At 43.0% G+C, this 72,089-nt stretch overlaps 1 protein-coding gene and 1 pseudogene across 3 annotated transcripts; one reads left to right on the top strand and one right to left on the bottom strand.

Moving 5' to 3' along the window:
- Window positions 1-26,266: 26,266 nt before the first annotated feature.
- ALG10 (ALG10 alpha-1,2-glucosyltransferase) lies at window positions 26,267-46,722 on the bottom strand. 3 transcript variants are annotated; one of them, XM_060112377.1, is made up of 3 exons: window positions 46,423-46,693; window positions 45,026-45,223; window positions 26,267-26,637 (listed from the first exon to the last, which is right to left on the bottom strand). In XM_060112377.1, the coding sequence occupies exons 1-3, from the start codon at window positions 46,603-46,605 to the stop codon at window positions 26,632-26,634; spliced, it is 387 nt and encodes a 128-aa protein (XP_059968360.1). In that variant the 5' UTR covers window positions 46,606-46,693; the 3' UTR covers window positions 26,267-26,631. The 3 variants fall into 3 exon arrangements, with proteins under 3 accessions (XP_059968360.1, XP_059968358.1, XP_059968359.1); XM_060112375.1 differs by lacking the exon at window positions 26,267-26,637 and adding an exon at window positions 39,473-43,121 and having other exon boundaries at window positions 46,423-46,722; XM_060112376.1 differs by lacking the exon at window positions 26,267-26,637 and adding an exon at window positions 39,473-43,121 and having other exon boundaries at window positions 46,449-46,529.
- Window positions 46,723-66,678: 19,956 nt separating this feature from the next.
- LOC132499443 (glyceraldehyde-3-phosphate dehydrogenase-like) lies at window positions 66,679-67,505 on the top strand (annotated as a pseudogene).
- Window positions 67,506-72,089: the final 4,584 nt, after the last annotated feature.

Raw genomic sequence — 72,089 nt, 5'->3', positions numbered from 1 at the left:
CTGCGATGAAACCTGGGGATGCAGTGTGTTCTGCATGTGCTGAGTGGCATAATCCTCTAAATGCCCTCAGGAGGCCTAGGTGACTTTGCATGTTCCAAATGCCTAGCAAGGCTCAGGGTAAATCTCTACTTTATTCCGGGCTGGACCTGAAGTCTACTTTCTGCCTCACTTCGAGAGACGTCGAGCACGAGTCCCCAAAGGGGATTGGAGCCCCGGTGGTTTCTTTCAGGGCAGCTTAGGTGTCCTCACGTGGCAGACCCGCATGGAAAGAAAGCCTGCCCAAGAACCGTGCTCCTGGGGCTGTTTCAAAGCTGTGGAACGCTAGCCATAGAGAAGAGATTAGTTCCCGGCCCTTTCACCTGCATAGTGAGGGATGGTCCCAGAGCCGTGTATCCCTTGATTGTGCTCAGAGGGCTTTTGGTACACGGTGCACATCCTTGGAAAGAAGTGCCCCCGTGAGAGGCTTGAGCGCTGGGAGGCATACTAAAGCTAAAGCCGTCCACGGACTGAGACTTCCTGGAACCTGGTGCACCCCTGCCTCTGGTAATGGGGAAATGTGCACCTTACCCCGTGACTAGAGGTCACATCTACTTGGCACTTTAGCTACACAGTATGCTCTGGGCCGAGCTCCCAGGAAGGAACCGCAAGCGCCCGGTTTCTTTGGCAAAAGCTCACTGCTCCTCAGAGGCATCTGTGGAGTGAACGGTGTCCTGGTGGTGTGGTGTTCAGGCAGCTTGGCAGCTGCACCGAAGTGGCTTTCCAAAGGGGGAGAGTCGGGCTTCTCCCCCATGCTCCAGTTTCCAACTTGACCCCACAGCGCATTTACCGGCGCTCGCTGACTGACTGCTGGAGACTTGCGGCCGCACGGGGCCTTTCTAGGATCACACTTCGTTGCAGGCGGGGTCTTTTGCATGCCGTGCATAGCATTACCCGCTTAATGACTTAGTCAGGCCTAGGTGACTTTGGATCGTCCAAATGTCTCACAAGTGGACCGGTTTTTCTGTTCTTTCTGTCAGGCTGGACCTACAGGGTACCTTGCGTCACAATAGAGAGATGGCAGGTAAGAGTCGCCAGGGGGCTCTGTAGGCTCAGGGGTTCTTTCAGTGCAGCTCAGAGGGCCCCCACACAGGGAGAGCCACGTTGAATGTAATACTGGCCGAAACGTGTCCTGGGGCTGCTTGACAGCGCTAGAAATCAAGCTGTGCAAGCGACGATCAGTTCATTGCCCTTCCCTCTGCCTAGAGAGGGTTGACCCCAACAGCCTGTTCTGCGCTGTGTTGCTCGGAAAACAAACAGGGGACTCACGGCACACACGCTCTCCCTCGGAAGGGAATTAATTCATACGCGACTCTCTGAGGCCTCCGGAGAGCCGTAGAGGAGTGAAAGCACTCTATCGAGTCAGGGCTCATGGAGATGGCTGCACAGCAAACTTTGCTGACAGGAAACACTCGTGCTTCCCTTGAGGCCTGGGGTCACGTTTACTTCGCACTTTAGCTAGGGCAAGCCGTGGGATGAGCTCCTAGCAAGGCACTGGCGACCACCTGGATTCGTAGGAGAAAACTCACTTTCTTCCCTGAGGCATTCCTAGCAGTGACTAGAAGACGGGTAACAGCCCTGCCTTTCGGTCAGCCGTGAGGCCGCCACTATCTACCTTTCAAATGGGGGGAAATACTGCCTTTTTCCAGGCCTCTCAATTACACACCGGATCACCCAGCACATATACCTCTCTTCTCTGACAAGCCAAAGGAGGCCCTTGGAACGCAATTCGGCCTTCTGCGATGAAACCTGGGGATGCAGTGTGTTCTGCATGTGCTGAGTGGCATAATCCTCTAAATGCCCTCAGGAGGCCTAGGTGACTTTGCATGTTCCAAATGCCTAGCAAGGCTCAGGGTAAATCTCTACTTTATTCCGGGCTGGACCTGAAGTCTACTTTCTGCCTCACTTCGAGAGACGTCGAGCACGAGTCCCCAAAGGGGATTGGAGCCCCGGTGGTTTCTTTCAGGGCAGCTTAGGTGTCCTCACGTGGCAGACCCGCATGGAAAGAAAGCCTGCCCAAGAACCGTGCTCCTGGGGCTGTTTCAAAGCTGTGGAACGCTAGCCATAGAAAAGAGTTTAGTTCCCGGCCCTTTCACCTGCATAGTGAGGGATGGTCCCAGAGCCGTGTATCCCTTGATTGTGCTCAGAGGGCTTTTGGTACACGGTGCACATCCTTGGAAAGAAGTGCCCCCGTGAGAGGCTTGAGCGCTGGGAGGCATACTAAAGCTAAAGCCGTCCACGGACTGAGACTTCCTGGAACCTGGTGCACCCCTGCCTCTGGTAATGGGAAAATGTGCACCTTACCCCGTGACTAGAGGTCACATCTACTTGGCACTTTAGCTACACAGTATGCTCTGGGCCGAGCTCCCAGGAAGGAACCGCAAGCGCCCGGTTTCTTTGGCAAAAGCTCACTGCTCCTCAGAGGCATCTGTGGAGTGAACAGTGTCCTGGTGGTGTGGTGTTCAGGCAGCTTGGCAGCTGCACCGAAGTGGCTTTCCAAAGGGGGAGAGTCGGGCTTCTCCCCCATGCTCCAGTTTCCAACTTGACCCCACAGCGCATTTACCGGCGCTCGCTGACTGACTGCTGGAGACTTGCGGCCGCACGGGGCCTTTCTAGGATCACACTTCGTTGCAGGCGGGGTCTGTTGCATGCCGTGCATGGCATTACCCGCTTAATGACTTAGTCAGGCCTAGGTGACTTTGGATCGTCCAAATGTCTCACAAGTGGACCGGTTTTTCTGTTCTTTCTGTCAGGCTGGACCTACAGGGTACCTTGCGTCACAATAGAGAGATGGCAGGTAAGAGTCGCCAGGGGGCTCTGTAGGCTCAGGGATTCTTTCAGTGCAGCTCAGAGGGCCCCCACACAGGGAGAGCCACGTTGAATGTAATACTGGCCGAAACGTGTCCTGGGGCTGCTTGACAGCGCTAGAAATCAAGCTGTGCAAGCGACGATCAGTTCATTGCCCTTCCCTCTGCCTAGAAAGGGTTGACCCCAGCAGCCTGTTCTGCGCTGTGTTGCTCGGAAAACAAACAGGGGACTCACGGCACACACGCTCTCCCTCAGAAGGGAATTAATTCATACGCGACTCTCTGAGGCCTCCGGAGAGCCGTAGAGGAGTGAAAGCACTCTATCGAGTCAGGGCTCATGGAGATGGCTGCACAGCAAACTTTGCTGACAGGAAACACTCGTGCTTCCCTTGAGGCCTGGGGTCACGTTTACTTCGCACTTTAGCTAGGGCAAGCCGTGGGATGAGCTCCTAGCAAGGCACTGGCGACCACCTGGATTCGTAGGAGAAAACTCACTTTCTTCCCTGAGGCATTCCTAGCAGTGACTAGAAGACGGGTAACAGCCCTGCCTTTCAGTCAGCCGTGAGGCCGCCACTATCTACCTTTCAAATGGGGGGAAATACTGCCTTTTTCCAGGCCTCTCAATTACACACCGGATCACCCAGCACATATACCTCTCTTCTCTGACAAGCCAAAGGAGGCCCTTGGAACACAATTCGGCCTTCTGCGATGAAACCTGGGGATGCAGTGTGTTCTGCATGTGCTGAGTGGCATAATCCTCTAAATGCCCTCAGGAGGCCTAGGTGACTTTGCATGTTCCAAATGCCTAGCAAGGCTCAGGGTAAATCTCTACTTTATTCCGGGCTGGACCTGAAGTCTACTTTCTGCCTCACTTCGAGAGACGTCGAGCACGAGTCCCCAAAGGGGATTGGAGCCCCGGTGGTTTCTTTCAGGGCAGCTTAGGTGTCCTCACGTGGCAGACCCGCATGGAAAGAAAGCCTGCCCAAGAACCGTGCTCCTGGGGCTGTTTCAAAGCTGTGGAACGCTAGCCATAGAGAAGAGATTAGTTCCCGGCCCTTTCACCTGCATAGTGAGGGATGGTCCCAGAGCCGTGTATCCCTTGATTGTGCTCAGAAGGCTTTTGGTACACGGTGCACATCCTTGGAAAGAAGTGCCCCCGTGAGAGGCTTGAGCGCTGGGAGGCATACTAAAGCTAAAGCCGTCCACGGACTGAGACTTCCTGGAACCTGGTGCACCCCTGCCTCTGGTAATGGGGAAATGTGCACCTTACCCCGTGACTAGAGGTCACATCTACTTGGCACTTTAGCTACACAGTATGCTCTGGGCCGAGCTCCCAGGAAGGAACCGCAAGCGCCCGGTTTCTTTGGCAAAAGCTCACTGCTCCTCAGAGGCATCTGTGGAGTGAACGGTGTCCTGGTGGTGTGGTGTTCAGGCAGCTTGGCAGCTGCACCGAAGTGGCTTTCCAAAGGGGGAGAGTCGGGCTTCTCCCCCATGCTCCAGTTTCCAACTTGACCCCACAGCGCATTTACCGGCGCTCGCTGACTGACTGCTGGAGACTTGCGGCCGCACGGGGCCTTTCTAGGATCACACTTCGTTGCAGGCGGGGTCTTTTGCATGCCGTGCATAGCATTACCCGCTTAATGACTTAGTCAGGCCTAGGTGACTTTGGATCGTCCAAATGTCTCACAAGTGGACCGGTTTTTCTGTTCTTTCTGTCAGGCTGGACCTACAGGGTACCTTGCGTCACAATAGAGAGATGGCAGGTAAGAGTCGCCAGGGGGCTCTGTAGGCTCAGGGGTTCTTTCAGTGCAGCTCAGAGGGCCCCCACACAGGGAGAGCCACGTTGAATGTAATACTGGCCGAAACGTGTCCTGGGGCTGCTTGACAGCGCTAGAAATCAAGCTGTGCAAGCGACGATCAGTTCATTGCCCTTCCCTCTGCCTAGAGAGGGTTGACCCCAACAGCCTGTTCTGCGCTGTGTTGCTCGGAAAACAAACAGGGGCCTCACGGCACACACGCTCTCCCTCGGAAGGGAATTAATTCATACGCGACTCTCTGAGGCCTCCGGAGAGCCGTAGAGGAGTGAAAGCACTCTATCGAGTCAGGGCTCATGGAGATGGCTGCACAGCAAACTTTGCTGACAGGAAACACTCGTGCTTCCCTTGAGGCCTGGGGTCACGTTTACTTCGCACTTTAGCTAGGGCAAGCCGTGGGATGAGCTCCTAGCAAGGCACTGGCGACCACCTGGATTCGTAGGAGAAAACTCACTTTCTTCCCTGAGGCATTCCTAGCAGTGACTAGAAGACGGGTAACAGCCCTGCCTTTCGGTCAGCCGTGAGGCCGCCACTATCTACCTTTCAAATGGGGGGAAATACTGCCTTTTTCCAGGCCTCTCAATTACACACCGGATCACCCAGCACATATACCTCTCTTCTCTGACAAGCCAAAGGAGGCCCTTGGAACGCAATTCGGCCTTCTGCGATGAAACCTGGGGATGCAGTGTGTTCTGCATGTGCTGAGTGGCATAATCCTCTAAATGCCCTCAGGAGGCCTAGGTGACTTTGCATGTTCCAAATGCCTAGCAAGGCTCAGGGTAAATCTCTACTTTATTCCGGGCTGGACCTGAAGTCTACTTTCTGCCTCACTTCGAGAGACGTCGAGCACGAGTCCCCAAAGGGGATTGGAGCCCCGGTGGTTTCTTTCAGGGCAGCTTAGGTGTCCTCACGTGGCAGACCCGCATGGAAAGAAAGCCTGCCCAAGAACCGTGCTCCTGGGGCTGTTTCAAAGCTGTGGAACGCTAGCCATAGAGAAGAGATTAGTTCCCGGCCCTTTCACCTGCATAGTGAGGGATGGTCCCAGAGCCGTGTATCCCTTGATTGTGCTCAGAGGGCTTTTGGTACACGGTGCACATCCTTGGAAAGAAGTGCCCCCGTGAGAGGCTTGAGCGCTGGGAGGCATACTAAAGCTAAAGCCGTCCACGGACTGAGACTTCCTGGAACCTGGTGCACCCCTGCCTCTGGTAATGGGGAAATGTGCACCTTACCCCGTGACTAGAGGTCACATCTACTTGGCACTTTAGCTACACAGTATGCTCTGGGCCGAGCTCCCAGGAAGGAACCGCAAGCGCCCGGTTTCTTTGGCAAAAGCTCACTGCTCCTCAGAGGCATCTGTGGAGTGAACGGTGTCCTGGTGGTGTGGTGTTCAGGCAGCTTGGCAGCTGCACCGAAGTGGCTTTCCAAAGGGGGAGAGTCGGGCTTCTCCCCCATGCTCCAGTTTCCAACTTGACCCCACAGCGCATTTACCGGCGCTCGCTGACTGACTGCTGGAGACTTGCGGCCGCACGGGGCCTTTCTAGGATCACACTTCGTTGCAGGCGGGGTCTTTTGCATGCCGTGCATAGCATTACCCGCTTAATGACTTAGTCAGGCCTAGGTGACTTTGGATCGTCCAAATGTCTCACAAGTGGACCGGTTTTTCTGTTCTTTCTGTCAGGCTGGACCTACAGGGTACCTTGCGTCACAATAGAGAGATGGCAGGTAAGAGTCGCCAGGGGGCTCTGTAGGCTCAGGGGTTCTTTCAGTGCAGCTCAGAGGGCCCCCACACAGGGAGAGCCACGTTGAATGTAATACTGGCCGAAACGTGTCCTGGGGCTGCTTGACAGCGCTAGAAATCAAGCTGTGCAAGCGACGATCAGTTCATTGCCCTTCCCTCTGCCTAGAGAGGGTTGACCCCAACAGCCTGTTCTGCGCTGTGTTGCTCGGAAAACAAACAGGGGCCTCACGGCACACACGCTCTCCCTCGGAAGGGAATTAATTCATACGCGACTCTCTGAGGCCTCCGGAGAGCCGTAGAGGAGTGAAAGCACTCTATCGAGTCAGGGCTCATGGAGATGGCTGCACAGCAAACTTTGCTGACAGGAAACACTCGTGCTTCCCTTGAGGCCTGGGGTCACGTTTACTTCGCACTTTAGCTAGGGCAAGCCGTGGGATGAGCTCCTAGCAAGGCACTGGCGACCACCTGGATTCGTAGGAGAAAACTCACTTTCTTCCCTGAGGCATTCCTAGCAGTGACTAGAAGACGGGTAACAGCCCTGCCTTTCGGTCAGCCGTGAGGCCGCCACTATCTACCTTTCAAATGGGGGGAAATACTGCCTTTTTCCAGGCCTCTCAATTACACACCGGATCACCCAGCACATATACCTCTCTTCTCTGACAAGCCAAAGGAGGCCCTTGGAACGCAATTCGGCCTTCTGCGATGAAACCTGGGGATGCAGTGTGTTCTGCATGTGCTGAGTGGCATAATCCTCTAAATGCCCTCAGGAGGCCTAGGTGACTTTGCATGTTCCAAATGCCTAGCAAGGCTCAGGGTAAATCTCTACTTTATTCCGGGCTGGACCTGAAGTCTACTTTCTGCCTCACTTCGAGAGACGTCGAGCACGAGTCCCCAAAGGGGATTGGAGCCCCGGTGGTTTCTTTCAGGGCAGCTTAGGTGTCCTCACGTGGCAGACCCGCATGGAAAGAAAGCCTGCCCAAGAACCGTGCTCCTGGGGCTGTTTCAAAGCTGTGGAACGCTAGCCATAGAGAAGAGATTAGTTCCCGGCCCTTTCACCTGCATAGTGAGGGATGGTCCCAGAGCCGTGTATCCCTTGATTGTGCTCAGAGGGCTTTTGGTACACGGTGCACACCCTTGGAAAGAAGTGCCCCCGTGAGAGGCTTGAGCGCTGGGAGGCATACTAAAGCTAAAGCCGTCCACGGACTGAGACTTCCTGGAACCTGGTGCACCCCTGCCTCTGGTAATGGGGAAATGTGCACCTTACCCCGTGACTAGAGGTCACATCTACTTGGCACTTTAGCTACACAGTATGCTCTGGGCCGAGCTCCCAGGAAGGAACCGCAAGCGCCCGGTTTCTTTGGCAAAAGCTCACTGCTCCTCAGAGGCATCTGTGGAGTGAACGGTGTCCTGGTGGTGTGGTGTTCAGGCAGCTTGGCAGCTGCACCGAAGTGGCTTTCCAAAGGGGGAGAGTCGGGCTTCTCCCCCATGCTCCAGTTTCCAACTTGACCCCACAGCGCATTTACCGGCGCTCGCTGACTGACTGCTGGAGACTTGCGGCCGCACGGGGCCTTTCTAGGATCACACTTCGTTGCAGGCGGGGTCTTTTGCATGCCGTGCATAGCATTACCCGCTTAATGACTTAGTCAGGCCTAGGTGACTTTGGATCGTCCAAATGTCTCACAAGTGGACCGGTTTTTCTGTTCTTTCTGTCAGGCTGGACCTACAGGGTACCTTGCGTCACAATAGAGAGATGGCAGGTAAGAGTCGCCAGGGGGCTCTGTAGGCTCAGGGGTTCTTTCAGTGCAGCTCAGAGGGCCCCCACACAGGGAGAGCCACGTTGAATGTAATACTGGCCGAAACGTGTCCTGGGGCTGCTTGACAGCGCTAGAAATCAAGCTGTGCAAGCGACGATCAGTTCATTGCCCTTCCCTCTGCCTAGAGAGGGTTGACCCCAACAGCCTGTTCTGCGCTGTGTTGCTCGGAAAACAAACAGGGGACTCACGGCACACACGCTCTCCCTCGGAAGGGAATTAATTCATACGCGACTCTCTGAGGCCTCCGGAGAGCCGTAGAGGAGTGAAAGCACTCTATCGAGTCAGGGCTCATGGAGATGGCTGCACAGCAAACTTTGCTGACAGGAAACACTCGTGCTTCCCTTGAGGCCTGGGGTCACGTTTACTTCGCACTTTAGCTAGGGCAAGCCGTGGGATGAGCTCCTAGCAAGGCACTGGCGACCACCTGGATTCGTAGGAGAAAACTCACTTTCTTCCCTGAGGCATTCCTAGCAGTGACTAGAAGACGGGTAACAGCCCTGCCTTTCGGTCAGCCGTGAGGCCGCCACTATCTACCTTTCAAATGGGGGGAAATACTGCCTTTTTCCAGGCCTCTCAATTACACACCGGATCACCCAGCACATATACCTCTCTTCTCTGACAAGCCAAAGGAGGCCCTTGGAACGCAATTCGGCCTTCTGCGATGAAACCTGGGGATGCAGTGTGTTCTGCATGTGCTGAGTGGCATAATCCTCTAAATGCCCTCAGGAGGCCTAGGTGACTTTGCATGTTCCAAATGCCTAGCAAGGCTCAGGGTAAATCTCTACTTTATTCCGGGCTGGACCTGAAGTCTACTTTCTGCCTCACTTCGAGAGACGTCGAGCACGAGTCCCCAAAGGGGATTGGAGCCCCGGTGGTTTCTTTCAGGGCAGCTTAGGTGTCCTCACGTGGCAGACCCGCATGGAAAGAAAGCCTGCCCAAGAACCGTGCTCCTGGGGCTGTTTCAAAGCTGTGGAACGCTAGCCATAGAGAAGAGTTTAGTTCCCGGCCCTTTCACCTGCATAGTGAGGGATGGTCCCAGAGCCGTGTATCCCTTGATTGTGCTCAGAGGGCTTTTGGTACACGGTGCACATCCTTGGAAAGAAGTGCCCCCGTGAGAGGCTTGAGCGCTGGGAGGCATACTAAAGCTAAAGCCGTCCACGGACTGAGACTTCCTGGAACCTGGTGCACCCCTGCCTCTGGTAATGGGAAAATGTGCACCTTACCCCGTGACTAGAGGTCACATCTACTTGGCACTTTAGCTACACAGTATGCTCTGGGCCGAGCTCCCAGGAAGGAACCGCAAGCGCCCGGTTTCTTTGGCAAAAGCTCACTGCTCCTCAGAGGCATCTGTGGAGTGAACAGTGTCCTGGTGGTGTGGTGTTCAGGCAGCTTGGCAGCTGCACCGAAGTGGCTTTCCAAAGGGGGAGAGTCGGGCTTCTCCCCCATGCTCCAGTTTCCAACTTGACCCCACAGCGCATTTACCGGCGCTCGCTGACTGACTGCTGGAGACTTGCGGCCGCACGGGGCCTTTCTAGGATCACACTTCGTTGCAGGCAGGGTCTGTTGCATGCCGTGCATGGCATTACCCGCTTAATGACTTAGTCAGGCCTAGGTGACTTTGGATCGTCCAAATGTCTCACAAGTGGACCGGTTTTTCTGTTCTTTCTGTCAGGCTGGACCTACAGGGTACCTTGCGTCACAATAGAGAGATGGCAGGTAAGAGTCGCCAGGGGGCTCTGTAGGCTCAGGGATTCTTTCAGTGCAGCTCAGAGGGCCCCCACACAGGGAGAGCCACGTTGAATGTAATACTGGCCGAAACGTGTCCTGGGGCTGCTTGACAGCGCTAGAAATCAAGCTGTGCAAGCGACGATCAGTTCATTGCCCTTCCCTCTGCCTAGAAAGGGTTGACCCCAGCAGCCTGTTCTGCGCTGTTTTGCTCGGAAAACAAACAGGGGACTCACGGCACACACGCTCTCCCTCAGAAGGGAATTAATTCATACGCGACTCTCTGAGGCCTCCGGAGAGCCGTAGAGGAGTGAAAGCACTCTATCGAGTCAGGGCTCATGGAGATGGCTGCACAGCAAACTTTGCTGACAGGAAACACTCGTGCTTACCTTGAGGCCTGGGGTCACGTTTACTTCGCACTTTAGCTAGGGCAAGCCGTGGGATGAGCTCCTAGCAAGGCACTGGCGACCACCTGGATTCGTAGGAGAAAACTCACTTTCTTCCCTGAGGCATTCCTAGCAGTGACTAGAAGACGGGTAACAGCCCTGCCTTTCAGTCAGCCGTGAGGCCGCCACTATCTACCTTTCAAATGGGGGGAAATACTGCCTTTTTCCAGGCCTCTCAATTACACACCGGATCACCCAGCACATATACCTCTCTTCTCTGACAAGCCAAAGGAGGCCCTTGGAACACAATTCGGCCTTCTGCGATGAAACCTGGGGATGCAGTGTGTTCTGCATGTGCTGAGTGGCATAATCCTCTAAATGCCCTCAGGAGGCCTAGGTGACTTTGCATGTTCCAAATGCCTAGCAAGGCTCAGGGTAAATCTCTACTTTATTTCGGGCTGGACCTGAAGTCTACTTTCTGCCTCACTTCGAGAGACGTCGAGCACGAGTCCCCAAAGGGGATTGGAGCCCCGGTGGTTTCTTTCAGGGCAGCTTAGGTGTCCTCACGTGGCAGACCCGCATGGAAAGAAAGCCTGCCCAAGAACCGTGCTCCTGGGGCTGTTTCAAAGCTGTGGAACGCTAGCCATAGAGAAGAGATTAGTTCCCGGCCCTTTCACCTGCATAGTGAGGGATGGTCCCAGAGCCGTGTATCCCTTGATTGTGCTCAGAAGGCTTTTGGTACACGGTGCACATCCTTGGAAAGAAGTGCCCCCGTGAGAGGCTTGAGCGCTGGGAGGCATACTAAAGCTAAAGCCGTCCACGGACTGAGACTTCCTGGAACCTGGTGCACCCCTGCCTCTGGTAATGGGAAAATGTGCACCTTACCCCGTGACTAGAGGTCACATCTACTTGGCACTTTAGCTACACAGTATGCTCTGGGCCGAGCTCCCAGGAAGGAACCGCAAGCGCCCGGTTTCTTTGGCAAAAGCTCACTGCTCCTCAGAGGCATCTGTGGAGTGAACGGTGTCCTGGTGGTGTGGTGTTCAGGCAGCTTGGCAGCTGCACCGAAGGGGCTTTCCAAAGGGGGAGAGTCGGGCTTCTCCCCCATGCTCCAGTTTCCAACTTGACCCCACAGCGCATTTACCGGCGCTCTCTGACTGACTGCTGGAGACTTGCGGCCGCACGGGGCCTTTCTAGGACCACACTTCGTTGCAGGCGGGGTCTTTTGCATGCCGTGCATAGCATTACCCGCTTAATGACTTAGTCAGGCCTAGGTGACTTTGGATCGTCCAAATGTCTCACAAGTGGACCGGTTTTTCTGTTCTTTCTGTCAGGCTGGACCTACAGGGTACCTTGCGTCACAATAGAGAGATGGCAGGTAAGAGTCGCCAGGGGGCTCTGTAGGCTCAGGGATTCTTTCAGTGCAGCTCAGAGGGCCCCCACACAGGGAGAGCCACGTTGAATGTAATACTGGCCGAAACTTGTCCTGGGGCTGCTTGACAGCGCTAGAAATCAAGCTGTGCAAGCGACGATCAGTTCATTGCCCTTCCCTCTGCCTAGAGAGGGTTGACCCCAACAGCCTGTTCTGCGCTGTGTTGCTCGGAAAACAAACAGGGGCCTCACGGCACACACGCTCTCCCTCAGAAGGGAATTCATACGCGACTCTCTGAGGCCTCCGGAGAGCCGTAGAGGAGTGAAAGCACTCTATCGAGTCAGGGCTCACGGAGATGGCTGCACAGCAAACTTTGCTGACAGGAAACACTCGTGCTTCCCTTGAGGCCTGGGGTCACGTTTACTTCGCACTTTAGCTAGGGCAAGCCGTGGGATGAGCTCCTAGCAAGGCACTGGCGACCACCTGGATTCGTAGGAGAAAACTCACTTTCTTCCCTGAGGCATTCCTAGCAGTGACTAGAAGACGGGTAACAGCCCTGCCGTTCGGTCAGCCGTGAGGCCGCCACTATCTACCTTTCAAATGGGGGGGAAATACTGCCTTTTTCCAGGCCTCTCAATTACACACCGGATCACCCAGCACATATACCTCTCTTCTCTGACAAGCCAAAGGAGGCCCTTGGAACGCAATTCGGCCTTCTGCGATGAAACCTGGGGATGCAGTGTGTTCTGCATGTGCTGAGTGGCATAATCCTCTAAATGCCCTCAGGAGGCCTAGGTGACTTTGCATGTTCCAAATGCCTAGCAAGGCTCAGGGTAAATCTCTACTTTATTCCGGGCTGGACCTGAAGTCTACTTTCTGCCTCACTTCGAGAGACGTCGAGCACGAGTCCCCAAAGGGGATTGGAGCCCCGGTGGTTTCTTTCAGGGCAGCTTAGGTGTCCTCACGTGGCAGACCCGCATGGAAAGAAAGCCTGCCCAAGAACCGTGCTCCTGGGGCTGTTTCAAAGCTGTGGAACGCTAGCCATAGAGAAGAGATTAGTTCCCGGCCCTTTCACCTGCATAGTGAGGGATGGTCCCAGAGCCGTGTATCCCTTGATTGTGCTCAGAGGGCTTTTGGTACACGGTGCACATCCTTGGAAAGAAGTGCCCCCGTGAGAGGCTTGAGCGCTGGGAGGCATACTAAAGCTAAAGCCGTCCACGGACTGAGACTTCCTGGAACCTGGTGCACCCCTGCCTCTGGTAATGGGGAAATGTGCACCTTACCCCGTGACTAGAGGTCACATCTACTTGGCACTTTAGCTACACAGTATGCTCTGGGCCGAGCTCCCAGGAAGGAACCGCAAGCGCCCGGTTTCTTTGGCAAAAGCTCACTGCTCCTCAGAGGCATCTGTGGAGTGAACGGTGTCCTGGTGGTGTGGTGTTCAGGCAGCTTGGCAGCTGCACCGAAGGGGCTTTCCAAAGGGGGAGAGTCGGGCTTCTCCCCCATGCTCCAGTTTCCAACTTGACCCCACAGCGCATTTACCGGCGCTCTCTGACTGACTGCTGGAGACTTGCGGCCGCACGGGGCCTTTCTAGGACCACACTTCGTTGCAGGCGGGGTCTTTTGCATGCCGTGCATAGCATTACCCGCTTAATGACTTAGTCAGGCCTAGGTGACTTTGGATCGTCCAAATGTCTCACAAGTGGACCGGTTTTTCTGTTCTTTCTGTCAGGCTGGACCTACAGGGTACCTTGCGTCACAATAGAGAGATGGCAGGTAAGAGTCGCCAGGGGGCTCTGTAGGCTCAGGGATTCTTTCAGTGCAGCTCAGAGGGCCCCCACACAGGGAGAGCCACGTTGAATGTAATACTGGCCGAAACTTGTCCTGGGGCTGCTTGACAGCGCTAGAAATCAAGCTGTGCAAGCGACGATCAGTTCATTGCCCTTCCCTCTGCCTAGAAAGGGTTGACCCCAACAGCCTGTTCTGCGCTGTGTTGCTCGGAAAACAAACAGGGGCCTCACGGCACACACGCTCTCCCTCAGAAGGGAATTCATACGCGACTCTCTGAGGCCTCCGGAGAGCCGTAGAGGAGTGAAAGCACTCTATCGAGTCAGGGCTCACGGAGATGGCTGCACAGCAAACTTTGCTGACAGGAAACACTCGTGCTTACCTTGAGGCCTGGGGTCACGTTTACTTCGCACTTTAGCTAGGGCAAGCCGTGGGATGAGCTCCTAGCAAGGCACTGGCGACCACCTGGATTCGTAGGAGAAAACTCACTTTCTTCCCTGAGGCATTCCTAGCAGTGACTAGAAGACGGGTAACAGCCCTGCCTTTCAGTCAGCCGTGAGGCCGCCACTATCTACCTTTCAAATGGGGGGGAAATACTGCCTTTTTCCAGGCCTCTCAATTACACACCGGATCACCCCGCACATATACCTCTCTTCTCTGACAAGCCAAAGGAGGCCCTTGGAACGCAATTCGGCCTTCTGCGATGAAACCTGGGGATGCAGTGTGTTCTGCATGTGCTGAGTGGCATAATCCTCTAAATGCCCTCAGGAGGCCTAGGTGACTTTGCATGTTCCAAATGCCTAGCAAGGCTCAGGGTAAATCTCTACTTTATTCCGGGCTGGACCTGAAGTCTACTTTCTGCCTCACTTCGAGAGACGTCGAGCACGAGTCCCCAAAGGGGATTGGAGCCCCGGTGGTTTCTTTCAGGGCAGCTTAGGTGTCCTCACGTGGCAGACCCGCATGGAAAGAAAGCCTGCCCAAGAACCGTGCTCCTGGGGCTGTTTCAAAGCTGTGGAACGCTAGCCATAGAGAAGAGATTAGTTCCCGGCCCTTTCACCTGCATAGTGAGGGATGGTCCCAGAGCCGTGTATCCCTTGATTGTGCTCAGAGGGCTTTTGGTACACGGTGCACATCCTTGGAAAGAAGTGCCCCCGTGAGAGGCTTGAGCGCTGGGAGGCATACTAAAGCTAAAGCCGTCCACGGACTGAGACTTCCTGGAACCTGGTGCACCCCTGCCTCTGGTAATGGGAAAATGTGCACCTTACCCCGTGACTAGAGGTCACATCTACTTGGCACTTTAGCTACACAGTATGCTCTGGGCCGAGCTCCCAGGAAGGAACCGCAAGCGCCCGGTTTCTTTGGCAAAAGCTCACTGCTCCTCAGAGGCATCTGTGGAGTGAACAGTGTCCTGGTGGTGTGGTGTTCAGGCAGCTTGGCAGCTGCACCGAAGTGGCTTTCCAAAGGGGGAGAGTCGGGCTTCTCCCCCATGCTCCAGTTTCCAACTTGACCCCACAGCGCATTTACCGGCGCTCTCTGACTGACTGCTGGAGACTTGCGGCCGCACGGGGCCTTTCTAGGATCACACTTCGTTGCAGGCGGAGTCTTTTGCATGCCGTGCATGGCATTACCCGCTTAATGACTTAGTCAGGCCTAGGTGACTTTGGATCGTCCAAATGTCTCACAAGTGGACCGGTTTTTCTGTTCTTTCTGTCAGGCTGGACCTACAGGGTACCTTGCGTCACAATAGAGAGATGGCAGGTAAGAGTCGCCAGGGGGCTCTGTAGGCTCAGGGATTCTTTCAGTGCAGCTCAGAGGGCCCCCACACAGGGAGAGCCACGTTGAATGTAATACTGGCCGAAACTTGTCCTGGGGCTGCTTGACAGCGCTAGAAATCAAGCTATGCAAGCGACGATCAGTTCATTGCCCTTCCCTCTGCCTAGAAAGGGTTGACCCCAACAGCCTGTTCTGCGCTGTGTTGCTCGGAAAACAAACAGGGGCCTCACGGCACACACGCTCTCCCTCAGAAGGGAATTCATACGCGACTCTCTGAGGCCTCCGGAGAGCCGTAGAGGAGTGAAAGCACTCTATCGAGTCAGGGCTCATGGAGATGGCTGCACAGCAAACTTTGCTGATAGAAACACTCGTGCTTCCCTTGAGGCCTGGGGTCACGTTTACTTCGCACTTTAGCTAGGGCAAGCCGTGGGATGAGCTCCTAGCAAGGCACTGGCGACCACCTGGATTCGTAGGAGAAAACTCACTTTCTTCCCTGAGGCATTCCTAGCAGTGACTAGAAGACGGGTAACAGCCCTGCCTTTCAGTCAGCCGTGAGGCCGCCACTATCTACCTTTCAAATGGGGGGAAATACTGCCTTTTTCCAGGCCTCTCAATTACACACCGGATCACCCCGCACATATACCTCTCTTCTCTGACAAGCCAAAGGAGGCCCTTGGAACACAATTCGGCCTTCTGCGATGAAACCTGGGGATGCAGTGTGTTCTGCATGTGCTGAGTGGCATAATCCTCTAAATGCCCTCAGGAGGCCTAGGTGACTTTGCATGTTCCAAATGCCTAGCAAGGCTCAGGGTAAATCTCTACTTTATTCCGGGCTGGACCTGAAGTCTACTTTCTGCCTCACTTCGAGAGACGTCGAGCACGAGTCCCCAAAGGGGATTGGAGCCCCGGTGGTTTCTTTCAGGGCAGCTTAGGTGTCCTCACGTGGCAGACCCGCATGGAAAGAAAGCCTGCCCAAGAACCGTGCTCCTGGGGCTGTTTCAAAGCTGTGGAACGCTAGCCATAGAGAAGAGATTAGTTCCCGGCCCTTTCACCTGCATAGTGAGGGATGGTCCCAGAGCCGTGTATCCCTTGATTGTGCTCAGAAGGCTTTTGGTACACGGTGCACATCCTTGGAAAGAAGTGCCCCCGTGAGAGGCTTGAGCGCTGGGAGGCATACTAAAGCTAAAGCCGTCCACGGACTGAGACTTCCTGGAACCTGGTGCACCCCTGCCTCTGGTAATGGGAAAATGTGCGCCTTACCCCGTGACTAGAGGTCACATCTACTTGGCACTTTAGCTACACAGTATGCTCTGGGCCGAGCTCCCAGGAAGGAACCGCAAGCGCCCGGTTTCTTTGGCAAAAGCTCACTGCTCCTCAGAGGCATCTGTGGAGTGAACAGTGTCCTGGTGGTGTGGTGTTCAGGCAGCTTGGCAGCTGCACCGAAGTGGCTTTCCAAAGGGGGAGAGTCGGGCTTCTCCCCCATGCTCCAGTTTCCAATTTGACCCCACAGCGCATTTACCGGCGCTCTCTGACTGACTGCTGGAGACTTGCGGCCGCACGGGGCCTTTCTAGGACCACACTTCGTTGCAGGCGGGGTCTTTTGCATGCCGTGCCTAGCATTACCCGCTTAATGACTTAGTCAGGCCTAGGTGACTTTGGATCGTCCAAATGTCTCACAAATTGACCGGTTTTTCTGTTCTTTCTGTCAGGCTGGACCTACAGCGTACCTTGAGTCACAATAGAGAGATGGCAGGTAAGAGTCGCCAGGGGGCTCTGTAGGCTCAGGGATTCTTTCAGTGCAGCTCAGAGGGCCCCCACACAGGGAGAGCCACGTTGAATGTAATAGTGGCCAAAACGTTGTCCTGGGGCTGCTTGACAGCGCTAGAAATCAAGCTATGCAAGCGAGGATCAGTTCATTGCCCTTCCCTCTGCCTAGAAAGGGTTGACCCCAACAGCCTGTTCTGCGCTGTGTTGCTCGGAAAACAAACAGGGGCCTCACGGCACACACGCTCTCCCTCCGAAGGGAATTCATACGCGACTCTCTGAGGCCTCCGGAGAGCCGTAGAGGAGTGAAAGCACTCTATCGAGTCAGGGCTCATGGAGATGGCTGCACAGCAAACTTTGCTGACAGGAAACACTCATGCTTCCCTTGAGGCCTGGGGTCACGTTTAGTTCGCACTTTAGCTAGGGCAAGCCGTGGGATGAGCTCCTAGCAAGGCACTGGCGACCACCTGGATTCGTAGGAGAAAACTCACTTTCTTCACTGAGGCATTCCTAGCAGTGACTAGAAGACGGGTAACAGCACTGCCTTTCAGTCAGCCGTGAGGCCGCCACTATCTAACTTTCAAATAGGGGGAAATACTGCCTTTTTCCAGGCTTCTCAATTACACACCGGATCACCGAGCATATATACCTCTCTTCTCTGACAAGTCAAAGGAGGCCCTTGGAACACAATTCGGCCTTTTGCGATGAAACTTTGGGATGCAGTGTGTTCTGCATGTGCTGAATGGCATAATTGTCTAAATGCCCTCAGGAGGCCTAGGTGACTTTGGATGTTCCAAATGCCTATCAAGGTTCAGGTTAAATCTCTCCTTTATTTCGGGCTGGACCTAAAGTCTAGTTTTCACATCACTTAGAGAGTCGTCGAGCAGGAGTCCCCAATGTGATTTGGAGCCCCGGTGGTTTCTTTCAGGGCAGCTTAGGTTTCCTCAACATCGCAGACCTGCATGGAAAGAAAGCCTGCCCAAGAACCGTGTTCCTGGGTGTGTTTCAAAGCTGTGGAACGCTAGCCATAGAGAACAAATTCGTTCCCGGCCCTTTCACGTGCATAGTGAGGGATTTTCCCAGAGCTGTGTTTCCTTTGATGTTGCTCAGAAATATTGTGGTTCACATTGTACTTGTATGGAAATAGTGCCCATGCCAGAGTTTTGAGCTCTGTGAGGAATACTAGAGCTAAAGCAGTCGATTGACAAGGCCTACTGGAACCTGCTGCACCTTTATCTTCGGTGATGGGAAAAAGTGCACCTTACCTGGAGACCAGAGGTCACATTTAGTTGGCACTTTAACTTCAGAATGCTCTGGGATGAGTTCCCAGCAAGGAATTGCAAACACCTGGTTTCTTTTGGAAAAACTCACTGCTCCTCAGAGGCATCTGTGGAGTGAATAGTATCCTGGTGGTGTGTTTTTCAGGCAGTTTGGAAGCTGCAACCAGTCACTTTCAAAATGGGGAAATTCGGGCTTTCCCGCATCCTCCAATTATCAGCTTGACCCCACAGTGCATTTACAGGCACTCTCTGACTGACTACTTTAGACTTTTGTGACATACCGGACCCTTCCAAGGTGACACTTTGGACGCGAGGAGTTCTGCCTGCAGTTAATAGCATTACCCATTTAATGACGTAGTTAGGCCCAGGTAACTTTGGATCATCCAAAGGCCTTGCAAGGCATTTCGGTAGTTTCTTTCAGCCTGGACCTAAAGTCTACTTTCCAGTCGCGGTAGAGAGATGACACGTAAGAGTTCCCAGAATGCACTTTAGCCATAGGGATTTTTTTGTGTGTCTCTTTGTGTATGTTTGTGGTACGTGGGTCTCTCACTGTTGTGGTCTCTCCCGTTGTGGTGCACAGACTTCTGGATGCACAGGCTCAGCAGCCATGGCTCACGGGCCCAGCCGCTCGGCGGCATGTGGGATATTCCCGGAGCAGGACACGAACCCGTGTCCCCTGCATAGGCAGGCGGACTCTCAACCCCTGCACCACCAGGGAAGCCCCTACAGGGATTTTTCTTAGTACAGCTCAGAGGCCCTCACAGAGGGAGAGCCATGTTGAACATAAGACTGGCTAGGACTGTGTCCTGGGAGCTGTTTTAAAGCTGTAGAAATCAAGCTATGCAAACAAGAAAGCATTTCATTGCCCTTCCCTCTGCAAAGAAAGAGTTGATCCCAACAACCTGTTTCCTGTTATCTTCCTTGGAAGACACACAAGGGACTCACAGGAAGTGAGTCACTTCCCTCGGAAGTGAATTTTTACACAGCTCTCTTAGGACTACGGAGAGCCACATAGGAGTTAGACCACTTTATTGACTCAGTTCATGGAGAAGGCTGCACACCAAACTTTGCTGATAGGAAACACTCATGCTTACCTTGAGGCTAGGGGTCACGTTTACTTCGCACTTTAGCTCGGGCAAGCCGTGGGATGAGCTCCTAGCAAGGCACTGGCGACCACCTGGATTCGTAGGAGAAAACTCACTTTCTTCACTGAGGCATTCCTAGCAGTGACTAGAAGACGGGTAACAGCACTGCCTTTCAGTCAGCCGTGAGGCCGCCACTATCTACTTTTCAAATGGGGGGAAATACTGCCTTTTCCCAGCTTCTCAATTACAAACTGGACCACACAGCACATATACCTATCTTCTCTGTCAAGCTAAAGGAGACCCATGGAACACAATTCGGCCTTCTGCGATGAAACTTTGGGATGCAGTGTGTTCTGCATGTGCTGAATGGCATAATCCTCTAAATGCCCTCAGTAGGCCTAGGTGACTTTGGATGTTCCAAATGCCTAGCAATGCCCAGGGCAAATCTCTACTTTATTTCGGGCTGGACCTAAAGTCTAGTTTCCGTATCAATTAGAGGGATGTCGAGCAGGAGTCCCCAAAATGAATTGGAGCCCCGGTGGTGTTTTTCAGGGCAGCTTAGGTTTCCTCAACGTGGCAGACCCGCATGGAAAGAAAGCCTGCCAAGAACCGTGTTCCTGAGTCTGTTTCAAAGCTGTGGAATGCTAGCCATTCAAAGAAGCAAGCAGTTCTTGGCCCTTCCAACTGCATAGAAAGGGTTGTTCCTAGAGCTGTGTTTCCCTTGATGGTGCTCAGAAGGCTTTTGGTACACAGTGTACTTGAACCAAACGAAGTGCCGACACGAGTGTCCTGAGTACTGTGAGGGATACTAGAGCTAATACCATCCATTGACTAAGGCCTCCTGGAGACTGTAGCACCCCTATCTTTGGTTACGAGTTAACGTGCACCTTACCTCGAGACTAGAGGTCATATTTAGTTGGCATTTTAGCTACACAATGCTGTGGGGTAAGCTCCCAGAAGGGAATTGCAGGCATCTGGTTCCTTTTGTGCAAAAGAAACACAGTAGCATTTGTGGAGTGAATAGTAGATGGGCAGTGTGTTTCTCAGGCAGCTTGGAAGCAGCAACAATGTAGCTTTCAAATGGGGAAAATGCTGGATCTTCCCAGCAGTCCTCAATTTCAAACATGATCACACAACATAGTTGGCTGCAGTTTCTGACTAGCTAAATAAACACATGGACCCACTGGGCTTTTCAATGAAGAAACATTTTGATGCAGGGATTTCTGCATGTGGTGAATTGCATTACCCAGATAATGCCCTAGTTAGGCCTAAGTGACTTTGGATCTTCTAGCTGATGTGTAATATTAACAGTATTACTCTAGGTTTTTTTGGCCTGGACCTGAAGTCTTGTTTTCACTTGCTGTAGATAGACGTCAGGTATGAGTATGCAGATTACATTTTGGTATAGTGATTTTCTTCAATGTAGCTCAGATTCCGCACAGAGGGTGAGCTGCAGTGAAGGTAAGACTGGCTTGAACTGTGTTCCTGAGGCTGTTTTAAATATGAGGAAAGAGAGGTATCCAACGAAGATAGCAAATCCTTGTCCTTCGGTCTGCATATAAAGAGTTGACCACAACTTTCTAATGTGCTTGATGTGGCTCAGAGGCCACAAAAAAGACTCACAGTACACAGTCTTCTTCCAGGGAAATTATTGCATATGCAAGTGATTCTTTGAGTCCTAAAAGGCATACTAGAGTTAAAGCACTGCACTGACTAAGGCTTCATGGAAACAGCCACACAGCAAACTTTGCTGATGGGAAAAACTGGACCTTACTTTGAGTTAGAGGTCACATTTAGTTTTCCCATTAGCTAAAGAATGCAGTGAGAAGGGCTACTAACAAGGAGTTGAGACCACCTGGTTTCTTATGAGTATAGTCACTGTCTTCATAAAGGCATTCCTGCAGAGATCAGAGGCTGGATAACATCAGTGTTTTTAGGCAGCTTGGAAGCTACAACTATCTAGATGTCCAATGGGGAAAATACTGGTTTTCCCAGCATACCCCAATTTTAAATAGAATCACAGAGCATAGTTACCTGTAGTTTTGGACTGAAGAGAAATGTGGGACACATTGAACCCTCCCATGAAGAAACATTTGATGCAGGGATTTCTGCATGTGGTGAACTGCATTACCAATGTAATGCCCTATTTAGGCCGAGATTACATTGATCTTCCAAATACCCAGCAATTTTAATGGTAAACTCTACTTTTTTGGAGGCTGGGCCTCAAGTCTAGTTTTTGCTTGAGGTGATAGATGCCAGGAATGAGTTCCTAGATTGCTTTTTAGGCACACTGAATTTTTTCTGTGCAGCTCAGATTTCCGCTCAGACCATGACCTTCAGTGAATGTAAGACTGGTCTGAAGTGTTTTCCTGAGGATGTTTTATGGCTGTAGAAAGTGACCTGTCCAATCAAGAAAACAGTTCATTGTCCTTTGCTCTGCATATAAAGAGTTGACCCTAACTTTCTGCTTCACTTGATGATGCTCAGAAACCACAGAAGTGACTCCTGGTACACAGTGATCTTCCACGGAAATTAGTGCACAGGAGAGTGTCTTATATGTCCTGAAAGGCATACTAGAGTTAAAGCACCCCATTGACTAAGGCTTCATGGAAACAGCTGCACACCAAACTTTGCTGATGGGAATAACTGTACCTTACCTTGAGGCTAGATCACGTTTAGTTTGCTCATTAGCTAAAGAGGGCAATGGGAGAATCTACTAGCAAGGAATTGAGGCCACCCAGTTTCTTATGAGAGAACTCACTTTTCCTCACAGAGGTTTTCTTTCAGTGTATAGAAGATGGGCAACTTCAGTGTTTTTCAGGTTGCTTGGAGGCCGCAACTATCTAGCTTTCAAATGGGGAAAATTAGGTTTCCTGCAGGTGCCAATTTGAAACTGGATCACCCAGAATATTTATCTGTAGTTTCTGAGTAGTTAAAAGGGACACATGGGTCACACTGTGCCCTTCCAAGAAGAAACTTTTGGATGCATGGTGTTTTGCATGGAGTGCATTGGATAACTATCTCCATGCCCTTTGTAGGCATAGGTGACTTGGATCCTCAAAATGACTAGTAGTGCTAAGGGAAAATCTGTACATTAGTTAAGGCTGAACCTGAAGTCTACTTTCCAATTGAGTTAGAGATACATCAGGTATGAGTTCCCAGAATGAATTGCAAGCACACTGTTTTGTTCAGTGCTGCTCAAGTGTCCTCACTGTGGCACACCTGCTTTGTAGGAAAGAATGTCGAGAACTGTGTTCCTGAGGCCGTTGTAAAGCTGTGGAATGTTAGGTATTCAACAAAGAAAACAGTTCATGGCCCTTCAATCTACATAATTATTGTCCCCAACAATCTATTTTGCTTGATGTTGCTCTGAAGCCACAGAAGAGACTTCCGGTTCTCAATGTTCTTCCATGGAAATTAGTGAATACACGAGAGTCCTGAGTCCTGAGAGCCCTACTAGAGCTAAAGTACTCCATTGACTCAGGCTTAATGGAAATTTCTGCCCACCTACCTTTGTGGATGTAAAAACTGCACCTTACCTGGAGGCTAGAGATCATGTTTAATTTACATCTTAGCTAAAGAGTGCAGTGGGATGAGCTGCCAGCATGGAATTGCAAGCAACTTGTTTCTTTCGAGAAAACTCACTTTTCCTCACAGAGGCATTCTCGCAGTGTATAGAAGATGGGCAACTTCAGTGTTTTTCAGGCAACTTTTAAGCTGCAACCATGTAGTTTTCAAGTGGGGAAAATGCTGGGTTTTCCCAACTGTCCCCAGTTTCAAACTTGATCACACAGCATAGTTGGCTGCAGTTCCTGAATAGCTAAATAGACACATGGGACAAACTGGACGCTTCCATGAAGAAACTTTTGGAGCCAGGGATTTCTGCATGTGGTGAATTGCATTACCCAGGTAATGCAATTCCTGGTAATTAAGTAATTGCTAACTAGGTAATTACCCCTAGTTAGTCCTAGTTGACTTTGGACCTTCTAGTTAACCAGTAACATTGACCGTATAACTGTACTTTTTTCGGGCTGGACCTGAAGTCTAGTTTTCTCTTGCGGTAGGGAGATGTTAGGTATGAGTATGCAGATTGCATTTTAGGCATAGTGTTGTTTTCAATGCAGCTCAGATTCTGCACAGAGGGTGACCTGCCGTATAGGTAAGACTGACTTGAACTGAGTTCCTGAGGCTGTTTTAAATCTGTAGAAAGTGAGCTATCCAACCAAGATAGCAAGTACTTGCCCTTTGGTCTGCAAATAAAGAGTTGACCACAACTTTCTACTGGGCTTGAGGTTGCTCAGAAGGCACAGAAAAGACTCATGGTACACAGTCTTCTTCCAGGGAAGTTAGTGCACATGCAAGTGTTTTTTTGAGTCCTGAGACTAGAATTAAAGCACTCCATTGCCTAATGCTTCATGGAAAGAGCTGTACACCAAACTTTGCTGATGGGAAAAACTTTACCTTATCTTGAGCTAGAGGTCATGTATTTTTTTGCCCATTATCTAAAGAATGTGGTGGGAGGAGCTACTAGCAAGGAATTGAGACTACTAGTTTCTTAAGAGAATAGCCACTTTTCTTTGCAGAGGCGTTCCTGCAGAGATTAGAAGATGGGCAACGTCAGTATTTTTCAGGCAGCTTGGAAGCTACAACTATCTAGCTGTCAAATGGGGAAAATACTGGTTTTCCTAGCATTCCCCATTTTAAACTGGATCACACAGCATAGATAACTGTAGTTTTGGACTAGCTAAAAGAGACACATACGGCACACTGCACCCTTCCATGAGGAAACATTTGATGCAGGAACTTCTGTATGTGGTGAATTTCATTACCCACGTAATGTCCTAGTTAATCAGAGGTCACTTTGGATCTTCCAAATGCTCAGCAATGTTAACGGTAAACTGTACTTTTTTTCGGGCTGGACCTCAAGTCTAGTTTTTTCGCTTGTAGTGACAGATGTCAGGTATGAGTTCCTAGACTGGTTTTTAGGTACACTGAATTTTTTCAGTGCAGCTCAGAGTTCCACTCATATGGTAACCTGCAGTGAATAAGACTGGCTTGAAGTGTTTTCCTTAGGCTGTTTTATGGCTGTAGAAATCCAGCTATTCACTGAAGAAAACCATTTATTGCCATTCTCTCCTCATATAAAGAGTTGACCCCAACTTTCTACTTTGCTTGCTGATGCTCAGAAGCCACCGAAGTGACTCTTGGTACACAGTGCACTTCCATGGAAATTAGCGCATAAGAGAGTGTCTTATATGTCCTGAAAGGCATACTAGAGTTAAAGCGCTCCATTGACTAAGACTTCCTGGAAACAGCTGCACACTAAAGTTTGCAGATGGGAAAAACCATACCTTACCTGAAGGATAGATCACGTTTAGTTTCCCATTAGCTAAAGAGTGCAGAGGGAGGAGCTACTGGCAAGAAATTGAGGCCACCCAGTTTCTTACAAGAAAACTCACTTTTTGTCATAGAGGCATTCTTGCACTGAATAAAAGATGGGCAACTTCAGCGTTTTCAGGTAGCTTGGAGGCCGCAACTATCTAGCTCTCAAATGGGGAAAATTGTGGTTTTCCCAGCAGGTGCGAATTTCGAACTGGATCACCCAGCATATTTATCTGTAGTTTTTGACTAGCTAAAAGTGACACTTGGGACACACTGTTTCCTTCCAAGAATAAACTTTTGGACGCAGGGTGTTCTGCATGGGGTGAATTTGATAACTGTCTCGATGTCGTAGGTAGGCATAGGTGACTTGGATCCTCAAAATGCCTAGCAATGTTAAGGGTAAATCTGTACATTAATTCAGGCTGGACCTCAAGACTAGTTTCCAACTGACTTAGAGATACGTCAGGTATGAGTTTCCAGAATGAATTGTATGCACACTGTTTTGTTCAGTGCTGCTCAGTTTTCCTCACTGTGGCAAACCCACATTGTAGGAAGGAATGGCGAGAACTGTGTTCTTGAGGCTGTTATAAAGCTGTGGAACACTAGGTATCCAATGAAGAAAGCAGTTCATGGCCCTTCAGTCTACATATCAGTGTTCCCAACAATCTATTTCACTTGATGCTGCTGCAAAGCCACAGAAGAGACTTCCAGTCCACACTGTTCTTCCATGGTAATTAGTGAATAGGTGAGAGTCTTTAGTCCTGAGAGGCATACTAGAACTAAAACACTCCATTGACTCAGAGTTCATGGAAACAGCTGTACACCAAACTTTGCTGATTGGAAAACCTGGACCTTACCTTGAGGGTAGAGGTCACGTTTAGTTTGCCCATTAGCTAAAGTGTGTTTTGGGAGGAGCTACTAGCAAGGAATTGAGACCACCCTGTTTCTTATGAGAAAACACACTTTTCTTCACAGAGGCATTCCTGCAGTGAATAGGAGATGGACAACATCAGTGTTTTTTCAGGCAGCTTTGGGTAGCCACTAACTGGCTTTCCAAAGGAGACAATACTGGTTGCCAGTAGTCCTCAATTTCAAACCTGTTCATGCAGCCTGTTTACCTGTAGTTCCTGACTAGCTAAAAGAGACATTTGGTACACACAGTGCCCGTCCATGAAAAAACTTTTGGACGCAGGGAGTTCTGCATTGTTGAATTGCCTAACCATCTCAATGCCCTAGGTAGGCCTAGGTGACTTTGGATATTCCAAATGTCCAGCAGTGTTAAGGGTAAATCTGTACTTTCTTTCAGGCTGGACCTAAAGTCTGGTTTCTGACTGTGTTATAGATAAATCAGGTAAGAATTCCCAGAATTAATTATAGGCACATTGTTTTATTCGGTGCAGCTTAGATTTCATCACAGAGGTAAACCCGCATTGAATGTAAGACTGGCTAGAACTGGTTTCCTGAGGCTGTTTTTGAGCTGTAGAAAGTGAGTTATCTAATGAAGAAAGCAGTTCATGGCCCTTCATTCTGCACACAAAGAGTTGATCCCAAGAGTTTATTTCACTTGATGTTGCTCAGAAGCCACAGAAGTAACTTCAGTACATAGTGTTGTTCTAGGGAAATTAGTGTCTACGCGAGTCTCTTATGAGTCCATAGAGGCATATGAGATCTAAAGCACTGCATTGCCTAATGCTTCATGGACACTGCTGCACACTTAACTTTGTTGATGGTAAATACTGCACCTTACCTTGAGGTTACAGGTCATGTTTCATTTGTACATTAGCTTAAGAGTGTTGTTCGATGAGCTCTTAGCACAGAATTGCAAGCACTTGGTTTCTCTCAAATAAACTTGCTTTTCTTCACAGAATCATTCCTGCAGTGAATAGAAGATGGGCAACATCAGTGTTTTGTGGGCAGCTTTTATTTTTTTAAACATCTTTATTGGAGTATAATTGCTTTACAATTGTGTTAGCTTCTGCTTTATAACAAAGTGGATCAGCTATACATATACATATATCTCCTCCTTCTTGCATCTCCCTCCCATTCTCCTTATCCCACCCCTCTAGGTGGTGAAAAGCACCGAGCTTATCTCCCGGTGCTATGCAGCTGCTTCCCACTAGCTATCTATTTTACATTTGGTAATGCATATATATGTGCAAGCCACTCTCTCACTTTGTCCCAGATTACCCTTCCCCCTCCCCGTGTCCTCAAGTCCATTCTCTACATCTGTGTCTTTATTCCTGTCTTGCAGGCAGCTTTGAAGCCACAACAAAGTAGCCTTCAAATGGGGAAAATGGGGTTTCCCATCAGTCCCCAATTTCAAACTTGATCCCACAGCATATTTACCTGTAGTGTTTGACTATCTAAATAGACACATGGGACACACCAGACCCTTCCATGAAGAAACTTTACATTTAGTTGTTTCTCCAAAATATCTCAAACAGCTTATGCCAGCACTAGTTGTTCTAGTCTGTGAAATGGTTATTGAGCCTTTTCAACTGCTCCAGTTGAAGATAGGGAGATGTTCCAGACAGGGAAATAACCCCTTGCCTAAGAGTTCTCCTATCCTAGCTTGCGGGAAACACATCCACTTCCTAAATGGGAGCCCAGCATTTCGTTTTGCTCTGATCGGCGACTGTCTCTCCAATCTTGCCTCCAAGCCTGAGAGCTTCATGCAGCAAGCCAGTAACTTTTCCTGTGGTAGGTGTGCCTAGCTCTCCCCCATTTCACTAGCTCTTTTATTAGACAAGTTCCATATGCTGAAAGCCCAGTCTTTTAAATTATTTTTTGGGGATTATTTTAACATCTTTATTGGAGTATAATTGCTTTACAATGGTGTGTTAGTTTCTGCTTTATAACAAAGTGAATCAGTTATACATATACATATGTTCCCATATCTCTTCCTTCTTGCATCTCTCTCCTTCCCACCCTGCCTATCCCACCCCTCCAGGTGGTCACAAAGCACCGAGCTGATCTCCCTGTGCTATGCGGCTGCTTCCCACTAGCTATCTATTTTACGTTTGGTGGTGTATATATGTCCATGCCACTCTCTCACTTTGTCACAGCTTACCCTTCCCCCTCCCCATATCCTCAAGTCTATGCTCTAGTACGTCTGTGTCTTTATTCCCGTCTTACCCCTAGGTTCTTCATGACCTTTTTTTTTTCTTAGATTCCATATATATATATGTGTTAGCATATGGTATTTGTTTTTCTCTTTCTGACTTACTTCACTCTGTATGACAGACTCTAGGTCCATCCACCTCACTACAAATAACTCAATTTCATTTTATGGCTGAGTAATATTCCATTGTATATATGTGCCATATCTTCTTTATCCATTCATCTGTTGATGGACACTTAGGTTGCTTCCATGTCCTGGCTATTGTAAATAGAGCTGCAATGAACATTTTGGCACATGACTCTTTTTGAATTATGGTTTTTTCAGGGTATATGCCCAGTAGTGGGATTGCTGGGTCGTATGGTAGTTCTATTTGTAGTTTTTAAGGAACCTCCCTACTGTTCTCCATAGTGGCTGTATCAATTTACATTCCCACCAACAGTGTGAGAGGGTTCCCTTTTCTCCACACCCTTTCCAGCATTTATTCTTTCTAGATTTTTTGATGATGGCCATTCTGACTGCTGTGAGATGATATCTCATTGTAGTTTTGATTTGCATTTCTCTAATGATTAATGATGTTGAGCATTCTTTCTTGTGTTTGTTGGCAATCTGTATATCTTCTTTGGAGAAATGTTTATTTATGTCTTCTGCCCATTTTTGGATTGGGTTGTTTGTTTTTTTTGTTATTGAGCTGCATGAGCTGCTTGTAAATTTTGGAGATTAGTACTTTGTCAGTTGCTTCATTTGCAAATATTTTCTCCCATTCTGAGGATTGTCTTTTGGTCTTCTTTATGGTTTCCTTTGCTGTTCAAAAGCTTTTAAGTTTCATTACGTCCCATTTATTTCTGTTTTTATTTCCATTTCTGTAGGAGGTGGGTCAAAAAGGATCTTGCTGTGATTTATGTCATAGAGTGTTCTGCCTATGTTTTCCTCTAAGAGTTTGATAGTATCTGGCCTTACATTTAGGTCTTTAATCCATTTTGAGTTTATTTTTGTGTATGGTGTTAGGGAGTGTTCTAATTTCATACTTTTACATGTACCTGTCCAGTTTTCCCAGCACCACTTATTGAAGAGGCTGTCTTTTCTCCACTGTATATTCTTGCCTCCTTTATCAAAGATAAGGTGACCATATGTGCGTGGGTTTATCTCTGGGCTCATATGCTGAAAGCCCAGTCTTTAAGAAACTTTGTTCCTCTGGTGTGTAGGACTCATATTCACTTTCTGTATGGGAAAGAAAACTTCACCTGGATTTGAAAGGCCTTCACAACAGGTATGCCGTTGGAACATAGAGCTTTGCTTAGCTTTCAAAATACCTCCCCAAAGAGCAGTCTCACAGGTCTCTTACACACACAGTGATACTCCCTGCTATGCACTTCAAGGATACCTTCCACCGAGTGAAAGGACTCAGCGTGGAGTTGCTCTTTCGTGAGTACGGCAAGAAATAATGGGCCACATTCCTCACGTGAGAAACATGCTTAACGATGCCATCCTCATGTCTTTGCCTTCCAATGGATTTGGGCACACCTGGTTTAGCTCCACAGAACATGGGAAATACAAAGGCTAGATTAACATGTGTTGGGAGCCAATCACTACATACGGCACACAAAAAGGATAAATTCCCTTCCCAGAAGGAACACTGTTAGAGAAAATTTGTGCTGGTGAGAACGATCGCCTGCTGACTAAGGGGATACTTTTCCTTGTATACGTTTAGGGAGGACTTTGCTACTGTTACAGAGTCCAAGCTCGCTTTGCTCACCGCACTGACATGCCAATAAATTGTAGACGAGGCGTTGAGGCAAGGAATACGACTTTATTCAGAAAGCTGGCAGAGTGAGAAGCTTGCAGACTAATGTCTCAAAGTAACCATCTCATCAGGGTTTGGATTCTAGTTTCTTTTATAGCACAGAGAGGGGGAGGAAATGAGGAAGTAAAGTAAAAAGGCCTTAAGTTTTGCAAATATCCCCTGGAATGGCCAGCCTCCGGGAGGGGATGTGTTAATTTCTTTCTTGTAGCCATCCACAGGTGGACAGGGTCCGGATGTCTCCCTGAACATAGGCACTTTGGTTTAACATTCAGGCAGAGGGGCAGTGTTCCCCAAGGCAGGCCATTATGTATAAACAGTGTCTTTTTAGTGAACAACAGCAGTGGGAAGCAAAGCTTAAAGTAAAATAAACAGATCCTACATGTAGTCAGATTTGGCTCTTCCCTGTTACACTACTATTCTCCATGAGGGATGCATTCTTGAAGAAAGACTCAACACCACCTACTCCAACTCTAGCGGTTCTAGTCTGTGAAGCAAACCCCACCGTGCTTCAGGCACTTTGGTTAAGTTCGAGGCATGGGAACCACCCTGTGCTCTCACCCAGCTTGTGAGCAACACAACCATTTCCTAAATGGGAGCCCAGCCTTTCCATGCAGTCGGGCCGGTCATTCCCTCCTATTTGGCTGTGGAACACAGAGCCTCCATCCATCATTCCACTCGACATGAGAACTCTTATTTGTTCATGGCTCTCTCACACTGCATGAGGTACTCTAAATCCTCTGTCAATATCCCATTCCCTGACAGCATCAGGGAGGTGACTCATCCAGCATAGAAGGAACATGTACTTTTTCCTTATGGGAAAGAAGCCTTAGCCTGTATCTGAAATGCTTTCAATCTGCTTCACTTTTACAACTCAGAGCTTAACGTCCCTGGAAAGTACATCTAGAAACAGCAGTATGACAGAGCTCTAAAACAAGATACCACAAGCTTCACCCTTCATGTACCTACCTACCTCTTCCACTCAGTGAAATAACAGATTCCATCGTTGCCCTATCTTATGTGAATAAACAACTGGCTAAATTTCGTAGGTGAGAAACATGTTTCAATGGGCCCTCTCAAAGCCTTCGCCACCCAATTCCATGGAGTACCTTCGGCATAAGGTCACCATCACGTAAGAGCGGCCAGAGCTAGGTTTAAAATTTTGCCGTACACATTGCTACTGACTATGGTTCACACACCAGTCCTCCTTTCCCTTCACAGAGAGAACCCTGTTAGAAACCTCGTGTGCCAGTTACTTCGTGGCAAAGAGATCTGATGGCAAAGGGGAAACTCGTCATTTTGTATGGGTTACTGAGTACGTTGCTTGGATTCACTCGTGTGTACCGGTTTGGAAGAGCGACGCAGAGGCACCTGTACAAACACTCGTGTTACTAGCCTAAGAAATAAAACCCTAGGGGGTTCAGACAGAGGGTGAAGTCCAGGGCATTGCAACTTTGCTGTAGAGAAAAGTGCCCCCATGTAGCTTGTGAGATACGTGTGTTTCCTAAATGGGAAACAAGCCTTCCCATACACTCTGAGAGGCTTTACTAATCTTGAGCTTTGGCACACAGTGCTACAGGAGTAGCTTTCCATGAACTGTCAGAAAGATTCCTTTTGCATGTCCCTCCCCCATTACTCTAGATACTCCTAACCCCTCGGGACAAGTTCCCCAGCTGCACAAACAATCAGTCCCTAGAAACCCACATCCCTCTACCTTGCAAGAAGCACATACATTTGCTGTCAGGGAAGGAAGTCTCATCGTTAGCTGAAAGACCAGGAATCCCTTTCACCTTTAGAAGACAGGGGCTAAGCTACCATCAGGACCCTCTGGAAAGAGCACTATGTCAGAGCTCCTCAACAATATACCCCATGCTGTCACTTCCAGCACATCTTCCCCTGAGCGAAATCAGGCCGTAAGAGTCGTTTCCTGAGGTAAGCAACAACGGTGTCCATTACTTATCTTGAAACACGTTTAACCATGCCATTGAAAAGGCTTTCCCTTCGAGTTGAAGGGAGCGCACCTCGTTTAGCTCAACACCACATGGGATGGTTCATGCTTGATTTACAAGTTAATGGACAGGTCACGCTACCTCTATATAGATGACACTCAAGTGAGAACTTCCTGTCACACAAAGAACACTGTTCGAAAGGCTGTGTGCTGGTGACTTGTTGAAAAGATCTTCTGGTGCATGTGGACAATCTTCATGGTATACAGGTGACAGAGGCCTGATTGCTTCCATTCTCATGTGGTTGTTTCTCCAACAGGTTTCAAAGCAGCCTATGCCAGCACTAGTGGTACTAGTCTGTGAAATGGTTATTGGGCCACTTAGATGCTCGGGTTGAAGACAGGGAGACATTCCAGACAGGGAAACAACCCCATGCCTAAAAGTTGTCTCATCCCAGCTTGTGAGAAACAGAACCATTTTCTAAACGTGATACCAGACTTTCCATGTCCTCTGATAAGGCTTTCACTTCTCTCCATCCTCCAACCCAGAGAGAGCTCCACAGAGCTACTGGTAATGTATACAATGGTAAGGGTGTGGGTCTCTGCCCCATTTAATGAGCTCCGTCACCTCTTTGGTATGTGACAAGTTCCATGCCCTGAAAGCCCAATCTCTTTGAAACTTTGTTCCTCTGGCTTGTAGGACACACATACATTTTCTCTGTGTGAAAAAAAGCCTTAACCTGTATTTGAAAGGCTTTCACATCCAATTCACCTTTCAAACACAAAGCTTCACTTAGCTTTCAAATACATCTACAAAATGCAGTATCAGAGATCTCTTAAAGACATTGTAATACTTCTTGCTTCACACTTCATGGACACCTTCCACTTAGTGAATGGACATACTGTGGAGTAGTTTTTTCTTATGTACCATAAGAAACAAAGGGCCACATTCCTTACAGGAGACACATGCTTAGCAATACCACCTACAAATCTTTTATAAAGATTTTTTAAAAACATATTATTATATTATATAAACATATTAATATATTATTATTATATTATTATTAAATTATTAATTTAATAATGTTAAATTAATGTTATTATTATTAAACATATTAATAATATAAAACATATTATTTATATTATAAAACAAACCACTTCCAGTGGTTGTTGGCTCACGTTATTTAGCTCAACAGCACACTGGTAGTACAAGTGTTAGATTTACAGCTTTTGGGATCAAATCACTTCATACATCATAGAAAATGTTTAAATTCCCTTCACAAAAGGAACACTATTAGAGAAACTTCGTGTTGGTGGTATGTTGAAAGATCTTCTGCTGACTAAGGGGAAACTGTTGTATACATTTTTTTTTTTTGATGTGGACCATTTTTAAAGTCTTTATTGAATTTGTTACAATATTGCTTCTGTTTTTTATGTTTTGGGTTTTTGGCTGTGAGGCATGCGAGATCTTAGCTCCCCATCCAGGGATTGAATCTGTACCCCCTGCACTGTAAGACAAAGTCTTAACCACCGGACTGCCAGGGAAGTCCCTCGTTGTATACTTTTTTTTTTTTTTTTTGCGGTACGCGGGCTTCTCACTGTTGGGGCCTCTCCCGTTGCGGAGCACAGGCTCCAGACGTGCAGGCTCAGCAGTCATGGCTCACGGGCCTAGCCACTCCGTGGCATGTGGGATCTTCCCGGACCGGGGCACGAACCTGTGTCCCCTGCATTGGCAGGCAGACTCTCAACCACTGTGCCACTGTGCCCCTCGTTGTATACATTTTAATGAGGACTTTGCTACGACTCTCCATTAGCGACTCATTCTTGAAAAAAGACTCAATGTAGCCTACCCCAACTCTAGTGGTTCTAGTCTGTGAAGTGAACCACGACCTGCTTCAGGTCCTTGGGTTAAGTCCCAGACATGGAAACAACCCTGTGCTCTCATCCATCTTGTGATAAACACTTTCATTTCCTAAAAGGGAAAGCAGCTTTTCCATGCACTCTGACAGGCCATTCCCTCCTACTTGGCCGTTGAACACAGAGCAACCATCCATCATTCCAATTGATGTGGGAAAGCTTTTTTCCCCAAAGCCTTCTCAGTTGGAAGGTGAGCTCTTCTTGCCTGAAGTCTGTTTCTTTTGTATTTCTTGATAAAATTTTCACATAAGAGACCTTTAAAAGGTCATTGGATTTAATTACAAATACTATGATTTACTGTATTAGAGGACCATATTAGAAGTCAATATTCTAAAAACTTACTGCCCCCACCTAAACTTATTTTAGGAAAGCTTTTTTAGCTCTTCAAAAGTAACAACCCCGACTTCCTATACATAAACAGAGAGACTATACAACTATAATCAAGATGATTCCTAGGCAGGTAATGGCAGAGGAACTTTTATCATATTAACTGTTCCACAGATTGTTTAACTTAAAAAGAAAAAAAAAAAACCTATTTAAAGGCACTGAAGAAAAAACAAAAGGAGTCAAGAACTGGACAGGATTTGATCACTGAAAGATCTCACTTGGTGCGATCCACATTTATAATGACTTTTCCCTTGAGGACACACCCTAGTCAGAAAACTGCAATATCATTGATTTGAGGTGTGAGAGAATGCAGTTTAGGGCTGTTAGAGTAGTTATAAATTAAGAAGGGAAATCCCAAGAAGGAGGGAGTCAAAGAGGGGAAACTCCCAAATCTGTGTGTAAGTCCTCGGCTGATCTCTGCGATGCATATAAGCAGCGGAAACTCCAAGAAGCCCAGTGGAAAGCAAGAGCTGGAAGTCTGAAAACAGAGCAGGGATCTCTACTCCTTAACAGAAGGGATCAAAATTTGGGATTTCAGTCCTGCCAAGTTAAAAGTGTTTGGCAAACACTTTGAGCTTTCTACAGACCTGGACTAGAAGAAACACAAGCCTCCACATGTTCAAGATGATCAGCCAGTAATTTAACTGCCTTCCACTATTATTAGAATAAAATGAAGATAGTCATCCAGGTTAATGATGGGCACTTATTATAGATACTTAAAAATATTATTCAGTTCTATTATCTCAAGAAGACTTATAAAGTGTGAAAAGAATCTAAAAAAGAATGAATATATGTATAACTGAATCGTTTTGCTGTACACCTGAAACTAACACAACATGGTAAATCAAATATACACCAATACAATTAAAAAAAAAAAAGAAGACTTATAAAGCGTAGACTTGGTAGGTGGTAGACAGGGTAAAATGGCTACTAGCACAGAGTGAATGAAAGAAAAAAGCCACTGGTACCCAGTCTAGAATAAGAGAATGTGTTAAACAGACATAATAAGTTATAAAATATTATAAAACATGAATTTATTTAGAAACAAAATGAAACTATAATACTTGAACAAACTTTTTAAAAAGGTCTTTCATTCTTATAAAGAACAGGATTACTTAAAAATCAGTTTTAAATGACATGAACCACAATATAATTTTAGAAGTAAAAAACATTTTACATAATGGTATCTGACAAAAACAAAACTTAAAAGCATCTAGAATATATATTTATAGACTTTTTTTTTTTTTTTTTTTGGCGGTACGCGGGCCTCTCACTGTTGGGGCCTCTCCCGTTGCGGATCACAGGCTCCGGACGCGCAGGCTCAGCGGCCATGGCTCACGGGCCCAGCCGCTCCGTGGCATGTGGGATCTTCCCGGACCGGGGCACGAACCCATGTCCCCTGCATCGGCAGGCGGATTCTCAACCACTGCGCCACCAGGGAAGCCCTTATAGATTTTTTTAAAAGATCAAACTTTTCCAGTCAAATTGTTCTGAAAAATTCCAAAGTATGTCATGTTTAACCAACAGTTTGCTTCCAAATAGGAGTCTCCTTGGAGAAACTAAGTATCAATTTTCAAACAACTATGCTCCCCTATTTGGTTGCTGGAATCATTCTGATTAAAACAAAGATCTTTACCTCAATGTAAATTAATATGGCTAAAGACGCCAATCCTGAGTTGTTTTCTTTTTTCTCCATTAAATTCACTAGTATACATACATATCACTTTGAAGCACCATCAAAAACAGAAATGGAAGACACAATAGCAGATGGAAGATTATCTACCTCTGGAAGAGCCAAAATTAACGTAGACTTCATTTTCCTGATCTATAAAGGAATATAACCACATTCTCCATGATTATTTCTCTTTCTAAAATGCTACATATTTGAAGGCAGACTTTGTGCCCTTCCTCCCGTCCCCTACATCCCCCCACCAATTTATAGTAATTAACATGGATTCTGGAGTCGGCTTGCCTAGGTTTGAATCCCAGCTCAGCCAGTTATTTTGTGATCTTGGACAAAATACTTAAACTCTACTCAGTTTCCTAATGTGTAGAGTGGGGATATTAACAACAGTACTGATCCACAGAGTTGTTATGAGGCATAAATAAGATAATGTGGGTAAAGCACTTAAAACAGTGACTGATACAATGTACATGAGTTTTCAAATTTGTCATCACCATCATTCACTGCTTATGGGAAGAGATCATGACTATGCCATATGAAGAAAAGAATGTCATATGGGAAGATATATTAGGTTAAATCACCAAATATATGAGTACAAAACACAAAAATGACTTTTTAAACATTTACCTTAGCTTCATACAATTCAGGAAACATTTAAAAAAATATTTTAATAAACAGACATGGATGCTATAAAATACTTTGTGGACCAAAACTTCAAGCTATAGAGAAAAGTTAACTCAGACAATAAGTTTAAGTACAAAAACACCTGGAAATGTAGCACAGCATCACCACCTAGTGGATACTGCATTAAAAAATCTTACAGATGGTGCTTGCCCTACTTATTTGTAAGGAGAAAAGCTTTTCAAATAAAAGCACATTCTCTTCACGAATGTAATGGGGATTACAAAATAGAAAATAAATTATTTTAATAGCAGTACTGTCCAGCACTATAGCTAAAATACCGCCTACTAGGTCTGTATCTCGAATTTGTTTCTAAAACAAGGGAACAGAGTTAGAAGTAGTTTCTTTTTTCAGAAATTTAAAATGTCAAAGTCACCATACAAGCCACCAGATATACTTCACCATGACTTAGCAATTAATGCACAAAATATTACCCATAAAAAACTTAGGAATTTCAAATCACAGTGTTGTAAGTTACCTTAAAAAGCCATTTTAGTCTATCTACTTGCTACCTGAATCTCTTCTGAAGCATCCTTGATAAATAGAATCTTGGCTCCAGAGAGTATAGGTAAACTTATTGTTTTTCTCGGTCCATTCCCCTGCAGAGACTAAACAGTTAGAAAATGTATGTTTTTCATGAGTTGAAATCTGTTGGCCTTTGGTTTACAGGTGTGAATAGTCCAATCCTTCCAAAGAATTATTCCTCAACTATGAGATCTTACAAAGTCATGGAATCTCTGCTCTTCCAAGTTAAACATCCTATATATTCTTTTAGCTATTTCTCTTCAACAGAACTATAAACACTCATCATCTGTTCATGCTCCTTTAAACAGTTCTATCATTTCTAAAAATGACTGCATTCAACATAAAAAATAATATGCCATGAGTGGTCTGGCTAATGCAGAGCAAGGACAGATTACCACCTCTCTCTCCATATTCTACTTCTTTTAAGGAAAAACTTTCATGGTGAGGCAGAGTAGCAGCTAAAAACTCACAGGCTCGGAAGTCAGACCAATCTATGTTCTTAAGTAGTTGACTGATGCAAGTTACCTGATGTGTTTGACTTTTAGTTTCTCCAGCAGTCAAACAGAAATCAACATCCACCTCGTATAAATAAGATCAAATAAGACAGTATTTGTAAATCAGCCAGTATAATGCCTAGCACACTATAGGTGCTCAATAAATAATAGCAATTATTATTATTATTTTTCCTCCCTCTTCTTCATTTTGCATATGCCACACACACACATATATGGTTCAACTGAACTGAAATGACTTAAGTTTCAGTGGAAAATCAATGCAATGTATAATATTTTTCTCATCAGAAAAATACAGTATCTCTATTGGTCTGATGGTGGTGCAGAGTTCAAATAAAGTAATATTAAATTCATCAAATGCTCATTTTTTTCAAAGCACAATATAAGGATATTTTGGATTACTTCACTGTGACAAAATTTCTTATCATAGAAATAATTTCCAAATAGTAAAGAATTTAGTGTTGGATTTAGGAATACGTGTTAACAAATATATCCTCCATTTATCCATTTTTTATAATTTTCTCAGCTATACAGGTTTTAGTATATTGGAAATGTTGTCTTGTTGTCAACATTTAAATACATTAAAAAGTACCCTAAATAACAGTTATCCCTAAAGTAGCAAAATTCACCAGAAGTAAAACAACATAAACTATTCATAATTGGTTGAAAACTCTTTGCCCTTAAAAGTTTGATAATGATCAAGAATTCTGCTGCTATTATAATGGTCGATAGTAAGTTATTTTTCTTATTTTAAATAAACAGCAATAGTTTTGAAATCACATCCTATTATAAAAACAACACATATTTTCAAGTAAATACGTGTGTAAGTATTAAACACTAGAGTAAATTAAAAAATTTAAAACTAGGTCAGGAAACTTAGGCACAAAAGGGTTAGAATGTCTCACTATCAAATATGTGATTTATTTCCTGAAGTTAGTTTATGGTTATATATCATAGTGCTTCTAGGATGTTCACTTCATTCCATACTAAAAAAACTTCATTCAGCATACATTTACTCAATATTTATTATATGACATATTTATGAACTTTATGGATATACAGCAGGGGTTGAACTCTTTTTGAAATAAGGCTAGACAGCACTGACTTAAGACAAATACTATTCTCATTTGAAGGGAGGACCAAAGATTAAATCACTTGCCTTATCGATTCCAAAACCACAATCAAATACAGAACTCCTATGCTTTTTCTAGTCCATGGTTCTTAAGTCATATTTAAATTTCCACTAAAAAAAACTTATTCATATTACTTGCATGATGCTTCTTTCTTGTTTTACTTTTTAATGAAATTCTAATTATTTTAAAAATAATAAATGCTCTCTAACCTAATGAACTTGAATTGATTTCTTTATAGAAATATTTTACTTGAAAGTGAGCCTAAAGTAATAGTCCCCTATTTAGAGGGTACAGATAAAAATTGAGTATCTCTTTTCTTCCTTTCCTGGTCATCAGACAATTATAAAGAAAAAAAAATGTCAAGCCCAGTGGTGGTTGAATTCAAACTAGAAATACACTACATTATTTATTAGAAATAAACGGAATTAAGCCATTTTTATTAAGGTACGTTGTGACAGGCTAAGCACATTCCTGAAATAACTTTAAGAAGAAGGAGGAAGAGACCAGAAAGCTAACACAATTTCCCTTGCCAAAATGACATGCTATGCTTAAACTAAGGAATGACTGTATCAATATTTCCATATAATTTACATACATAGATGCATTAGAAAATATTTCTAGGTATCCACTAAAAGAAAAATATAAATAATATGTGAGGAAACACAACACATTGGAACCTTCTAATGCTATATAAAGATAATACTCTGTATCTACAGAATTTCATACAAGGTAGAAAAAGTTCAAAAAGATGTATTACTGGGCCTAAAAAACTTATGGACCAAATCTTTTTATGATATTCTTTAAAATAACCCCATTTAGGGCTTCCCTGGTGGCGCAGTGGTTGAGAGTCCGCCTGCCGATGCAGGGGACACAGGTTCGTGCCCTGGTTCGGGAAGATCCCACATGCCACGAAGCGGCTAGGCCCGTGAGCCATGGCTGCTGAGCCTGCGCGTCCGGAGCCTGTGCTCCGCAACGGGAGAGGCCACAAGAGTGAGAGGCCCGCGTACCGCAAAAAAAAACCAAAACACAAAAAACCATTTACAGACTTTAATAACAATAACTGCAAGGCCCCACAGGGCCTCTAGCTTATCAATACTTGTTTTTGTTTTTTTTTAAAGAATTACCTTCTAATCAAGATTCATTTAAGTCTAATTTTTTAAAAAATAATATCAAACATATCTATTTGGTAACTCTTGAAAAATATTCAAAACATATATAACTTCAGGATGTTTCTAAAAGCAGCTCTGTAGAGCACCTTTTAATTCACAGCATTCCAAAAGATCTCTTAAAAGGGCAGGGACTCAACACTTAAAAATGAATTAGAACAATGATTCCTTTAATACATGGAGTAGAATAGTTTCCTCCTTCTTGTCAGACTAGAGAGAAAAAGGTTTTTTTTTTTTTGTCTCAGAAATATGCCTAAAAAACAAAAGCCTTGCACCAATGGTATCAGACAAGAAATTTGTTTTTCCTAAATTGCACATTTTGGGGAGAATTTTGACTTCATATCTCCATTATAAAATAACTATTTGAGTGTGCTTTCTTGTCTAATTAAAAAAAAGTTTCGGTAAAAACATTTGTCCTACAGTCACTGTTACAACTAAAGAGTAAATCTACTTTCTAAGCACTAAATAGAGTACTGCTTGGCCCCAAAGAGTGTGTAAAACCAAAGACTTTACATTTACTACTCAAGACTACACTTGTATTTTTACCTGTGCATAATTTTATATTTGCAAATGAACAGTACCTTCCAAATCCACTCATTAATGAAAATCCAGAGAAAGCATAATCCAACACTTAAGACAGTTCACACAGTTATTGAAAAGTTTACAAATGTAAAACTGGATTAAAAAATGAATTCTAGTCACAGTTCTAAGTTCACATGTCAACGTTAGCATATCCAAATAATACTTCTCAGTAAGGGAATGACAACCCAATGAATGTACTCCAAATAGCAGACACAAAATCCAAAATTAATCCCCCCAAATCCTACCCAAGCATTTGTTCCCTAATCTACAAAATAAGACTAGATCAAATAATTTCTAAACTTCCTTTAAATTCTAACATTTTTTGGATAATGGAATCAAATACCAGTTACTTTTAGTTTTATAATTATGTGACCCTGCAAGTCACTTGTTTTTAACCTCTCTGAAAAGATGCAATTTTATTTAAAATATCTCAGCAAAAATTTATTTCCTACAAGTTTTATGAAATTTATTGTAAAATCTCCTTTGGTAACTTTGGTGGGTTAGAAAGTGCCCCACAAAAAGATAGGTCAACTTGGAACCTGTAAATATGACCTTATATGGAAAAAGAGTCTTTGTAGACATAATTAAGTTAAAGATCTGGACACACAATTATCCTGGATTAGGGTGGGCCCTAAATCCACAGACATTGTCCTTGTAAGAGAAAGAAGATGAGAGGAAGGCCATGTGAAGACAAAGGCAGATACTGGAGTAATACATCTATAAACCAAGGAACACCATGGACTGCAGAAGGTAGGAGAGAAACATGGAATGGATTCTCTTTTACAGCCTCCAAAAGCAACTAACACTGCTAACATCTTAATTTTAGGCTTCGTAGGCCTCCAGAATTCTGAAATTTTTTTTTTTTTTTTTTTTTTTTGCGGTACGCGGGCCTCTCACTGTTGTGGCCTCTCCCTTGCGGAGCACAGGCTCCAGACGCGCAAGCTCAGTGGCCATGGTTCATGGGCCCAGCCGCTCCGCGGCATGTGGGATCTTCCCAGACCAGGACACGAACCCGTGTCCCCTGCATCGGCAAGCGGACTCTCAACCACTGCGCCACCAGGGAAGCCCTGAAATTTTTTTTAAGCCGCCAAATTTGTGGCAATTTGTTACGGCAGCCAAAGGAAACTGATAGAGTAGTGTATTTCAGAAAGAAAACCCCTTTTAAAAGGTATTATCATCAACACAATTTATCTTTGCCCATGATATATTTCATATTAGGAACAGGGAAAGGACTTCATCATTTCTAGATTTTTAACAAAAATCAACAACTTGATTCTTAGATAAACACAGAAGAGCCTCTATTTTATAACATTTACTATCTATGTGAGTCTATTTTACCTTATGATTGAAATTATATTTACTAAAATGTTAAACAACTTTTCAATCAATAATATAACCTAATCATTTGTAAATATTTTTCAAAGACTTTGCTACTGTTTCTGATGAGAATTAATAAATAAACTTGTATACAAAAAAGTTTCCAAGCTTTTTGAGTGGCCAACAGTATCAAAGAAATATCATGAGATAGCTATGAATAATTTTAATTTCCCATCATTATTCAGGCTTATGGAGCAAGTCTTAAACTTTTCTCAGTTCTTTACCATTTAACTTCCTTGGGTCATAGATAGATAGATAGATAGATATACATATACATATATGTATATATATATACATATTTCACATATATATATATTAAAATACATATTTCTGATATTTAAAGCACAAAAAATCTGATGTGATCTGCGGATCACCATGGTGCCTAAAAGAAATTTAAAAATTTCTACTTAGTTTTCATTATGGAAATAGTCTAAATAATAAGTCTATTTTTACAGTTCAAGATGTTTCTGATATTACCACATAAACCTCTGAATGTCCTGACTATTTGGCCACTGAAAAGTCTTATTCAGAAAGATATAAAAAGTTAGGAAATTCACAACTGCATAGCAACCCAGCTCACAAACAAGTCTGGATGTAGGTGGCAGAGGTATGTTAAGCCTATAAATAACATAGGGTAAAATGAAGTAACGAAATTCTAGCAGTTTCTGAGGTACTATAACGGTGAATAAGCATATGAAAAACATTAAATTCCAGAATATGGACTTTGATTTCAATGAGTCAGCGATACTCCAACCAGCAAATATATAAACTGGAACTAACAAATATTTCACAATTTCATATCTTTGAAAAACTCTTTTCCACACATAGAATGTATAATGTCTATTATCTGCTAGCAAGTATTTATGAGCATAAGTAAATTTCCAAACTAAAAATATGGAGACTAAAGTAATCACAAAAAACTGAATTCTCCGTTTCCAAACTAAGCAAAGAAAAGACCTGATTTTCTTAAGAGACAGTAGGTGAGGAAAGGAAAAAAAGAGAGTAAAAGAGAAAAAGTAGAATAGCTGAGGAAAGTGTAGGCAGGCTTCATGACTACTACGATCACCAATAACAATTCCACCATTAACTACCACAAAAGCACAAAACAGAAACATTAAAAGGATGTAGGGCCAAGTCAAAAGGAAAAGCATACTCAAGTTCTTAAAGGACATGGAATAAGCCAAAAGGAACTGAAGAATTTTCCTGAATTCTGAAAATGGTCCTTTAATAGAGGGAAGCCTCTCTTCTTTCTTCTTTAGTAGCTCAGTTTTCCAAGCTTCAGTCAACTTTTGTGCAATGACGTTTCCTGCGCAGAAGATAGCCCAGATGATATTTGTTTGACGAAACATGAAGCCACAAAATCCAAGCAAGGCTGAAGTTTTATGATTTCCATAAAGACACATCAAGTAGGCAAAAAGAGTAAAAAACATGGATCCTGCTTCTGTATAATAAAGGAAGTTAAAAAAATAGAGTGTGGGAAATACTGCTAATGTTAATGTTGACAAGATTCTCTGGATACTTGAGGCAGCCTACAAGAAGAGAAAACACAGTTCACAATAAAACAAATAGGCTGTTTCTGCTGAGCTAACGAACTAAAAAACAAAAAACTGCCTGAGTTAACTTACTTTAAAAAATTATTCAACACTAATGTTATTTCTGGCTTTGCAAAAACACAGTATGTATTTATAAGGGCACTTTCTGATACTTTTTAGTTACACCTAGCAGTTTGGAAACCAGTAAGACAATACATGTGTGTGTCAAAGCCTACAATACTTTGAATCACTCAACAAATAGTTAAGGAGTTATTGTGTGCAAGACAATGACCTCAGTTCTATGGGGAACACGGAGACAAATGGGACACAGTGCAGGTGGTTCCATTTCAGTGAGCTTATCTTCGTGCCTTCCATAAGCATTCACTTAGCCATCATCACCAATTTCTTTTAAAGATATCCCTTCAAAACTGTGCAGTAGAGAGAATATAAATATATATATAACATTTATACCACCCTACACAATGATCTTAGTATTTTATGATGAAATTACAGGGATCTTCCTGAAAATAGTGGGCCTAGTCTAAAGTTTTAAACATCTTCTTTTGGGCTGATAGTCTCAGGCAGAATTTGAAAGTATTCTTATCTCCTTGAATCCTATCATCCAGTTAATCTAAATCACCAAGACAGACCATACCTTGATTAAAATTAAGGGTTGTCCATCACCCATTAGATGAAGTTTCAAATGCTTTCCGTGACATAAAAATATATTCGTGACTTCTCCCCTACCTTCTTCTACAGCCTTCTGCAGCCTCATGTCCCTGTACTTCAAAATCTTATAATTCCAATAGCAATTCCCTGTGTCTTGTTGTTTAATGCCTTTCTACTTTTGCTTATGCTGTTAATCCTGTCAGGATTCATTCCCATCCTACAGTCCTATTTGTCATCAAGATTCAGCTCAGGTACCATCTTCTCTGTGAAGCCGTATCCAATGCTACCCACACCTCTCCCTCCCAGTCAGGGTGCAACAAGTGCTCCTCTGCTCCTTCTCTGTATCCTCATAGCGTTTTATAGCTATTGCTTTCTCATAATTTACACTATTGAAATCATCTCTTTAAGCTAAAAGTACCTATTATAATGAATATTTATTGATTCCTTACTATATACCAGGCAATATTCTAAGCACCTTCCATTTATTAAGCTCTTCTACTCTTCAGAACAGTCCTATGAGGTAGAGTCTATATTTTTCCCATTTAACAGACGAAAACAAGGAGTCACTAAGGGGTAACCTGCAAAGTAACACAATTAGTAAGTGGATAGAATTCAAACCCAGGTAATCCACCTCCAAGGTCTGCATTCTTAAATCATAAAAAATTGCGTGGGGGCTTCCCTGGTGGCGCAGTGGTTGACAGTCCGCCTGCCAATGCAGGGGACACGTGTTCGGGCCCCGGTCCGGGAAGATCCCACATGCCGTGGAGCGGCTGGGCCCGTGAGCCATGGCCGCTGAGCCTGCGCGTCCGGAGCCTGTGCTCCGCAATGGGAGAGGCCACAACAGTGAGAGGCCCGCGTACCGCAAAAAAAAAAAAAAAAAAAAAAAAAGTTGCTTGGTAACGTCTGTTTCTCCTAATGAAGATATAAGTTTTATAAGAAAAAGACTGTGTCATTTACCTCTGTAATCTCAGTGCTTAGCATACTGAGATATTTACTGAACTGGTTTAATTCATGAAAATTTATAGATTTTATAAATAAGTAAGAGTAACTGAAGTATTTAAACACAAATATCTTCGAAAATGGGGGTAGGGGACTTGCTTTATCTTTACAAAAGATACACAAATATTAAATGTTAAATACATTTTTCACCAAATTTCATAAAACAAATTCACCATAATTGTGGAATTGACTGTACATAAACTTAAATATAATAAATTATTTTGAAAACAAACCTTGTGCCTGGGTTGCACCTTGCGGAGAAGCAAATATAGTAAATAGAAGTTGCCAACACTGAAGAGAAGATTAACAAATCTGAGCATTCCAATGGAGCAGACAACGTGTTCCGACCATCCAAAGATCCAACTGGCAGGTTTGACCACTCCAACTGACAGCAGGTATAAGCCAGGTAATGTAGTAATCATGGGGTCCCACTTAAAAAAAAAGGTCAACAATGAAGCAAAAGCAAGAGGATAGGACTGACTGATAGGACTGACACAGAGATGTCATCTTTACCAAAAATCAGGCATTTTGCTAAGTTATCCTAAGTCACAGTTAAATGAGCAAATCAGATGCCTCCTCTAAAGAAAAGTTTATCTTATGTTTTGTCCCTGTACCTGCTTTGTGATTGTTAAGGTACAAGCAACCAGTAAACAACAACTTAAACTCAGTTTCTATTTTCCAAGATACACTCTTTGGAGGGCCTGTAATTTGGTGATTGAATTGCAAATGCTCCAGTTTTAAAAAGCCTGGAATCATCCGCTGGAACTCGGATGGATTTAGAGAAAAAAATGTTTAAAGAGATTAAAGCACAGGATCCATAATGACAACTACAATGTAGAGAGCCATGAATTGTGCTAAATCCTCTGTATATAATCCTGCAACAAGCCCTATAGTAGATACTATTTTACTATCATTTTCAGATGAGTAACCTGAAACTCAGAAAATTTCCAAGCGACATGACTAGTAAATAACAGTGCCAAGATTTAAAATCAGGTCTTTCTCTAACTATAGACTTTATATTTCTAACCACTACTCTACAATGACTTCACCAGAAGAGAAGGATAATATGTCTGTTTTTATCCATATCTACACAACTATGTAGCCAAATATATACTCAGACATGCTGGCACTTCACTGGCTGCCAGTTTATCCAGTTAACAGAAGGTTGCTAAAAACACCAAGGATGGAATTAATGTAACTTGTCACTTCTTAGTAGCTGAAGATTCCCCCCTCCCCCTCCTATCAGACTCCCAAAATACACAGTGAGATGCTTGACAGGTGAGCTAAAGTGAAATTTTCTGACATTTCCTAGGAGCAATCCAATGCCTCTAATCCCGGGATTGGCAAAGAAAAACCAGGACAGCTTTCATCATTAGCCAAAAAGAGGGGCAGTAACTCAGTTCCCCATTAGTTAATCTCCCAGAGCTTTTCTTGCTAGGAGACAGATCTGCTGTTTATTCATTCATTTAGCAAATATTTTACAGATCTTAGAGACAGGAACAAAAGATTACCCAGTTCCTTTCCTGTTTGGAGTGGAGGGAGCTAAGGATAAAGGTAGGAGAAATTAGAACTGGGGCCAGCTCTTCCCTTTCTAGCCTGTCCGAGGGTGCAGACAGGTTGGGGACCCCACCTGCGAGAGGGAGAAATGGCCCTCACAGTAGCGCTGTGCCTGCGGCAGGTGGAAGATCTCGTCCATGTAGGGCTCTCGCAGCGCCCGGCTGAAAGCAGAGAAAAGGAGGCAGGACACTAAAAAGGTACAGCTCAGGGCTGCCGAGAAATAGTAACCCTCTAGCTGCGCCATTCCTGCCCGCATAGTCAATAATCTAGTCCTGGAAAATATGTGCGGGATTCTCAGGTCCCCAAAGTCGAGCTTGACATTCGGGCTCGAAACGGCCGCGCAAGGAGGGACTGGCCGGAGGGAACTGAGCATAGCCGGAAGGCAAAGGATGCTGGGAAGAGCGGACCCTGAGCTTCCGGAAGGGTCGGGTCACTGTTTTCCGAGCGAGGAGTTTAGGTAACGCACCGGACCGTTGCCCTGTCAATCACGTTACGCAGAGCGCACTGAGTGGTCAGAGCAGCCGGAAGGGGCAGACCTCGGGGGATCTGAGGGTGCTGGAGTTGCGCAGCTTGTTGCTTTGAAATGAAAGCAGGGGCTTATCCTGAAGGTCTTTGTTGGCTTTTTTCCTGCTGTTCCCACTTCTTACCAGAAGGTGGCGCCATTTCCCCACGTTTGCAATCCCCAAGCTCTAAAAATTTGCACCTTCCCCCGCCCAGGTTATTTTTTTCTCTCAAGTGATCTGAATTACTAAAACATTCAGTTCCAAGGCATTTGATTTCATCAACTTTGGAGGGTGGGAGGGGGAGTGTTGGTTGTGGAAGTTTCAGATTAAAACTTGAAGGTCCAGAGAGACCCTTTACTGCTGAATGAACTTTACTAAGTCATTTTTAGATTAAAAGAGAGCTCTTTACAGTGTGGTACTGGCATAAAAACAGAAAGATAGATCAGTGGATCAGGATAGAAAGCCCAGAGATAAACCCACGCACATATGGCCAACTTATCTTTGATAAAGGAGGCAGGAATGTACAGTGGAGAAAGGACAGCCTCTTCAATAAGTGGTGCTGGGAAAACTGGACAGGGACATGTAAAAGTTTGAGATTAGATCATTCCCTAACACCATACACAAAAATAAGCTCAAAATGGATTAAAGACTTAAATGTAAGGCCAGAAACTATCAAACTCTTAGAGGAAAACATAGGTAGAACACTCTATGACATAAATCACAGCAAGATCCTTTTGGACCCACCTCCTAGAGAAATGGAAATAAAAACAAAGATAAACAAATGGGACCTAATGAAACTTCAAAGCTTTTGCACAGCAAAGGAAACCATAAACAAGACCAAAAGACAACCCTCAGAATGGGAGAAAATATTTGCAAATGAAGCAACTGACAAAGGATTAATCTCCAAAATTTATAAACAGCTCATGCAGCTCAATAGCAAAAAAACAAACAACCCAATCCAAAAATGGGCAGAAGACTTAAATAGGCATTTCTCCAAAGAAGATATACAGACTGCCAACAAACACATGAAAGAATGCTCAACATCATTAATCATTAGAGAAATGCAAATCAAAACTACAATGAGATATCATCTCACACCAGCCAGAATGGCCATCATCAAGAAATCTAGAAACAATAAATGCTGGAGAGGGTGTGGAGAAAAGGGAACACTCTTGCACTGCTGGTGGGAATGTGAATTGGTACAGCCACTATGGAGAACAGTATGGAGGTTCCTTAAAAAACTAAAAATAGAACTACCATACGACCCAGCAATCCCACTACTGGGCATATACCCTGAGAAAACCATAATTCAAAAAGAGTCATGTACCAAAATGTTCATTGCAGCTCTATTCACAATAGCCCGGAGCTGGAAACAACCTAAGTGTCCATCATCGGATGAATGGATAAAGAAGATGTGGCACATATATACAATGGAATATTACTCAGCCATAAAAGGGAACGAAACTGAGTTATTTGTAATGAGGTGGATAGACCTAGAGTCTGTCATACAGAGTGAAGTAAGTCAGAAAGAGAAAGACAAATACCGTATGCTAACACATATATACGGAATTAAAAAAAAAAAATGTCATGAAGAACCTAGGGGTAAAACGGGAATAAAGACACAGACCTACGTGAGAATGGACTTGAGGATATGGGGAGGGGAAGGGTAAGCTGTGACAAAGCGAAAGAGAGGCATGGTCATATATACACTACCAAACGTAAGGGAGATAGATAGTGGGAAGCAGCCGCAGAGCACAGGGAGATCAGCTCGGTGCTTTGTGACCGCCTGGAGGGGCGGGATGGGGAGGGTGGGAGGGAGGGAGATGCATGAGGGAAGGGATGTGGGAACAGATGTATATGTATGACTGATTCACTTTGTTATAAAGCAGAAACTAATAAAAAAAAAAGAAAAAAAAAGAAAAAAAAAGAAATAGCATATTTCATTAGGCATGTCATTCATGAATATAGCCACATTGGTACACATTACCTTTTGCTGGATTTATACCCTCCAACTTATAGAGAGTTCTTCTGTTTTAGTTAAGGAAATTTGCCTCTGGATATCTTTCTTGTGTATATCTTTTAATTATGCATTAAAAATACAACATTTTATAAATCACCAACATTCAATAAACTAAACAGTCAATTAGTTTGGTAAAAAAAAAAAAAAAAAAAAAAGAGAGCTCTTTCAAAATGTCGGTACTCTGAACGAGGATTTATTTACATCATCACTCATAGTGCATTCGGATAGGCAGATCACAGTACTCTACGGGAGTTGGGGAAAGCAGTATTTTAGAAATTGGGGTGTTTTATTTAAGGAAGGCGTCTCCGTGCCTGTAAGTTTGATTGTTCTTAACATCTCTATTGCAGCGTTCTGTCTTTCCTACTAAATAATAAGCATGAGCATCTTAATGGGTGGCACTATGTATCATTTATATTTGTAGTCCCCAGAATGGCTTTCACATATTAGACACTTAAATTCGAAGACTTTTATAGTTTGCGTTGACTTCACACAATTCCAGTATTGGGGGTTGGAGGCTGGAGGTGAGAGAAAGTATTTGAAGAATGCTGGAGATAAATTAGGTTTTGTAATTTTACCTTGTGCTAGCAGGCAATGTTTTGTAGAAAAATGATCTCTTGGATAACCTCAGTCACTGTTGTCTTTGGTGGGAATAAAAAAATGAGTCAGGATATTTTTAGAGCTGCAAACCTCAGGGTTTTCAGTTCAACTGTTTCTCTGGGTTAAAGCTAATTCACACTCTCCAATTTAAGCAACTTTCTCAAATTAAGCTGACTGCCTCTCTATTCAGTCTCTGCAATTTCCTTATTAATAAGAGGGGTATGAAGTGAATATGTGGTGGGATAAGAACGAGTATAAACCACTGGAATAAATCATGTCAGGATCCTACTGTGATACATAGTTTTGTTTCCCCTATTCTCTCCCATTTTATTATTTAGTCCATGCTGTACTTAATTTATTTGAAATCATGTTCAGATGATCTAGGCTTCAAGAGGTTGATGTGATCTACAAGTAACTGACTCCAGAACCTATGACTTTCTCAATTATGATATACATACTGTAGGGGCAGAAAAATATCTTTTTCCTCTACTCTTGTTACTGACCTCAGGTCTGGCTGCTTGCAGCCCCCAAATCAATGCTTGAGAGAGAGACAAATGCTGGTAGAAAGGAACGCTGTTTTCAATCAGAATGGTGGCAGTCTGGGGAGATGGTGGCCTCAGTGTCCCCCCAAAAGAATCTCCAAAGATTCTGCTTGGCCATTAAAGTTTTTAGAGGGAAAAAAGGAAGTAAACTCATTTATCATTGAGATAGGGGGTCAGAGTCATCACCATCCCCCGCTGTGTGCAGGTTAAGGTGCAGGCTTGTCGACTTCTTGTGATTTTTCTTTAAGTGCTATCTTGTTCACACAGTTTGTTCACGAGTTTACTAAAGGGGAAGCTAGGGAAGAGAGCTGGTCATCTGTTAATTACTTATTCTTCATTTCCACTTCTTTGATCTATGGAAAGAACCAACATCTTAGCAAGGTATTGTGTGATCAAAAGATTTGAAAGGTGTGCTAGGGCCAGAGATGAGTAAAACATGGGGGTGCCTGCTTTATAGTTAGTGTCAAGACAAAAGGGGCCTCCTGCAGAGAGCTCCTTCCTGCCAAAAGCTGCTTACACTCTTCTAAGTTCTCAACTGGGACATCTGTAACACAAGACAGATTGAGAAGAAAAAAGCATACAAATTTATTTAATATAAGTTTTATGTGATATGGAAGCCTTCATAAGGAAGTGAAGATCTCAAGGAATAGTTTAAACCTGAACATTTTTGTGCTAGACTTGATGGAGAGCAGAAAATCATGGAAGGATATGATAGGGCAAAAAATATGAAGTAAGTGTATTAAGCTGAAGGAAACAGCAATGCCAGCTCATTCAGATTCCTCTGTATCCCTTTGATAGGGACAGAGTAAAGGGACAAAGTGGGTGATTAAACAGTTAATCCCACTAGAGGATCATAAGTAGAGAAAAAAGTATGGGATACCCCTGTAAGTTAATGATCACTCGAGAAAGCAGGTTTGCTTAACCACAAAACCAAGCAGGCTTGCTTAGCAACAAAACCATGCAACAGAAGCATGAGACATGCCCCCAAATAATAAAACAATGGTGGCATTAGACTTATATTCTGCCCAGTGAGTTCAGTAAGTTAATGATTCCTAGTACATGCTCCTCCGGGCAAACTAGAAACAAAAATATAAGGAAAGGGTGACATTATACTGAAACCTGAGATGATTTACCATTTTTAGTGTATATTACTGCCTTTTTGTTCATTTCCATTGTGCCAGGACAGTCCTGGCTTGACCATGTAGGGACAAGAAAACTCCCCCACCTGACGTGGAGAAGGAACTGATGATGGAAGCATGACGCCTACTCAAGAATGAGAAAAAATGTGGTCTTTTCCCTCACCTCACTTTTCCTTTGATTACAAAACTGTAGTTCACTAAGTTCTTGGGGCGTGGCACCCTCTCCCCTGCCCACTTGTAAGCCTCACAAGCATCCTATTCTAATAAATCACTTCTTATTTATCAATTTGCCTCTTGCTGAATTCTTTCTGTGCTGAGACATAAAGAACTGGAGTTCCTCAGAGCCCCCCGAGGTGCATTTCTGCAGTTTCACCTTCCTCTTCAGAAATAACGATGCTTCTTTCTTCTGGGTATAGGAAGGTCACCTCTCATGTGAGAGTTTTATGACCTACTTCAGGGGCAGGTAAGAATGTCCTTCCTAGGTTTTATTATCTGCTCCATTGGAAGGTCAGATAGTCCTTCCTGCACATCTATTTCTCAAATTCCTTACACTTGAAATATTCAATATGCCAAAGTGCCACATTTTCGACTAGCGTGTCCTGATCCCCTGTCAATACCTGAAAGACTACTGACCTTCCCCTGAAACAGTGGACAGTTTTTGAAGGTAGTAGAACAAGGCCAGCCATTCATGCCATGCGTTTCTCTCTGTAATGATTGCCACCAAGATCTTACATTAAATATCTGATCCCTATACATATCCCACACATCCCTTTAAGATAATTGGAAAGTTTTAAGGACATAAGGGGTTTTAGAAGTGTTAGTTTCATTAATAATTTACTTGCCTTCATTTAACAGAAGCTGAAATTAAAATAAGTGGTTTAACTGAAATCATGTAGGAAGTTAGTGGCAGAGCCATGAAATTAGAACATCAGACCAAAAGTAATAAAATAACATCATAGACTTATGGCTTAAAATAATCTTCAATTTTTACTGAACTGAATGTTTCATTGATCCCAATAACCTTTTATTTACATTCTATTCCTTTGTGTTTCCATTCACCAAGTCAAAAATACAGGTTTCATTTTTTTAAAAATTTCCATGGTGAAGACTAATTGCATCAAAATCTGCTGAGGAGCTTTGTGAAAAACTAGATTCCAGGGTACTATCTCACACCACTAAATAATAATTTTCACATAATAATCATCAGTGAAAAACATATTACTTAAGAATGCTAAGAAACACTAAAGGCCCAATAGAGGTCTTCATAGAATACTCCACTAGTTTGTTGGTGAATTACTTTTACTGTCTGCAAATTGATGAAGTTGTTGTCACTTGTCTACTTTGGGATTATGACATCTCTCATAACCTATTAATGCTTTTCCAAGGTCTGCCACTAAATCAAGACCTCACATTAACATAGCCATTTCTAGGGATTTTAATGAAGTAAGTTATGTTTTAGTAGATCTACATTTTAAAACTGATCACCATTAACATTCACCTTATGTTCTCCATTTTCCATAGGTCTTTATTTTGTGAAAAGAGTCATCATTAGAATGTGTGGTCCTATCATCATAGATCCTCAATTAAACTTTTATTTTGTCCTTGTCTTGAATTATGATATAACAAGTTATGGCAAAACGGGCAATTTCTTTTGGAGTTCTAAGGATAGGTAGAGTGTACAAGAAATAAATCTTTATTGGTTTAAGCTATTAAGATTTTGCATTTATTACTGTCATAAAAATTCCCTAACAGTGAGTTTCCCCAAATGTTGTAATTTGGATAACTGAGAAATTTGTGTAAGTACCTATCACTTTGATGTGATAGTCCAAGGTCTATCCTTCTTCTTATTGAGAAGGATAGTACTTTTCCACTTTCTACTGAACTAAAATACTGACCACTTGATAGTCACAGTGATGGTTTACTCACTTTTTGGTGCCAATTTTTTCTAGCTATAGCTGTACCTTGGGCCAAAATCATAGATGATAACCTCCAAAATGCAAGTATCCTTGAGGTCAATCTCAACATTCCAATTTTTAAAAATGTTTAAAATTCATCAATTAATTCATCAATTAATTAAAAAGAAAACACACACAAAATTTTGGTACTAAAGCTTTAGCCAGTATTTTAGCTCTTTACTGAAAATATCTTGAAGATAAGTTGTAAGGTGACCAATCTTCCTGGCTTGCTGGAGATTTCCCAGTTTTAGCTTTGCAAGTTACGGGAAATCCTTTGGTCTCAGACAAACAGGTTTGAGTCATCATCTGGAAAGTTATACCACACAACCCAAAGCAAAACTTCCTAAATATTCCTTATAATACTGGTTCTTAAAGTGTGGTCTCTGGACCAGCAGCATAGCATCACCTGGGAACCTGTTAGAAGTGCAAATTATTAAAACCTGTCTTAGACTACTTAAACAGAAGCTCTGGGGAGTGGAGCCAGATAATCTGTGTTTTAATATTAATTTAATAATCATTTTATGATTCTCTTAAATTCCCAGGTGAACTTGATGCACATTAAAGTTTGAGAACACTGCAGTCCTCTCCTCTATATTGTCCTTGCTTTTCTGTCCACCATCATCCCCTCTCTAGGATTTTTTCTTTGTATTTTTTCATCTCTTTTTTCTCATGGAGAAAATTTTGGCCTCTCCAATACTTCACGTCCAGGATTCCCCCTACGAAAAACACAATATTCATTGCCAAGCAACATAGAGACTCCTTACTCCTCAGCAGTTGGAGTGAAGAAATTTAAATATTTACAATTTAATATTTTTCTATCATATATATTCATACTCAGAAACATCTAGTTTTTATTTTTAAAAATCTCTATGTGAAGAGGAACTGTCTCTTGTGAAAAAATGAGTAACTGGATGCCAGTTAAATGAGAAACATTCCAAGGAGAAGAAATTTCACAAAGGCCTTTGCCCATAAAATATAAAATTTAAGGTCATCATAAATTAATTATTAAAGAAATTGGGTTATTATATCAATAAAATTGCAGTACCATTAAATCAACCAAAGTGAAAAGTTAGAAAGGAAGACATTCACTTAATTTATAATATTATACTTTTTTTTTTTTTTTTTTTTTTTTTTGGCGGTACGCGGGCCTCTCACTGCTGTGGCCTCTCCCGTTGGGGAGCACAGGCTCCGAACACGCAGGCTCAGCGGCCATGTCTCACGGGCCTAGGAGCTCCGCGGCATGTGGGATCTTCCCGGACATGGGCACGAACCCATGTCCCCTGCATCGGCAGGCGGACTCTCAACCACTGCGCCACCAGTAAAGCCCAATATTAAACTTTTAATAAACACAATAATATGATCTTACTAATTTTAAAATTTCAGAGTTTGGACTGAGATTTATGATACAATTGTAGTTACTGAAGAGATGCTCATCCAAGTTAATGTGAAATATTGAAGAGGGTTTCACTTTGTTTATTGGTTTTAGATTAGAGCGAGAGAAAGGCATGAGGGCACCCTTATGCTGACCATTTGATGTCCTTCATCAATTGGTAGTTTGGCATATGTTCAATATATTATTCCTCAATTATTTGCATAATATTAATTTAGTGAGAATAGAAAAATCTGAAATTTCATTAAGAAAATTTAAATACAGAAATGCTCATTTAATTCATTTTTACTAGGAAAAGCAGAGATATTGTAGGTAGGGGTAGTTCCTGTTCTGTGGTCCCAGTTCTGCTTTCAGGGTTTTTTGTTTTTTTGTTTTTTGTTCTTGTTTTGTTTTGTATTGCTTTTCTGAATGAGACAACAAACTATATTAAAGGATTTATAATTATTTAATACATTAAAATGAAATACTACATTGTTTATTACTGTCTCACAATTTTAGTTTCTGTAACTGCCACATTTTGATGACTGATAATGCATCTGTGCAAACATATTTGAGGTAAGCCGATTTCAATAAGGAAGTGGTTTTTCAACGTCTTCTTTCCACTAGAGGGTGCTGACAACTTCAGCAAAATCAGGACCAATTTGCTACCTTTCCTAAATTGATTCCAGTAATGTTTTAGCCTTCTTTATTGATTAGCACTCAAATATATGCCTAACAAAACTGTCACTCAGGACGGCTGTGTCTGTAGTTTTTAAAGTTCATTATTTTCAATACTAATTCATTACTATTATTTTTGTTTTGAAGATATCTTACAATAATCATATCATGCAAGAAATATTGGGGGCAAGTGAGAGACTGGAGAGAGCTTGACAGAAATGCATGTGTGCAGAGGTTGATTGGCTGCCACTTGGGGACATACAAAAAAAATCACACACTTTCCTGGGCGCTTCAATCGAGTGAAGTGAAAGCCTTAGTTCTGGGGTGGGGGGGGGAAGGTGAGGAGCTTTTTGCATTCCAGAACCCAGACAAAGCTCCCTTGCTTCTGGGAAAGGGAGAAAAGGAAAAACCTGTTACTGATGGAGGGGGAAGAAGGACTTTGGGACCAATATCCTGCACTAATTCAAAGAAGAGGTCTGCTGCCACTAAGGGAGAGGCAGGAAACTCTCCTTCCCTCGAGGGCTACCACAGATTCAAGGCTACCATAACATGGAGGAACAGGAACAATGTGAAACCTCACCCATAAGGCTATACAGGGCCTGCTTAACACTGAAGATGGATCGGGAACACTGAACTTACCTCCTCACTTCCCCCATGAGACTAGCACTGAGTGACAAAGCAGTCTGCTGCTGCAATGGGGCAAAGGCATGGAGAGAGAAGCCTCTGAAGTGCAGGTTTGCAAAGACTGCTGAAAGTTGAGGGTAGAGCAGGAATATTGAGAGAAAACCTTTGACACCCATGGTCCAATACTTAGCACAAGGTAAAAGCAGACCTCTACTAGGATTGTAATTGTTGGTTCATAAATCTGCATATTTTATAGTTTAAATATTGAAAAAGTGTTTTCTAAAGTAGTCATACCAATTTATACTTCTTTAAGCAGTATTTAAGAGCTTTTCTTATTTCATAGTCTTGTCAAAACTTGGTATTTTTAAAATTTTACCAAGTGATGCATATGTAATGGTATCTCATTGCAGTTTAAATTTGCATTTCCCTAATGACTAATGAAAGTGAGTATGTTTTCATATGTTTATTGGTCATTTGAATATTCTTATTTATGAAGATTTACTCAAGTCAATTGTCCATTTTTCTAAGTTGTGTATCTTTTAATTTTTTACTTATAGTGAACCCTTTGTTCTTTGTATGGTTTGAAAATGTCTTTTCTCACTTTCTATGACTTTTTTCACTGCTTATAAAAATAGTGAAAACTACTAAATTAAAAAAAATACTTTATTTGTTTATTTATTTGGTTGCACCAGGTCTTAGTTGTGGCATGAGAACCCTTAGTTGTGGCATGTGGGATCTAGTTCCCTGACCAGGGATCAAACTTGGGGTCCCTGCATTGGGAGCATTGAGTCTTAACCACTGCACCACCAGGGAAGTCCCAAAACTACTAAATTATGTATTCAGATTTAGCAGTCTTTTCCTTTAAAGTAATTTCCATTTACGCAGTTTCCATATACTCTGAGGTCAGGTCTTCTATAATATTTTATAGAATCTCAATTATTTGCCTTTCAAACTTAGATCTACAATCCACCTATAATGGATTCTAGTGCATTATGCAAGATGTGAACCTAGTTGGTTTCCGTAATAATAAAAAATTGTGTTAGCAACATTTTAAAAGGCTATTTTATGTAAAATAGATAGCTAGTGGGAAGCAGCCACACAGCACAGGGAGATCAGTTCAATGTTTTGTGACCACCTAGAGGGATGGGATAGGGAGGGTGGGAGGGAGACGTAAGAGGGAGGAGATATGGGGACATATGTATACATATAGCTGATTCACTTTGTTATACAGCAGAAACTAATACAACATTGTAAAGCAATTATACTCCAATAAATATGTTAATAAGTAAATAAAAATAAAAGGCCATTTTATTGCCACTTCTCTACACTGACACTTATGCCAAATGAAGAAAAGAAAGGTCCGTATTTGCATGTGTCTCTTTCTAAACTCTATTCCATTGCTGTATTTGTCATTATAATATTACACTATTTTACTACATCTTTAAAATATATCTTAGTAACTGGTAGAGTATTTTTTTCCCACTATGTTCTTCTTTTTTGAGAGTATTTTGAATACTCTTGGATATTACATATCCATTTATATTTTATTAATTCCCACAAAAAGCTAGTTGCTCGGGACTTCCCCCGTGGTGCAGTGGTTAAGAATCCACCTGCCAATGCAGGGGACATGGGTTAGAGCCCTGATCTGGAAAGATCCAACATGCTGCAGAGCAGCTAAGCCTGTGCACCACAACTACTGAGCCTGTGCTCTAGAGCTCACGAGCCACAGCTACTGAGCTCACGTGCCACAACAACTGAAACCCACATGCCTAGAACCCGTGCTCTGCAACAAGAGAAACCACCGCAATGAGAATCCCGTGCACTGCAAGGAAGAGTAGTCCATGCGCAGCAATGAAGACCCAACGCAGTGAAAAATAAACAAACAAACAAACAAATAAATAAATATTTTTAAAAGCCAGCTGCTGTTTTAATCAGTATTGTATTGAATCTATTCAGATATTTTGGGGAAAGAATTGACATTTTTACTGTGTTAAGTATTTCATTACACTTTTAGTTTTTGATATTTGTTGTCATCCTCTTTTCAGTACATCATTCAGAGTCTTGTTTTTAAACAGTTCCATAAATTTAAACAAAAATTCTTGATAGGTCTCTACTTGGAGGATGTGGGAAGAATATATAAGTGAAGGATGCAAGTAAACTATATCCTCATATTTCATAGTATCAAGTCAACTGAGAATGTTTAATATTGAAAAATCAAGAAGTAGTAATATAAGCATTTTATTTCAGTTTATAGAGCTAAATGTCAAAAGGAGAAGCTTGAAGAGTGGAAGATAGTTAAATCAGAGGAACAGGAATCAGGCTGGTAAGGAGAGTGCCCATTTTTAAGGAAAATTTATAAGCCTTTGAATTTATTTTATTTTGAAAAACTCTTTGTACTTAAAAATGTGGTCTATCAACTGATGCCTGTCTGGATCCCCATACAACTGGATTATGACCAGATAAGTACAGAAATAGAAATAAATTTTTAGAAATTTTATAGCAGTGTCACAGAGTAATTGTATGTCTGTGGAATTTAGTACTGAAAAAGAAGACATATGTCTTTTTTTCTTTCATTTCATTTTTCTAGTTTTTCATTTTTATTGTATGTTATAAAATTATCAATTCATGATGGATTGGGATTCTTTTAAAAAACAGATTTTTATCATATGTAGTTTGAGAAACACTCTATTACATTTTGACAGATCATTATTTAACTCAAAAATTTAAAAAACCAAAAATTTTGTGCTATGTCCAGAAGATACATAAGGTGACTTGTTTTCAACCTAGTAAATCAAGAAATTTAATGTAATAGATATCTAAATACAGTGTTTCCATCTGTCCAACATCATTTAATATAATGTTCAACAATCAGTCTAAAATTTTCCCTTTCTTTTATTTCTGATAATTTAGTGCTCTGTGAGTAAAAGGTTATTTATAAACCTAGCCTAAACTAATTTGGCTTTTCGGTGAGTAGCAGAATTTTTTTCTGTCATGTATATAGGTACTCTGCAGTTGTAGGGAGAGGCTGGTGAGAGTTCTAGTTCTCCACCTCTGCAAACTCATCATCAGATGGTTCATTGCAGTGAAAGCAAACTCTGACCAAATTTCTCAGAAAATGCACATCTACTAGCTCTAATGAGGCAGAAGCAGCCATAAAATCTGTTTGCAGATTGAAGGAGTTCCTTCTCTCTGCCATTTGGTATCCTGGCCAGCACTTTCATGCATGTCTGATTCACAAGCAGATATGGTGCTATTCTTACAATACAATGGGCAAAACTTGTAACCAGTGCGTTAGGCAGGATTTTTTTTTAATGGATCATTATTCTGGACTTCTAATGCCATGGGACCAGTTATGTCAGTCCCAACTATTCACTTAATTTAACAACAATAATACTGGCAATCAATGAACTGTTTTGTAACACTTAACATTAATTACTACAATCTAAAAATCTATGCAAATATAGAATCCTTTTTTGAAAATAAATCAGGTTTATTGAGATATAATTTATGCACAATGAAATTCACTCCTTTTAAGTGTATAGGTCTATGCATAATCCTTTATGAGCATACGTGCCTGTCTCCCAGATAGCCACTTCACAGCCAGATAGTCACTTTGGTTAATTGGCCAAACTCAGATAGTTGAATTAAAGATAATTAACATGCTAAATGTTTGATCAAAATATTTTGCTTCAGCTTAACATATTCATAAACATATTATTTCTCAATCTTATATAAAATATAACATTGTTATTAAGTATTACACTTTTTCCATAATGTAAAATGTTCAACTATCACAAATGTGTTTGTGCCAATTGCTTGTGCAACTTTGTAATCAGTTTACATTCAGTGCCACTGAGCTAAACAAGAAGCTCTGGAAATATGAGAATTTTTGTGGAAGGATATTAGTTTTCCAACCTGGTTGTTCTTAGTTTCACTATTAGTTGTCCTTTTTTATTTGACATGTCTTCCATGAGTATAAGGCAGAGGTTGACAGACAGACATTTTTTGAAGATCCAGATAGTAACTATTTTCAATGTTGTGGGACATATGCTCTCTTTTGTAACTACTCAACTCTGCCATTGTAGTGTGAGAGCAGACACAGACAATACTTAAAGAAAAAAGCATGGCTATATTCAGTAAAAATTTATCTATAAAACAAGTGTCAGGCAGCATTTGTTTCACAGATTATAATGCCAACCAAAGAATGTCACTGACCATCTGGTTCTACAAGAATTAAGTCAATAGCCACTGCAGTTGTTGACCTTGAACACACCCTGAAAGAAATTCAGAGTGGAGATCTAGAATGAGGCACTCTGTGCTCTGGGAAAACTGGCAGAACAGGCCTTCAGATAGTTAGATGTTTTCAGAAGAAAATTTTATGAACCAATTTCTTGCATCTTCCCATACTTAGAAAAGCATTAAAAGCATGAACTAAGATATCTGTGACTTGTGACAGCAGTAGCCTTCTATGGAGATGTGTGCTTGATTGCACATACTTCTTCTCCAAAATCACATATATGCTGACTTTCCCCCTTACCTCTTCAGAGCAATTCCTCAGAGCTATCTGAGAGTCTGTCTCCTGGGCTATTAGTTTTCAGTAAGTCCCCAAATAAAATTGAAACTCACAGCTCTTACTTTGTGTGTTTTTATTTCAGTTGACTGACATTTCTGGAAACCATGAATGGACCCAGAGCAGACTATTCTCCTTCACCTGAACTCTACGAGGATCTGGAGCCTTGGTAACAGCAGGGCCCCTTATGCCCATCTGCCTACTCATGAGTCCAGAAGAATTTTATTAAGTCTCTCCTAGTTCTTGTATTTCCTGATTATTGGTGATGATTCTGAGTTTTATTTGGCAGTGTATAACATGTACCTGACCCCCACAGTTGAAAGATACTGGGAGAATCCTAGTTGAAAGACACTGGGATTTGCTCAGTTGAAAGGCACTGAGAGGTCTGGACTGGGTAATTAGGTGGGAGGCTGGTTTATGTCTTTTCTAAATGAGGGGCATGGGAAAGCCACCCTCCAACTAACACCCAAGTCCATTTATGTATGTACAAAAATTATACTTATAAGTACTTACTTGGGAATTAAAGGAAATATCCTCCTGAAATTAGCTGAGATGGGGATCTTTTATTGCATACACACTTAAGTTAGAGAAAGCTGGCTTGATAAAAAATGTTTTCATAATTCTGACCCAAAAGGTCCTCTTAGGAGGAGCTTGCTTTTATCTCCATGTATCTTTGAGATGTAAGTGTTCTATCAGGTCTCTCAGGAGTTTATCTTACTCTTATCTAGACCATCTCCAATTCCTTAGACTGAGAGAAAAAAAAGGAAAAGAGACCATTTTACCCTTAGCTTATTCTAACTGTTATTTATAAACTAGTGAGTTCTGTATTGTAATACCTGATTCATGACTAAGTTTTAAAAATGAAGCTATGAGATCTCTAGTTGTGTCTGTCTATATATCTGTGTGTACTTTATAGATATGATATATCTCAACCTCTGGATGGTATTACCAAAATTAACTTGTAAATGAGTTCTATTTAATTGATTTAAAAGAAATCAAGTGTTTATATAAGTACTCAGAAATATGAAAGAAACGAACCCAAATGAATTTCAAGTTCAAATGATCTGGGAAATATATAGTATTAAATTATCATTTGGTATGAAAGTTAGTTTAAGTTTGTTGGTTTAATTAATACAGACATGTCTTTAAAGTCGTCAGCATTAAGTATAATACTTTAATTGTACCTAGGTTTACTAGAAGTCAAATAAGAAGTTGTAAAATTTGTCAGCAAGAAAAATAACTTGGAACGATAAAAATTTTATAAGCAAATTAAATGTAGTTGAGATATGGCTTTTAGGTAAACTCTTTAGGAATAATTATGTTTTAGGAATGTCTACTTAAAAAATAGTCTCTCCAGATATTTGGTAACTTGAAACTTTAGAGTTTTGTTAAATTAAGTTAAATGATGGCAGTTTATTAAATATCTAGTTCATTCCCAAATAAAATAAGATAGGGAACATTAATTACTGAACATAGGCTTCCTTTTACAGGGAAACTAAAGATATTTAAGACTATTAATAAATACGTTTGGTGCCACATCAAGCCATTTTCTTTAAGAAAGTGCATGCTTTTTAGAAATTATAAGTAGTATTTATAAGTTTGCCAATCTACAGAATGCTAATGTAAGAGACAGGTCATAATTGCTTACTTCTTAGTTGTTGCTAGGAGTTATGTTTTTTTAAAGAGCTGAGAGTTCTAACTAATATATGTAATTAAAGCTACTAAGCTAATAAGCAAAATATTTTTATATTCAAGAAAAAAAGAAGGTATAAGAAATAGAAATGCATTTTGTTAAGGATAAAGAAGGTAATTTTGTCCTAAATCAAGTTATTTCTAAATGGGAAAGAAAATAAGGGACAAATTAATATGGATATAGAATGTTGTCGAAGATTTGTGAGAAAAAAAATCTTTAGAGAGGAATTCTGTGTGTGGTCAGGACTAAGATTAAAATACATTTGAGCAAATTAATTTCAACATTAAAAGTAAAGTGGTGCAAAATCTGAATTGGGTTTTCTCCCTGTTAAGAGGACAAAGTTTTCCTAGAATATTGATTTGCTTTTTTTACAGGTTGTAAACTTTCTTTACCTTTTAAGTCATTTTAAGTCTTTTGTCATTCATAGACAGTTATTGTTTTACTCCGATGCCTTTGAAAAAATGCTTTATCTTCAAGAAGGTTTATAGACAGAACTTTTTGACAAGTACAGGTTTCTGATAAATTTCAGGTCATACCACTAAACTGGGTAAGAAATTAAAGAATTCTAATAGAATCTTGGTGGCTTCATACAACTGTTAACAAAAGTTCAAGTATTAGTTACATAGGACTGAGTGAACTGATGAATTTGCTTACAAATTTTATGTTTTCTTTTTTTTTTGGTTTGAAATATTACTGGCTTTTAATCTGTGTTTTCCAGATGTAAGGAAACCTTCTCCCTGAAGCTAATTATGGCACACAGCAACTTGGTTAGCAGAATTGAAATATTTAACTTTTCTCTCTATCTAATTGGAAGAGAAATTGGAAACTTTCAGGTTACCAGAAAGCAGACTCCTAACAGGTGCAGGAATCTAAAGATACTTTTGGACCTAGAGAAGAGAGGAACTCACCTAAATCTTTAGATATCACAGGTGGGATCTGATGGCAAGTCCTTGCTGTGGCCTTCTGGCCTTGAGAGGCCTTTTAAAAATTCAGTCTGAGATTCCTTATAAAATTTCCAGCAAAGCCAATTAAAATATCTTATATGTTCAATTACACTTATGTAAATAATCTGGCCAAGTTTATTGAAGCCACATTTATTTCTGCAAACAAATTAATCTTAATTTGGCTGTATTTGATAGAAATGAAGGTAATTTTAGAGAGAAAAATTATGTTTCAGTGGATATTAAATTCTAGTTGTTAACTGAGGTCTGTATTTACTGCCTAAAACTCACTTCTTAGATAGCTCCTTGTTATTACATTACATTATTGTAAATGTTAATTGAATTATTAAAAGGACACTCTTGAGTTTGTTTCTGAAGCTTATCACAGTAATCTACCTTGAATGAAGATCAGATGCCCCAGGACCTACAATTAGGATATTATGCATACTGGAAAAAGCATCATTTAAAGGACTATCTTCAACATAGATGGAAGGAAACTTATCAGGTACTCTTAACCAGCTCACGCACAGAAGAACTGAAGGAAATTGACTTTTAGATTCATATTTACCACTTAGATAGGGTGCTGCACTGGACTGGTCTATAGAGAGGACTGCTGACCTCAAACTCCCCTTAAAACAATGCTCAGAGGAGAAACTACACCCACACCAGGACAAGAAGAAGAAAACATCAGAAGTAAACAGACCTGCCAAGATGCCGGAACTGAACTGTATGATTATTAAAGTCTTTTTAATATCTTGGACTCTTGCAAGAAAATCAATGTTTTTCTATCATGGGCACAAATTCTATGCAGAGTTTAAAAATTAATTCAGTAGTTGGATTTATGGTCATTACCTCTCTACCTTTGTGGATTTCTCCTCTTTAAGACTCTAACTGGATGGTCTTAGGAAATTTATCCTAGACTAAAGAAGTTACAGTTCTGTTTAGGCCACTACTGATATTACTAGATGAGACCCCCTCACTTAGCCAATGAATCATACTTGCTCTGACCATGCCATAAATATGAATTTTCTTTTAAAGTTACTCAAGCTCAATCAGAACAATGAGCTAAATTTTGGTTAAAGAATATAACCTCCTTCAACTTGGGGTTGGATTCATATGGCTAGTACCAGGTCATTTAAGTTTAAAGGCCCTTATGTTGGGAACAATTAAATCATACTAAGGATAATCAACCTAATAACATTAAGAAGTTCAACGTAATAACACTAAGAAATTGGGCTGGGTGCCTTATGAACAATAGCAATATATAATTACCTTTAAGATAGTGATAAGACAAGGCCAGATGAGTTTGAGGTATACTTGGCCATAACTAATAGAAATTCTTGGCTTAAATATTTACTTATAATACTATTATTATTATTATTTTTTTTCCCTTTTTGCGTTATGTGGGCCTCTCACTGTTGTGGCCCCTCCCGTTGCGGAGCACAGGCTCCGGATGCGCAGGCCCAGCGGCCATGGCTCACGGGCCCAGCCGCTCCGCGGCATATGGGATCCTCCCAGAGCGGGGCACGAACCCGTATCCCCTGCATCGGCAGGCGGACTCTCAACCACTGCGCCACCAGGGAGGCCCTATAATACTATTATTAATGCTAGCTATAGTACTTATATTCTGCCTATTTTACAAGATTGTTTTTTCTTGAGGTGCCAAACATGTGACTGGGCTGCCAATAAAAATAATTGTGATTATGTGGCTTGAAATGATTGACCAAATATATAGTTCCAAATGAGATCAATGATTGTAACAGTGTAAGTCTAGATATGGGAAGAAGCAACCAGAGGGAATCTTCTCCTCGACCGTAACACACTAGTAAGACAGGTGGTTCAGGAAATTTTGCTATCAATTAATAGGGTCTACTCTGCTAATAGCACATTGAGTAGCCTATCAACAAAATCCTGGCCTAAGAATGAGCATTCCTAGTACAATGGGACAAATGGTCATGTAATATCTTTCAAACCATTGTTGAGTTTTTGACCATGAGGGGGGCACAGCTAACAAAGAATATCACTTGCCATCTGGTTCTGCAAGAATTAAGTCACTAGCCACCACAGTTGCTGACCTTCAATACACCCTGAAGGAGTTCAGAGTGGAGATCAGGAATGAGGCACTCTGTGCTCTGGGAAAACTTGTAGAACAGCCCTTCAGATAGTTACATGTTTTCAGGAGAAAATTTTATGAACCAATTTCTTGCATCTTATAATTATTAACTAAGGTATCTGTGCCTCGTGACCTTCTACAAAAAAATGTGTGCTTTATTGCACATACGTCTTCTCCAAAATCACATATATGCTTACCTCCCCTTTCACCCCTTCAGAGAGATTCCTCAGAGCTATCTGAGAGGCTGTCTCCTGGACTATAGTCCTAAGGAAGTCCTCACATAAAACTGAAACTCACAGCTCTCATGTTGTGTGCTTTTATTTCAGTTGACAATAATTTGACAATCCCTGGTATAAGCAATCAATAATAAACCTAATGGCTTTCAGCTTACTATTGGCTTGTATTAAGATATCAAAAAAAGTTTATAACAGTGATATCAACAATAAATAGATTACCAGTGCAGGGTTTACTGAAAACCTAAATATCCCATGAACACCAATGGTATCATTTCAACTAAAATTAGTTATTTTAAAAAAGTTTTTGACAAAAACACATGGCATGTGGGATCTTAGTTCTCCGACCAGGGGTTGAACCTTCACCCCTGCAGTGGAAATGTGGAGTCTTAACCACTGGACTGCCAGGGAAGTCCCAGCTACTATTTATAGCCTGAGATAACATAAACTCATATATTCTTCCCTCCGTCCCAGTAAGACCTCTATAACTATGCTACCCTAGGATAGTGAATCTATTGAGAGATAGTTTAAGGGCACGAATAATTCATCAATTCATTAAACCTCTCAATTACAGTTCTGTTTTAGAGAACAAGTTTCTCTAAGTCACCGAATCTCTGGGTATTTTTTATTCAGAAGGAAAGGGCTCTTGCCTCTAAAAATAGATATTATGGCTCATACTTTTCAAAAGGAGATACAGCATGAAAAATAATCTTGCAGATGACGAAGTTTCTGCAGGTCAGGAGGATGTGCAAAAACTGTAAAAAAATACCTGCTAACTCTTATATAGGAGAAGGCTATGTGGAAGAGCAGATTTCCAATGATGGTGACGCTGACTTATTTTACAAGGATTCTGGCAAACATACATAACTCAAATGGCATTTTGGTTGTCAAAAATGCTGTGACCAGAGGCTTGCAGGTCCCCTTGAAACAATAGTTCAGTAAGTGCTAACTCAGCTTTCATGGTGACTTTGTAGAATGTAACTACTGGGAATAATGAGAATAATGAGAGTCATAGTAGCCAAACCACAACTACTTACAGGTAATATGAATGAAAAATAAATGTTGTTTGAGGTTGTTATTGATGTAAAGCTATGTAATATAGTGCACTTACTGTGTTGCTAAAATTATTTATCAGTGAAAAATTATCATGTAAATACTAGATAGCAGGTAACATGTTCTGTGAATGGATGAATGAATAAATAAAAGATAACTGGGCTTTATCATCGGATATAATATCACTTAAGTTTGTTTGAGACAGAGAAAAGTAGTTAAAGTGATTGAGGCTTTATGTGCTGTTCTTTTCAACAGGCAGCCACATCTTTCTGCATGTCAAGCCATGACCTTGAGACACAATGATGAAGGTTGGAGTAAATGGATTTGACCAATAGGGCACCTGGTCACCAGGGCACTTTTAACTCTGGCAAAGTGAATATTGTTTGCCATCCGTGGCCCCTTCATTACCTCAATTACATATTCTACATGTTCCAGTATGATTCCACCCATGGCAATTTCAGTGGTAGAGTCAAGGTTGAGAACTGGAAGCATGTCTTCAATGGAAAGATAACCTCCATCTTCCAAGAGCAAGATTCTGCCAACATCAAATGAAGTGATTCTGGTGCTGATTATGTTGTAGAGTCCACTGGTGTCTTCACTAGCTTGAAGAAGACTGGGGCTCACGTTGAACCTAAGGGTCATCACCTCTGCTTCTTCTGCTAATGCCCCCATGTTTGTGATGGGCATGAACCATGAGAAGTATGACAGCTCTCTCAAGATTGTCAGCAATGCCCCCTGCAACACAAACGCCTTGGCCCTCTTGGTCAAAGTCATTTATGACAACTTTGGCATTGTGGAGGGATGCATGGTCACAGTCCTTGCCATCATTGCTTCCCAGAAGAATGTAGATGGTACCTCTGAGAAACTGTGGCATCATGACCATGGGGAAGCCCAGAACAATAGAAGCCCTTGCTTCTATTGGTGCTGCTGAGGTTGTGGGAAAGGTCTTCCTGAGCTGACTGGGAAGCTCACTGGCATGGCCTTCTGTGTCCCTTCCCCTAATGTTTCAGTGCTGGATCTGCTCTGCAGTGTGCAGAAAGCTGCTAAATATGATGACATCAAGAAGGTGGTGAAGCAGGCATTGGAGGAACCCCTAAAGGATATCCTGGGCTACACTGAGGACTAGGTTGTTTCCTGCGACTTTAAAGGTGACACCTACTCTCCCACCTTTGTTGTTGGGACTGGTATTGCCTTAAATGATCACTTCGTCAATCTCATTTTATGACAATGTGTTTGGCTACAGCAATAAAATGGTGGACCTGATGGTCCACATGACCTCTAAGGAGTCAGTCCCCTGGAACATCAGCCCCAGTGAGGACAGGAGAGGAATAAAGAGGTGCTTACTGCTGGGGAGTCTTTGTCCCAACTCAATTCCCCAACACACTGAGGATCTCCAGTTCTTGACACAGTTTCCATCCCAGACACCTGAAGAAGAGGAAGGACTTAGGAAACTCTACCTTATCACTTGCCATCAATAAAGTACACAGTACCCAGTCAAAAATAAATAAATAAAGTTATCAGGGACTACTTGAAGTGATGGGAATAGACTGTGTTCTAGGAAACGTTGTGAAGTCATTTGCTCAACTCTGTGCAAGAACATTTGCCCAAGAATCTATAACTAATTCAGTCTAGAAAACAGGTAGTTTGGCAAAGCTTGAGTAATAGGTCTTGTGTTTGACATGCTCCCAGTATATATTTAATAACAATCTGTTGATTGCAAAGCCATCTTAATATTTCATTAAAATATATCCTGTCATTAAAATAATGAATGCAGGGATACTCTGTCAAAGATTATAATACATCTTTGATTAGCAAATGAGTGATTTAAAAATTCCTTGCTACTAAATCAAGGGCACAGCCACACAAATTTACATTATTCATTTATTTTGAAGAATAAAATTTAGCTTTAGTTATTTATGACAGTTTTAAGTATGACCACAAGTTTATTGCTTTATTTAGAAAGTATAATTACATCTCTGCTTTGAGAGATTTATTGATGTATAAGAACAAATCTGAAAACACATTGTGAAAATGGGAACACTAATAGCTTAGTGTGTAGGATCATTTATTCCTAGTGTTAGAGAGAGCTTCCCAAAAGGTGCTCAGGCTTAAAATAAAGAACAATATAGTTTAGTTAGATGTCAAAAACAAAGGGTGTGGGAGGAGGGAGAATATTCCATTTAGATATAGCAGCTTGTGAGAAAGTATGTATGAAAGTATGTTTGAGAGCATGAATTTTGAAGCAGTACATTTAAATTCTATTTTCAGAAGAAGACTATAGAGAAATATAATTATATTTATTTATTTGTTTGTTTATTAATTAATTATAGGCCATTTAAATTCCCATGGTGACCAGAAATCTGCTTTAATATATCACTTTCTGCAAGGACATCAACATTAGTCCAGGCCCAAGACGAGTGAGAGGCATACCAGCTCTTTAAGAGTCATTGGTTCTCAAAAGTGTTTATATATTCCATGTTTTGTTGTTCACAGTCATGCCCACTTTACTGATCTTTCAAGGTAATTTACATCAAAATGTATCTGGGGGGGCTTCCCTGGTGGCGCAGTGGTTGAGAGTCCGCCTGCCGATGCGGGGGACACGGGTTCGTGCCCCGATCCCGGAGGATCCCGCATGCCGCGGAGCGGCTGGGCCCGCGAGCCATGGCCGCGGAGCCTGTGTGTCCGGAGCCTGTGCTCCGCAGCGGGAGAGGCCACAGCAGTGAGAGGCCCGCGTACAGCAAAAAAAAAAAAAAAAAAAAAATGTATCTGGGGAAAATTGATATAGTTAACAGAAATATACCCATTTCTTATATACATTTTGGAAGAACTTGCCCCCTAAATAAGAAAAATGGAAACTTCTAAAAGAAGAGGACTGATTACTTCCAAGTCAACACTTTATTTTGTTTTTGAAAGTAAATCTGTGCTAATGGAAAACATCATTTTCCAGCATGAATTAAATTACTGTGTTCTATATTTCCTGCTGGGGAGAGTAGGTTCCTGGCAATATGGTGTTACATTTGCATTTTGATAGCACACAGCGTTGGGCTGTTCCCCTCAAATTCAGAGGAACACAAATGTATTATATAAGATTATTCTCAAGAGAAATAAAAGTATTTCATTATGTTTCACAAGGCACATTCATGAGACTTCCAATAAAATCTGTAATTTTTGTAAATCAGTCAAATAATAAAATATTTTCCATAAATTTCCCTACTTTAGTAGGATACATGCATTTATTTCATCATTGATAAACTAATTTCACTTTTCCAGCAAGGGCACCAATAATCTACCAATTGTCTCTATCACAGGAGGATTTCTAAAGGCCAACATGTGAAGCTTATACAATAAAATAAAGGTGAAATGTTTAGACTGTTGTTGATATAGTCTTAAGAATAAACATTAAGAGACTTCCGGGTAAGATGGCGGAAGAGTAAGACGCAGAGATAACCGTCCTCCCCACGGATACACCAGAAATACAGCTACACGTGGAACAACTCCTACAGAACACCTACTGAACGCTGGCAGAAGACCCCAGACCTCCCAAAAGGCAAGAAACTCCCCACATACCTGGGTAGGGCAAAGCGGAGAGATCCCCACACAGAGGATCGGTGCCGAGCGGCACTCACCAGCCCAAGAGGCTTGTCTGCTCGCCCGCCGTGGCAGGCGGCGCTAGAAGTTGAGGCTCGGGCTTCGGTCAGAGCACAGGGAGAGGACTGGGGCTGGCGGCAAGAACTCAGCCTGAAGGGGGCTAATGTGCCACAGCTAGCCGGCAGGGAGTCCGGGAAAACTCTGGAGCTGCCAAAGAGGCAAGAGAGTTTTTCTTCCCTCTTGGTTTCCTGGTGCGCGAGGAGAGGGGATTAAGAGCGCTGCTTAAGGGGCTCCACAGACGGGCGCGAGTCACGACTGAAAGCACGGAGCCCAGTGACGGGCGTGGGACGCTGGGGCTGCTGCTGCCGCCGCCAAGAAGCCTGTGTGCGAGCACAGGTCACTGTCCACACCGCCCTTCCGGGAGCCTGTGCAGCCTGCCACTGCCGGGGTCCCGGGATCCAGGAGCAGCTTCCCTGAGACAACGCATGGCGCGCCTCGGGCTGGTGCAACGTCACGCCGACCTCTGCCGCTGCAGGCTCGCCCCGCACTCCGTGCCCCTCCCTCCCGCCCGGCCTGAGTGAGCCAGAGTCCCCGAAGAGGCTGCTCCTTTAACCCTGTCCTGTCTGAGCGAAGAACAGACGCCCTCCGGCGACCTACATGCAGAGGCGGGGCCAAATCCAAAGCTGAGACCCAGGAGCTGTGAGAACAAAGAAGAGAAAGGGAAACCTCTCCCAGCAGCCTCAGAAGCAGCGGATTAAAGCTCCACAATCAACTTGATGTACCCTGCATCTGTGGAATACATGAATAGACAACAAATCATCCCAAATTGAGGAGCCAGGAGTCAGTGCTGTGCCTCTGAGGTGGGAGAGCCAACTTCAGGACACTGGCCCACAAGAGACCTCCCAGCTCCACATAATATCAAACGGCGAAAATCTTCCAGAGATCTCCATCTCAACACCAGCACCCAGCTTCACTCAACGACCAGCAAGCTACAGTGCTGGACACCCTATGCCAAACAACTAGCAAGACAGGAACACAACGCCACCCATTAGCAGAGAGGTGGCCTAAAATCATAAAAAGTCTGCAGACACCCCAAAACACACCACCAGACGTGGACCTGACCACCAGAAAAACAAGATCCAGCCTCATCCACCAGAACACAGGCACTAGTCCCCTCCACCAGGAAGCCTACACAACCTACTAAACCAACCTTAGCCACTGGGGACAGACACCAAAAACAACGGGAACTACGAACCTGCAGCCTGCAAAAAGGAGACCCCAAACACAGTAACATAAGCAAAATGAGAAGACAGAAAAACACACAGCAGGAGAAGGAGCAAGATAAAAACCCACCAGACCTAACAAATGAAGAGGTAATAGGCAGTCTACCTGAAAAAGAATTCAGAATAATGATGGTAATGATGATCCAAGATTCTATTTCCCAGATCCAAAATCTTGGAAATAGAATAGACAAAATGCAAGAAACAGTTAACAAGGACCTAGAAGAACTAAAGATGAATCAAGCATCAATTAAAAACACAATAAATGATATAAAAAATGCTCTAGATGGGATCAATAGCAGAATAACTGAGGCAGAAGAACGGATAAGTGAGGTGGAAGGTAAAATAGTGGAAATAACTGCTGCAGAGCAAAATAAAGAAAAAAGAATGAAAAGAACAGAGGACAGTCTCAGAGACCTCTGGGACAACATTAAACACACCAACATTCGAATTATAGGGGTCCCAGAAGAAGAAGAGAAAAAGAAAGGGACTGAGAAAATATTTGAAGAGATTATAGTTGAAAACTTCCCTAATATGGGAAAGGAAATAGTTAATCAAGTCCAGGAGGCACAGAGAGTCCCATACAGAATAAATCCAAGGAGAAATACGCCAAGACACATATTAATCAAACAGTCAAAAATTAAGCACAAAGAAATCATATTAAAAGAAGCAAGGCAAAAACAACAAATAACACACAAGGGAATCCCCATCAGGATAACAGCTGATCTCTCAGCAGAAACTCTACAAGCCAGAAGGGAGTGGCAGGACATAATTAAAATGATGAAGGAGAAAAACCTGCAACCAAGATTACTCTATCCAGCAAGGATCTCATTCAGATTTGA

Source organism: Mesoplodon densirostris, chromosome 11 (assembly GCF_025265405.1).
Source record: "Mesoplodon densirostris isolate mMesDen1 chromosome 11, mMesDen1 primary haplotype, whole genome shotgun sequence".
NCBI lineage: Eukaryota > Metazoa > Chordata > Mammalia > Artiodactyla > Ziphiidae > Mesoplodon > Mesoplodon densirostris.
The sequence above is the reverse complement of the archived record's forward strand: the minus strand, read 5'-3'. Positions and strand labels throughout refer to the sequence as shown.

Excerpts from the sequence above, each read along its gene's own strand:
- ALG10 (XM_060112375.1), bottom strand. The coding sequence starts at position 46,722 with ATGCTCAGTTCCCTCCGGCCAGTCCCTCCTTGCGCGGCCGTTTCGAGC. Across the intron at positions 45,224-46,422 it reads GCCATTTCTCCCTCTCGCAG|TGGGACCCCATGATTACTAC; the intron begins GTGGGGTCCCCA and ends TTTTTTTTTAAG. Across the intron at positions 43,122-45,025 it reads AGGTGCAACCCAGGCACAAG|GCTGCCTCAAGTATCCAGAG; the intron begins GTTTGTTTTCAA and ends CTCTTCTTGTAG.